The sequence below is a fragment of the Anopheles moucheti genome, chromosome 3 (genome assembly GCF_943734755.1).
Source record: "Anopheles moucheti chromosome 3, idAnoMoucSN_F20_07, whole genome shotgun sequence".
NCBI lineage: Eukaryota > Metazoa > Arthropoda > Insecta > Diptera > Culicidae > Anopheles > Anopheles moucheti.
In genome coordinates, this window is record NC_069141.1 from 53,014,330 (window position 1) to 53,075,277 (window position 60,948).

Genomic DNA, 60,948 nt, shown 5'->3' on the forward strand with positions numbered 1-60,948 from the left:
AAGCGTCGGTTCGCCCAAGACGATGACAGGTCGGGGACAACAAAGAAAATCGCCACGATTGCAAAGAAAGAGGAAGAAAAGGATGAAATGGGCGTCGTAAGTGATTATTCGACCTGATCTGGCCCATTACGATTTCTTTTTTTCTGTATCCTGAAATAAATAAGATAATTTGATAATGATTTAAAGGTTGTTGATAGAAGTAGTCTCTGTAGATTATTAAGAATACAAAAAAAAAAAAAATCGTGATTGGTAACTAATATCCTTGATGATTATTTTTTAGGTTGTCGAACAGAGTGCTTTAGCCGTTAATAGATTACACGATTTCGAAGTCAAGAAAGGATGTATCCTCGGCCGCATTGCAGACAGTATATCCGTGGTATTCTTAATAGATTCCGGTGCAGAAGTGAATACCGTCAATGAAGATATCCTCGATAAACTACAAAACGACGAAACTTCAAAGAAGCAGCTCTACTGCATCTCAAGTGGTTCAGATAAACCGCTTCGTGCGTATGCCAGTCCGGGTGAAATCGAAGTGACAGGGACCTTCGTGGCCGAATTATTTATTTCAGAGGACAGACCACGTTTCTACGAAAAATTCTACGTTATTAAAGGCGCTAAACCACTGCTTGGAAGGGATACAGCTCTTAGGTACAGCGTTTTACGGTTAGGACTTGACGTGAACGTCAATCGCACGGTTGCTAATGAAAGTGTTCCTATTAGATTTCCCGGTGAAATCCTCGCTGTGACGGCGACAAATGAATTCCCGAAGTTTAACGTGTCTCCAGTAATATTGTCATATGACAGCACTAAACCTCCATCTCGCAAGATTTTTACAAATATTCCCCTGCCGTTTCGGGAGGAAACCCAACGGCGACTCCAAGACCTTCTGGCTACAGGAATTATAGAAATTGTCACAGATTCTATGGAAAGATCGTTTTGCTCTTCCTTGTTGGTCGTCCCAAAAGGCAAAGACGATATTCGGTTAGTAGTAGATCTAAGAGGCCCTAACAAATGTATCATTCGTACTCCATTCAGGATGCCAATTTTGGAGGAAATTCTCGCTGATCTTCATGGTGCTAAATGGTTTTCCACAATCGACCTTACCAGCGCATTTTTCCACGTGGAAATTGCGGAACAATCGCGGCACCTGACTAATTTTTTCGCCGGTAATGGAACCTATCGTTTTAAGCGGCTACCATTTGGTCTGTGCAATGCACCAGACATATTTCAAGAAATAATGCAAACAAAGATATTGTCTGGATGCCAAGGCCAGATATGTTATTTAGATGATATTCTGGTGCACGGGACTACAAAAGAACTACATGATAGAAATCTGAAAACTGTTCTTAAGCAGCTTAAAACGCATAACGTGCGTATTAATTCGAACAAATGCGTTTTTGGCAAGACGAAAGTTAAGTTTGTAGGTTTTCTTATGTCAGACAAGGGTCTTTGTATTGAAGAGGATAAATTAAAAGCAATTCATAACTTTCGTCGACCGGAGTCCGTGCAAGAAGTGAAAAGTTTTTTAGGCTTCATTAATTTCTCAGAAAGGTTCATTTACATGCGGGCTGACAAAACAAAACACTTGCGTGAGCTAGCAAAATCGGAATCCTTTTACTGGTCAGATTCAGAAGAAAAGGAGTTTAACTTTCTTAAATACGAAGCTTTACAACCAATTGCTAGGTTAGGCTACTTCAACTACAAAGACGAGACTGAGCTTTATGTAGACGCATCTCCTGTGGGCCTAGGGGCCGTTTTGGTTCAGTTTGGGACGGACGGAAAGCCGCGTATAATTGCTTGCGCTTCAAAAGCGCTAAATAGAACGGAACAAAAATACCCTCAAACTCAAAGGGAAGCACTTGCGATCGTATGGGGAGTAGAACGATTTGCTTTTTATTTAACTAGTAAATCGTTCGTCATCCGTACAGATTCCGAAGGAAACGAATTTATTTATGGTGAGGGCTACCGACAAAGTAAACGGTCCATTACAAGGGCTGAAGCTTGGGCATTAAGATTGCAAAATTATGACTTCTCGGTGAAGCGCATCCCGGGTCATTTGAACGTAGCAGACGCTTTATCGCGTTTGATAGGCCAGACTCAGGATGATGATCCTTTCGATGAGGATAACGATAAGCATCTTCTTTATGCTCTGGATGAGGGGCTATTGAGCGTATCATGGAAGGATATCGAGCTAGCGTCAGAAAATGATAAGGAACTTACCACCGTAAGAATGGCCATTAGATCTAGATCTTGGCCGGCAGAGCTTAGAAGATACGAGGCGGAATCTAAATCGATTCGTTTGTTAGGGTCAATGGTTTTCAAGGAAGATAAAATCATTCCACCTAAGGAATTACGAATTAAACTGTTGGAAAAGGCTCATGAAGGTCATATTGGGATCTCTGCTATGAAACGCATTATGAGAGAATATTTTTGGTGGCCTAACATGAGCAAGGAAGTGGAGAGCTTTGTAAAAAGATGCACGACCTGTTTAGTAATTTCTAAAAAAAACCCACCAGTGCCGCTGATCAACCGTCAACTTCCTGAAGGGCCATGGCAGGTACTCCAAATAGATTTTTTATCGTTACCAGGATGTGGAGCAGGAGAGTTCTTGATAGTGGTAGATACATACTCACGTTATTTAGTAGTAACCGAGATGAATTGCTTAGACGCAAAGAGTACTATTCTGGCGTTAAATAGGATATTTTATACATGGGGTTTACCATTAACAATACAGAGTGACAATGGTCCACCCTTCCAAAGCGCTGAATTTATAACGTACTGGGAGGAGAAAGGCATAAAAATTAACAAATCGATCCCACTAAATCCGCAGTCCAACGGAGCAGTCGAAAGGCAAAACCAGGGCATCATCAAAGCGATATCCGGGGCCAAACAAGAAAAAAGAAATTGGAGGGAATCCCTAAAAGCTTACGTACATATCCATAATACGATAAAACCACATGCTAGACTTAATGTAACTCCTTTTGAGCTCTTAGTAGGATGGCGTTATCGAGGATTTTTTCCTAGTCTATGGGAAACTAAGTTAACATCCGATATAGACAGGTCTGACGTGCGCGAGCGGGATACATTTACTAAATTAGTTAGCAAAACGTACGCCGACTCGCGTCGAGGAGCAAAAGAGTCAGATATAGCCGTGGGAGATAAAGTTTTCCTCTCATTTCCGAAGAAACATAAAACAGATGGAACCTTTTCAAGCGACCGGTATACTATAATAAGTAGACAAGGCGCGAAAGTAGTTGTTCAAAATGAACTTGGAGTACAATATACCCGCAATGTGGTTGATTGTAAGAAAGCGTTAGAACAGGAGCAACTTCCATCGAATACAAGTACAAAACCGACAGTGACACCTGAGTCAGCGCCAAAGGATTACGAACATGAATCAGTAGATCATTCCGAAGATAGGCTAGACGGTATTACGGAAAACAGACCGAAAAGAGTGCTTAAGAAACCGGAAAAACTTAAGGATATGTTTCTATATCAAATTTTTCAGTAGAGTAGGGGCGGGGGTGAATGTAGAGAATAGGATAGATAAGAAACTTGGAGAGTAACGAAAAATGAGAATGTATCATGAAAGGATTAGCTATCAACACAAGAGAGGCACAAGAGAGAATCCTAAGATCCTGAGTTACAAAAAAGAGGGTTCGTTTGGTGAGAGGATTGAGCGACGATCAGCAAGAGAAAGCGGAAGGACAGTCAGTTTTTGGACGGACGTGTAAGACAGCGGTCTGAACATTTGGATTTGTAATCAAATATATAAAGAAAAAAAAAGAAAAGAAATCTGCTTCTAATCGGAATGGCGGGTGTACGCAGGAAACCGGGCAAAAGTCACGACAGTGACATCTGCAGCTTGGGACAAATTTGCCCATCACTATTGCTATTGCATACTATCAAACATATGAGATCGCCAATGCAAGTGAGATGGATGAAATGGGAAGTATCTCTCATTCTTCTCGCTCAAACGTTCCATCGACTGGTACGAAATTCCATACAAAACCAGCTGTTTTCAGATTTCCGATACCAGGTGAGCATGTTTTTCAAGAGGTGACATCTTCTTTCTCCCTCTCGTCCCTTCTCCCTTTATCGCTCGCTTCCCGGCGCTTCCCGATAGTTGCAAATCCCAAGTGCCAGTGAGATGGAAGAAATGGGAAGTATCCCTCATCTTTCTCACTGAAACTTTCCATCGACTGGTACAAAATTCCATACAATCGCAGCTGTTTTCAGATTTCCGATACCAGGAGAGCATGTTTTTCAAGAGGTGACATCTTCTTTCCCCCTCTCCCCCCTTCCCCCTTCATCACTCACTTCACGGCGCCCATCACTATTGCTATTACATGCTATAAAACACGTGAGAACGATCGCCAAAGCAATTGAGATGGCCGCCATCTTGTCCGCCATCTTGACCGCCATCTTAACTGCCATCTTGGCCGCTATCTTGTCCGCCATCTTGTCCGCCATCTTGTCCGTCATCTTGTCCGCCATCTTGTCCGCCATCTTGTCCGCCATCTTGGCCGCCATCTTGTCCACCATCTTGGCCACCATCTTGGCCGCCATCTTGTCCGCCATCTTGGCCGCCATCTTGTCCACCATCTTGGCCGCCATCTTGGCCGCCATCTTGTGTCCGCCATCTTGTCCGCCATCTTGTCCGTCATCTTGTCCACCATCTTGGCCGCCATCTTGGCCGCCATCTTGTGTCCGCCATCTTGTCCGCCATCTTGTCCGCCATCTTGTCCGCCATCTTGTCCGCCATCTTGTCCGCCATCTTGTCCGCCATCTTGTCCGCCATCTTGTCCGCTATCTTGTCCGCCATCTTGTCCGCCATCTTGTCCGCCATCTTTTCCACCATCTTGTCCGTCATCTTGTCCGCCATTTTGGCCACCATCTTGGCCGCCATCTTGTCCGCCATTTTGTTCGCCATCTTGTCCGCCATCTTGTCCGCCATCTTGGCCGCCATCTTGTACGCCATCTTGTCCGCCATCTTGTCCGCCATCTTGGCCGCCATCTTGTCCGCCATCTTGTCCACCATCTTGTCCACCATCTTGTCCGCCATTTTGGCCGCCATCTTGGCCGCCATCTTTTCCGTCATCCTCTCCGCAATCTTGTCCGCCATCTTGTCCGCCATCTTGTCCGCCATCTTGTCCGCCATCTTGGCCGCCATGTTTTCCGCCATCTTGTCCGCCATCTTGTCCGCCATCTTGTCCGCCATCTTGTGTCCGCCATCTTGTGTCCGCCATCTTGTCCGCCATCTTGGCCGCCATCTTGTGTTCGCCATCTTGTCTGCCATCTTGTCCGCCATCTTGTCCGCCATCTTGGCCGCCATCTTGGCCGCCATCTTGTCCGCCATCTTGTATCCGCCATCTTGTCCGCCATCTTGTCCGCCATCTTGTCCGCCATCTTGTGTACGCCATCTTGTCCGCCATCTTGTCCGCCATGTTGTCCGCCATCTTGTCCGCCATCTTGTCCGCCATCTTGCCCGCCATCTTGTACGCCATCTTGTCCGCCATCTTGTCCGCAATCTTGGCCGTCATCTTGTCCGCCATCTTGGCCGCCATCTTGTCCGCCATCTTGTCCGCCATCTTGTGTCCGCCATCTTGTCCGCCATCTTGTGTCCGCCATCTTGTCCGCCATCTTGTCAGCCATCTTGTCCACCATCTTGGCCGCCATCTTGGCCGCCATCTTGTCCTCCATCTTGTCCACCATCTTGTGTCCGCCATCTTGTCCGCCATCTTGTCCGCCATCTTGTCCGCCATCTTGTCCGCCATCTTGTCCGTCAGCTTGTCCGCCATCTTGTGTCCGCCATCTTGTCCGCCATCTTGTCCGCCATCTTGTCCGCCATCTTGTCCGCCATCTTGGCCGCCATCTTGGCCGCCATCTTGTCCGCCATCTTGTCCGCCATCTTGGCTGCCATCTTGTGTCCGCCATCTTGTCCGCCATCTTGTCCGCCATCTTGTCCACCATCTTGTCCGCCATCTTGTCCGCAATCTTGTCCGCCATCTTGTCCGCCATTTTGTCCGCCATCTTGTCCGCCATCTTGTGTCCGCCATCTTGTCCGCCATCTTGTCCGCCATGTTGTCCGCCATGTTGTCCGTCAACTTGTCCGCCATCTTGTCCGCCATCTTGGCCGCCATCTTGTCCGCCATCTTGTCCGCCATCTTGTCCTCCATCTTGTCCGCCATCTTGGCCGCCATCTTGTGTCCGCCATCTTGTCCGCCATCTTGTCCACCATCTTGTCCGCCATCTTGGCCGCCATCTTGTCCGCCATCTTGTCCGCCATCATGGCCGCCATCTTGGCCGCCATCGTGTCCGCCATCTTGTCCGCCATCTTGTCCGCCATCTTGGCCGCCATCTTGTCCGCCATCTTGGCCGCCATCTTGTGTTCGCCATCTTGTCTGCCATCTTGTCCGCCATCTTGTCCGCCATCTGGTGTCCGCCATCTTGTCCGCCATCTTGTCCGCCATCTTGTCCGCCATCTTGGCCGCCATCTTGGCCGCCATCTTGTCCGCCATCTTGTCCGCCATCTTGTCCGCCATCTTGTCCGCCATCTTGTCCGCCATCTTGTGTACGCCATCTTGTCCGCCATCTTGTGTCCGCCATCTTGTCCGCCATCTTGTCCGCCATCTTGTCCGCCATCTTGTCCGCCATCTTGTCCGCCATCTTGGCCGCCATCTTGTCCGCCATCTTGTCCGCCATCTTGGCTGCCATCTTGTGTCCGCCATCTTGTCCGCCATCTTGTCCGCCATCTTGTCCACCATCTTGTCCGCCATCTTGTCCGCAATCTTGTCCGCCATCTTGGCCGCAATCTTGTCCGCCATCTTGGAAGCCATCATGGCCACCATCTTGGCCGCCATCTTGTCCGCCATCTTGGCCGCCATCTTGGCCGCCATCTTGTCCGCCGTCTTGTCCGCCATCTTGTCCACCATCTTATCCGCCATCTTGTCCGCCATCTTGTTCGCCATCTTGGCTGCCATTTTGTCCGCCATCTTGGCCGCCATCTTGGCCGCCATCTTGTGTCCGCCATCTTGTCCGCCATCTTGGAAGCCATCATGGCCACCATCTTGGCCGCCATCTTGTCCGCCATCTTGGCCGCCATCTTGGCCGCCATCTTGTCCGCCATCTTGTTCGCCATCTTGTCCACCATCTTATCCGCCATCTTGTCCGCCATTTTGGCCGCCATCTTGGCCGCCATCTTGTGTCCGCCATCTTGTCCACCATGTTGTCCGTCAACTTGGCCGCCATCTTGTCTGCCATCTTGTCCGCCATCTTGGCCGCCATCTTGTCCTCCATCTTGTCCGCCATCTTGTGTCCGCCATCTTGTCCGCCATCCTGGAAGCCATCATGGCCACCATCTTGGCCGCCATCTTGTCCGCCATCTTGGCCGCCATCTTGTCCGCCATCTTGTCCGCCATCTTGTCCGCCATCTTGTCCACCATCTTATCCGCCATCTTGTCCGCCATTTTGGCCGCCATCTTGTCCGCCATCTTGTCCGCCATCTTGTGTCCGCCATCTTGTCCGCCATCTTGGCCGCCAACTTGTCCGCCATCTTGGCCGCCATCTTGGAAGCCATCATGGCCGCCATCTTGTCCGCCGTCTTGTCCGCCATCTTGTCCGCCATCTTGGCCGCCATCTTGTCCGCCATCTTGTCCGCCATCTTGTCCGCCATCTTGTCCGCCATCTTGTGTCCGCCATCTTGGCCGCCATCTTGTCCACCATCTTGGCCGTCATCTTGTCCGCCATCTTGGCCGTCATCTTGGCCGCCATCTTGTCCGCCATCTTGGCCGCCATCTTGCCCGCCATCTTGTCCGCCATCTTGTGTCCGCCATCTTGTGTCCGCCATCTTGGCCGCCATCTTGTGTCCGCCATCTTGTCCGCCATCTTGGAAGCCATCATGGCCGCCATCTTGTGTCCGCCATCTTGTCCGCCATCTTGTCCGCCATCTTTTCCACCATCTTGTCCGTCATCTTGTCCGCCATTTTGGCCACCATCTTGGCCGCCATCTTGTCCGCCATTTTGTTCGCCATCTTGTCCGCCATCTTGTCCGCCATCTTGGCCGCCATCTTGTACGCCATCTTGTCCGCCATCTTGTCCGCCATCTTGGCCGCCATCTTGTCCGCCATCTTGTCCGCCATCTTGTCCGCCATTTTGGCCGCCATCTTGGCCGCCATCTTTTCCGTAATCCTCTCCGCAATCTTGTCCGCCATCTTGTCCGCCATCTTGTCCGCCATCTTGTCCGCCATCTTGGCCGCCATCTTGTCCGCCATCTTGTCCGCCATCTTGACCGCCATCTTGTCCGCCATCTTGTCCGCCATCTTGTCCGCCATCTTGTCCGCAATCTTGTCCGCCATCTTGTCCGCCATCCTGGAAGCCATCATGGCCACCATCTTGGCCGCCATCTTGTCCGCCATCTTGGCCGCCATCTTGTCCGCCATCTTGGCCGCCATCTTGTCCGCCATCTTGTCCACCATCTTATCCGCCATCTTGTCCGCCATCTTGTCCGCCATTTTGGCCGCCATCTTGGCCGCCATCTTGTCCGCCATCTTGGCCGCCATCTTGTCCGCCTTTTTGTTCGCCATCTTGGCCGCCATCTTGTGCGCCATCTTGTCCACCATCTTGGCCGCCATCTTGTCCGCCATCTTGTCCGCCATCTTGGCCGTCATCTTGGCCGCCATCTTGTCCGCCATCTTGGTCGCCATTTTGGCCGCCATCTTGGCCGCCATCTTGGCCGCCATCTTGTCCGCCATCTTGTCCACCATCTTATCCGCCATCTTGTCCGCCATTTTGTTCGCCATCTTGTCCGCCATCTTGTCCGCCATCTTGGCCGCCATCTTGTCCGCCATCTTGTCCGCCATCTTGTCCGCCATCTTGGCCGCCATCTTGTGTCCGCCATCTTGTCCGCCATCTTGTCCGTCATCTTGGCCGCCATATTGTCCGCCATCCTCTCCGCCATCTTGTCCGCCATTTTGGCCGCCATCTTGTCCGCCATCTTGTCCGCCATCTTGACCGCCATCTTGTGTCCGCCATCTTGTCCGCCATCTTGTCCGCCATCTTGTCCGCAATCTTGTCCGCCATCTTGGCCGCCATCTTGTGTCCGCCATCTTGTCCGCCATCTTGGAAGCCATCATGGCCACCATCTTGGCCGCCATCTTGTCCGCCATCTTGTCCGCCATCTTGTCCGCCATCTTGTCCACCATCTTATCCGCTATCTTGTCCGCCATTTTGTCTGCCATCTTGTCCGCCATCTTGTCCGCCATCTTGTGTCCGCCATCTTGTCCGCCATCTTGTCCTCCAGCTTGTCCGCCATCTTGTGTCCGCCATCTTGTCCGCCATCTTGTCCGCCATCTTGTCCGCCATCTTGTCCGCCATCTTGGCCGCCATCTTGTCCGCCATCTTGTCCGCCATCTTGTGTCCGCCATCTTGGCCGCCATCTTGTGTCCGCCATCTTGTCCACCATGTTGTCCGTCAACTTGGCCGCCATCTTGGCCGCCATCTTGGCCGCCATCTTGTTCGCCATCTTGGCCGCCATCTTGTCCGCCATCTTGTCCGCCATCTTGTGTCCACCATCTTGTCCGCCATCTTGGCCGCCATTTTGGCCGCCATCTTGGCCGCCATCTTGTCCGCCATCTTGTGTCCGCCATCTTGTCCGCCATCTTGTCCTCCAGCTTGTCCGCCATCTTGTGTCCGCCATCTTGTCCGCCATCTTGTCCACCATCTTGGCCGCCATCTTGTCCGCCATCTTGGCCGCCATCTTGGCCGCCATCTTGTCCGCCATCTTGTGTCCGGTATCTTGGCCGCCATCTTGTGTCCGCCATCTTGTCCGCCATATTGTCCGCCATCTTGTCCGCCATCTTGTCCACCATTTTGGCCGCCATCTTGTCCGCCATCTTGTCCGCCATCTTGTCCGCCATCTTGGCCGCCATCTTGTCCGCCATATTGGCCGCCATCTTGTCCGCCATCTAGGCCGCCATCTTGCGCGCCATCTTGTTGGGGGAAGGGGGGGAGGGGGATGGAAGATGATACCTCTTGAACAACCTGCGCTCCTGGTATCGGAAATCTGAAAACAGCTGGTTTGTATGAAAAGTGTTTAAACATTGCATACCTTTCGGCGGAAAATTGGTTGCAAAGGTAGTGTATAAACATTGCATACCTTTCGGCGCATTGCTTTGCAGGTTAGTGTATAAACATTGCATACCTTATGGCGGAAAGATGGTTGCAAAGTTAGTGTATTAACATTGCATACCTTACGGCGCAGTACCAGGAGTTACCTCTTCAGTGCATGCTCTCCTGGTACTATACATTCGGAAACTGGTAGTTTTCCAAGAAATTTTTAACGAACAACGGGAAAGTTAGTGTTTAAATATTGCATAACTTTCGGCTGTTTTTAAGCAAAATTGCTGCAAAATTTTACTCGACCAACGAGAAAGTTAGTGTTTAAATATTGCATATCTTTCGGCGGTTTTCGAGCAAAATTGCTGTACAAGGTGCTACCTCTTCCGTGGATGCTCTCCTGGTATCGGAAATCGGAAAACAGCTGGAATTTCGTACCAGCCGACGGAAAGTTTGAGCGAGATGAAGGATGCTTTCCGTTTTATTGATATTACTTATTAGCGATCGTTCTCACGTGTTTGATAGTATGCAATAGCAATTGTGATGGGCAAATTTGTCTCAAGCTGCAGGTGTCACCTCTGGAAAAACATGCTCTCCTGGTATCGGAAATCTGAAAACAATTGTGTGCGCGGCAACGGTATAGTGGTTTTTACAGTTGACCAGTTGATTTGGTCATTGGACAAATTTGTCAGCATTTTATCAACTCTCGTGGCCCTGCACATATTAATGTGAATTTCGATCGTTCGCTTGATTTTCGCGTATTAAGTTTGATGCTACAATTTTAGGTCGGTTGTCCGTGCGTCAAGAAATCCAAGAATTTCTGGGCCGATCTCTTCGCTCATTGTGAAAACACTTGCGATCATTTCGTCACATTTACACTTGCACATTTACATCAGTATGAAACACACTATGTGCTCCTCAGGCACAATTTGATAGTCAGTAGCAAATTATAGGGATACAACACCACAAAGCACTCACTAATTTTTCTCAAACAAACTGAGTTTTCAATGCAAAAAAACGAGACCGCTTTCAGCACGCACGACAATGTTTTAGCAAGACTACTATGATAGGTTCTTCACTGAACACATCGTTTTTATATCAATGCATACTTGATTTCTTCAAGTATCTTTTTTCGTGTTCTTTTTTTAATATAGATCAGCGATTTCGCGGGGATGATCTAAAAGCGTATGGATATAGAATTCCAATTCCAGAACAATTTCAGTCTAACAACGATGCAAATGTTACCAAGATTACAACATTGTAATTTGAACAGTATTCTACACGGGGATATGATGAAGTGTTTGAACAGTTTGGGATGGGTGGACATAAGCTGAACCTACAATCCAGCTTCGAATAAGTAATAATCAAGAAAGACAGAAATGGTATTCCAAGAAACATGAGGTATGAAATATCAAACGGAAAAGAGAGTTCTAATGATTGCAATATGATCTTATTCATATTCTATGACAATGCTAGCTATTTCGTAGTACACTGACAGATTGTGTCGGTTATAACATCATTACCGGCTTGCAAACTTGCAGAAATTGTGACAATCGAAATACTAAACACAATACTCCACCACAATACTGTTCCGAAACACGTAGGCTGGACATTTTCACGGTTCAATCGGGGAGAGAAAACAATACCACACCACGAGTATCGCAATGGCAATAGCTTGCAAATATTGCGGAAGTGAAAATAAGCATGGTTTCTATTCTAGCTTCTAACGGTAGGATCATTTACGAACAGATGAAAAAATCCCGTTCAAGAAATAGAATACGTGAATAGCTTGAACTAAAAGGGCATATAAGGGTTCACGGGGCGGCCAGATGGTGTATTGGTAGCGCAGTCGGTCTGTACAAGACAGGACCACGGAAAAATTTCATTTGGACCACCAAACCTCCGTACGCAGCACTGACTATCCTACGGGTAAATAAAGTAAAAATAAAAATAAAAATGCTAGGCTTCAACATCCTAAAGATGTTAGATAGATGTCTTGCCGATAAAGAAGAAGGAGTTTGAATACATTGCATATTTCTCTTGCGTAGCGGTGTAACCGGGCCGATATAGCTAATCAAATAGAAACAAATGTTTTATATAACCAAGGATATCCAAGGAAATACAAGGATGTTTTCGATCAATTTAGTACCTTTTTAATTAAATTTTGTGCTATAAATTAACTCTGCTGCTAAATTTCCAAAAATCGCACAATCGGCACAAGTTGTTTGGGGCCCCCAACACGGCGAGGCCCTAGGCGACCGCCTACTCCGCCTACCGTTTGATCCGCCGCTGTTGAGTAGAGAAGTTCAATCAGACCTCAGACCCTAAAATGGCCGGTTGGCAAACAGCACCCTGGCTCATATCTAAACCTGGCCTTCGTCTGAAGGTAGGGTGAAACCCTTAGGGCTGCAAAAGTAATGTCATTTATCAGTACGCCATTCCTGCGTAAGTTAATACCTCTGGTGGAGCCTCCGTCAATTTGGTATCTGCCGCGTTAAAACCCGAGGTTTTCCACGATCTAATCGTCCTTCGTATATCTGCCCTGTTTATGCTATGTCAGAATTTGAATGGACTTATGTCAGATGGTCCCCGCACTTTTCACCTCCGAGTCGCTAGGGCCGGGCGTATTAGCACTCTTGTAGACTAATTAATCTTTTTCTTTCGTACATTATTTTATTAAATATAGGCAAATAGTTACTCTTAGAGGGCAATTCAATTAATTCAGTTCTAAATTCTTAACCCCATTTTTAAACCCCATTACCCTATTCATGAACACGAAACCTTTCTGTACTTGCTTGGTCAGCAAATTTACACTGTTTTATTCGTCAGCAACATAGGCCATAAATAAATAAAATTATATTTGTATCACACACAAAGAGAAAAATAAAGTAGCGATGCTTGCGATTCTTCTTCTATAGATATTCCACGAGTGAAAATAAAACCTAAGAGAGTAAGGCGCTGGTGTTCCGGTTGTATTGTTTCCTGGTTGCAGGTCGTGGGTTCCACTTTACACTGAGAACAAATCATAAACCCTTCCCTCGGCACCAGTTTCGACGCTGTTGCCTTCGAGACGCTGTGCGAGCTTTCCGCCATTCGTGCGAATGGTGTTGGCTAGCGACGGCACCTCCTAGGTTGTACTGCATAATGGACGTAGTAGCCTAGTAACATCAATATTTTTAACAGTATAATAGAAAGCTTTCTATGAAACTACATATAATTTGCGATGTTCTTAGTTATGCTCTGCGCTCTAATTCCGCATCTAACCGTTTGCCTTAAATCTGCGTCATTAAATCTCGATGTCTACTAATGTTCAATTGTCCCTCTTTTATCATCATCATTCAACTGTGTTTTTCTTTTGCTCTCACGCTCACTCACACTCCCAGTTCCTTCTTCTAATCTATCTAAACGCCTGCACATAACAAGCTACAACGACTTTTCTTGCCCCTCAAAATGGAAAGAAAGCTTAGCTTGAAATGTTTCACCGCTGCAATGTTTCGCCGGTGAAATGTTTCATTCACCATCTGCTTGTACGCAAACGCTCCCAAGCGAACTGCGAACTGCGAGTCCGTTGTCCGCACTGCACTGCGCTTTTCCGTTGGTGTGATTTTCCCCCTCCGTTTGCACCGCTCCTTGTTTTCGATTTCGATTTGATAACATTGCTTTTGTTTTTGGTTTCGTTCGTGTTTGTTTGTTTGAAATGACGCTTTTTAAAATGGGAGTGAAAGTGATACCTAAACGCGTTTATCTGCCTGGTGAGATGGTGGTGCCCTGGGGCCAGCCGATTAGCGAGCGTGGTTTTTGCAGAACGGACGGCCACCCTTCGCGAAGAAGCTCTGTCCTTCGAGGTTCTTTTTGCAGCTCTGTCGAAATGGGAGAAGATGCTCATTGAGAAGTTGCTCATCAGTGGGCAGATGTGATCATTACTTACGGTGCAGTTGAAGCACTGGCTGTGGTAGTTGTTGTTCAGCGCCTCCACCCACTTGTCGCCGGCCTCGACGGGGAATCCGCAAGCGAAGCACTTGGTCGTGAACAGATCGTTCCAGTCCTTCTCGCAGTAGGGGTCGCCCTCCTCCAGGAAGAACGGGCTGTTGCCGAACTGCTTGCCACAGTACGTGCACTTGAAGCACTCCGGATGGAACTGCTTGCCGATCGCATTCAGGCAGTCACCCTGGAATCCGACCAAGAGCGGCATCAATTAGTGAGATATCGTACCGATGGAGCACTTTCGCAACGTACCTTGACTCTGCCGTTGCATTTCGAGCACAGTGGCGCCAAGAACTCCTCGAAGCAGTACTCACAGTACAGATCACCCTTCTCCTCGACGAATCCGATATCGGCCAATGGGCGCTTGCAGTTCGCGTTGTGGCAGATGAAATGATCCGGACACCAGATGCGTCCCAGCGCAGTGATGAACGGTCCTCTGTTGGGTGATACAATAACTCAGAGTTAGGCGAGGCATGCCCAGGCAAGTTGAAAGCTAACCACCTCATGTACAACACACGATTGCAACAGTTTAGCAAACTATTATTAGTTAAACTAATCATTCCGGAATATTATCCCGGCTCAGTACTTACGTGACAATCTTGTGATCGCAAACATTACAGATCGGTATCTTATCCTTCAGCAGTGCGAGTGCACTACCGTTGGCTACCGGATCCTGTTCCTGTGGCGCTGCGGTCTCCTGTTGTGTCTGCTTCTTGTCGTACGGGGCCAGATTGTTATTGCGCTCGACGTATGAACGGCGATCGCGTGCATGCGAGGTTAGCTCGGAACTTACTTTGCGTCCGTTGATCGGAGCCTGCGACCCGTTCACGTCTGTGCCGTTGTTGTTCTTCGGTCGCAGTATAACCTTACCGAGATCGGCCGCCAGTGCGGGAACCGTGGTCTGCACAGGGTAGACCGTAAGCTCCTGCTGACCATTGCTACTTCCATTGAAAGCGACCGCCTTCGACGATACCACATTGGAACCGTTCATGTACGGTGGTACTGCTTTAGTGTCGTCGGCTTTGCCGTTCGTGGTACCGAGCGGGAATGCTGGTGTACGTGCGATCGAAGGAGCATGGGCACCGTTGCTGTGCAGATTCTCCTTATTCTTCGCCCGTACACTAGCGTCCGTTTTGCGCAGTCTTGCTTCCAGCATGTCTTTCACAACGTTAGAGGCTTGCTTGCGGTAGTCGGCGTTGTTGCTCATGCAGGCCAGCTTGCTTACGGAACTATCGAGCAGCATTGTGGCATAGTCGACCTCTTCGATGCGTTGTCCAGGGACTGGTGTACCGACAGAATTAGTTGATAAAGAAAAGCAAACACACACAAACATTCACATCAAACAACAATTTTAAATGTTAAATATAAGGAAATAGCACAAACATAGAAAATGTAAGAATAAATTAGTGAAAACAACTTAATTTTAAAACATTAAATATATACAAGAAGATTAATTGCTATTTTAATATCCTAAGAGTAAGTCCAGCTTAATGGAGGGTCAGAATAGAATTAAAAAGCCCAATACTAATTCTAAGCTTCAAAAACATCATGAATAATGGCAATATGTTCAAAAATAAATAAAACAATCCATGCAAGGAAACGGCAAACACACACACTCGAACATCAACACGCCAATGTATCACACCTGATCTGCTGCTGGCAGCATCCGCACAGTGGAACGCGACCACCCGGTCCGACGGCCTTGTTCATCACGCCCCGTCCACGGTTGGGGGCCGACGTGGAGCACGCCGCCCGTCCTTTATTGAACGCGTTCGAACCTGCACCGACAGTGGAACGATCAGTATTCGGATTGAACGTGGGGCGGTTAAGGAAGTCAAGGAAAGCCGTGCTGTTACTGCGGCTGGACGGCTTGCTGCCGGGTGTTGGCGGCGCCGCACCGTTGGTGGGGGGCGCGCCGTTGTTAGAAGCCACCGCCGGGGCGATCTGGGGCGGTAGCTGCGGAGGCCACGATTGGATTAGCTTTTGCGTGTCGCTCCGGGTGTCGGCCGGTATGCCTTCGTCCTCTTCGCGCATCGGTGGCATCGCCGGCATCGGCCCGGCACCGATCATGAACTCGTTGAACTGGGCCTTGAACGAGCTCGGGCTCGGACATTCCGAGCGTCCGGCCGACGGTTTCTGCGGCAGCAGCAAGCTTGCCTTGCGTGCGCTCACGTTCGGGAAGTGATCGACAAACTCCTCCGCGAACGGATCGGTCGAGGGGAAGTGGGTCGGTGGTGGTGCCGGCTTCGGGGTGGGTGGTTCTACGTGCCGGATTGGTGCTGGTGGTGGTTTTACCGGCACTTCAGCGGCCATCTGCCGTTTTAGCTGCTCTTCCTGCAGCTGCTGGATGAGGGCTGCCTGCTCCTGTTCCTGTTGCTGCTGCTGCTGCTGCTGCAGCTTCTGGTCCTGTTCGCTTTGGGGCGGTAGATTGAGGGCCTCGTCCTGGCCCGAGAAGCGGCGCGTCTGCTGCGCCACGAACCCCTTCTGGGGCGCTTCGTCTTCCTTAATTTTGGAAGAATATCGTGAGCTTTCGCTGTTTCCGGTACGCGACACGGACTGGCTGCGACTACTAGACTCATGCTCCTCTACGAAGCGCGTTCGCTTTTGGATCAACGCATTGCCTACCTGCTGGGCGCTCTGAATCGCCCGTTCTGCCGATGCCTGTTCCCTAGATAGACGTTGCTGCTGCTCTGCAGCGGTCACACTGCTGCTGCTCATCGTTACCTGTTGCTGTGTGACCTCCTGATGGTGTTGTTGCTGCACGCTACGTCCGTACCGCTGCGTTGCTTCCAGATGTAGCTGCTCCTGCATCTTCTTCTGGATGTCGGCCGGCACGTGGTCCTTGTTGGCGTACCACGGCACACCGTGCAGCTTACCCATGGACAGATACAGCCCGGACTCGACCGGTATGCCCTCACGCGACGGCGGCACGTGCGGCTTGAGCGGGTTCGGCGGTGGACCGAACGCCGGCGACTTGGTACGACTGGGCTGCGGCGTCGTGTGGCCATCGAACTGCTTCACCTCGGCAAAGTACTCCTCGAACCCGAGCTGATGCTGATAGTACGGGATAGTGGTCGCGTGCTTGGTCAGGATGAGTGACGGCGTGAACGACTGGCCCCGATCGATGACACCTTTGTGTTGGAGACGCGCGTGAGCACTGTGGTACTGTGCCAGCTCGGCGTCCAGCTCCGGTGGCTGCGGCTGAACGACCGGGATGGTACGGTTTTGGATGGTGGTGTACGGTGCTGGCGGCTTATTTACAGGTGCCGGCGGTTTCGCGATCGGCTTCGAAAGGTTAGCAGTGTGCGAGTGTGTATTTACAAAGGCCAGCGGAACGTTCGAACGCAACTCCTCGGGCTCGGGAGTGCGCGGTGGGTTCTGCGTCGGCAGATTGAACCACTTGCGCTGATACGGTGGGATCTCGGCCGGCTTGTTCAACGGTGAACTCGTTTCACGTCGCAGCGCCAGAGAGTAGTGTTCGGGCGGATGACTATCCCGACCCGGGTAGAGCGGAATCGATTCTACGGTGACGACTGGCTTTTGTGGTGCAGCTTCCGAACCGGTGCCGCCCGATCCACGACGGCTATCCTGTCCACCAGACTCATGGCGACTTTGCACCGTCGCGGTCGAGCTGCGCCGGCTCTCCACTGCAGCCACATTCGAGCAACGACGGCTCTCTTCCACGGTCACCTTCGAACACCGACGGCTATCTTCCGCCACCGTAGAACTGCGCCGCGAAGACTCCGCGGTCTTGTCCGGGGATCTTTCCTCTTTGGTTGATTCTTCCACCGGCGGTACCTCACGAATCTCGGGCACAATCGGCGCGAACGGTTTCGGCGTCCGATTGCCACCGACGTTCGCGAACGCTGAACACTGCCGGTCCGGGTCCACCGGCACCGAGGGCTGTTCCCGGAGCATCTCCTGGTACACCTCGGAGGTGCGATCGAATCGCACCTCACTGAACGGTGTGTAGGGACGCTCGGAAGCCGTCGCCAGTGCGTCCATCATCGAGAGCCGCCCGCTCGGCACGGGCAGGTCCTCCATCTGCGACGGTATCTCGCGCCCGAACTGCTGAAACGGAGTGTACGGAGCGGTCTTGAGAGCCTCGACGAACGGTGACTCGTTGCGCATGGATGAAATTTTCTCGCTCCGGATCGGTTCCATCGAGTGGGGAGGCGGAAAGTAGGGTTGGGTTTCGGCCGGCAGCGGCACCACCGGCACGTAGTGCGCCGGGAAGCGCTGCGAGCGGGCGGTCGACGTTGCGAGCAGCTTCGCCATCACCTCGCCCTTGCGCGGCACCGAGAGCGGCGGCCCGACCGGTATCGGTTCCGGCTTTGGTTCCGGCTGCTTGTCGAGCCGCCGCTCGAGTGCGTCGACCTGCCGCCGCAGCGCCTCCAGCTGGCGCATCTTCGTTTCCTCCTGCTCGCGTCGGTACGCTTCGTTGCGCGAGCGCATAAAGTTCGCCTCCTCGATCTGTTCCGCGGTCAGATGGATTGGGTCGGGTGGCGCCACGCACAGCGCCTGCACCAACGCCGACTGCCACTGTTTCGGGGTCGGGTTGGGTATGGCCGACGGTGGAAGATGGGGCGGTTCGGTTGGCGGTATCGTAGGCAGTGAGTAGTGTGGTGGCTCCTCCACCCGCTTTGCCGCTTCCGCCATCTCGGCCTCCAGTGCGCGGCGCCGTGCCTCCTTTTCCTGTTCCGCGCGCACGTAGCGTTCCAGCTCGCGGCCATAGTCGACGAACTCGACGCGCTTCGGGGGACGTTCTGCGTCGGCGGGTGCTGCTACCGGCTGCTCCTCCGGTGGTTCCTCCACTATCACCTCACCCTCCTCCTCCTCCTCCTCTGGTGGGGGATCGCGGAAGACGAAGTGCGTGTAGGATGCGTCGGACATTGCGCCCGTACTTGCCTGTGCGCTTCGCTGTCCGGATGAGAATGGATGCTCGAGCTCGTACTGGGGCGTATCGTAGTACGTCACGATCGGTTGTGACGTTTGCGTCTGGTACATGCGGTATTCCTCGGATGATGCGGAGTTCGCCGTCGTCGTGGTGGTGGTAGTTGTCATGCCGAACGAGTCCGACAGATCTTCCTCATCTTGCTGCTGCTGCTGCTGCTCATCCTGTCCAGCACGGTGACTCAGCTCCGGCGCGGACTTACTCTGCTTGCTCTGCTGCTCTTGCGGCCCATCCGGTGGAGTTTTCGATTTTTCTTTCACCTTCATCGGAGGCACGACGGTGATCGGTTTGATGACCACTCGCTGTGTTTCCGGCGGTGCTATATAGATCGGCGTGGCCGTCGGTATCGTGTCCACGACGGCGGGCTTCGGAGGCCAGGCAAACACTGGAGCAGGCGATTCACTCCTATCGTGTTCACCATCCTCCTCTCCTTCAGCCCTTTCTTGTGCCGATGTTTCATCTTCAGTACCATCTGCTTCATCACCGCCAAGTGTGTGGCCAGCACGAACGAAATAGTTTGTTGTTTTTCCCCCGATATCGCGCGGTATTCAGAGTTATGTTGGATGCCCGAGAATGCGACGTGCGTTTTTTTTTTCAGCGTGGCCATTTTGTTTTTCCGCAGTGTTAGTCGTCAAGCAGTGGCAATAAGCAGATGGGTTTGGGGTTTTGTTGTTCGAAGTGCAATATGGCAAAACAGCAAAAGCAATGAAATGTTTAAACGGTACGCACAGCGAGGCATAGCAAGACGCCACAGTGGAAGAAATAAACGGACAGAAAGAGAAAGAAAGAAAAAGGCAATAGAAGCGTGATGCACAAGCGTTCTACTCTAAACACACCAATCACGGACATCAGAACAGAAGGATTCGTGTTAGCGGCGATTACAGACAAAAGTAGGCACAAATTCGCGAGGCCAGCTCCCGGCAAGTGCTTTAATGAGCGGGTCACAGAGAGCAGGACCACCGTACCTCGGAAGTTAAAGGTTGGCTTCCTGCCCAAGAAATGGCTCTTCGCTGCTCGGTTGTGGCGTGTTTGTCGATGGGGGCGTGAAGGTTTGTCGATGAATTTGGTTTTGTGTGTTTATAAAATTGATGGTTACAGTTTCGCGAGCGCGAGATGGGATGAAAACATTTCGTTTACATAGATGGAGGGCGAAAGGAAAATGAGGGCTTAAGTAACACACGAGCTTATACAGGAGTTCGTCACAAAACGATACTGTCTACTAATTACTCCTCCGTATCCTCACATAACAACTAAACCTCTCGGGGGGTGAAGGGTGAAAAATATCGGTTAAAACATATGGCGTAAAGTTTAGGATCGAAAGTAAATATCAAAACAACGTGTAGTAAAGAAAAGAAAAGGGTGATTATCAGCGTAAGCATAGCAATTTAGTAACAACCTTGTGGAGTTGGCACGGACGCCGGTGTCATGGCTGGGGCCGGGGCTGCCATCGGGGCGGGGGCCACCATTGGGGCTGGTGCCGGTGCCGGAGCAGCGACCGGGGCGGGTGCCGGTGCCTGAGCACCAACCAGAGCGGCCGAGAATGGTGTCGGGACACTTCCGGCCACTGGCGGGAACGATGCCGGTGGCTGAACCTGAGCCAGTGGGCTCACCGGGAGTGGGGCACCGAACGGCTTCGGCGTAATGTTGTTCTGGTTTACCTGCAGACAAAAAAAACCCGGGAAAATTAGGGTCTTTAATTTGAAAATACTAGCCCTAAATGAGATCTTTAAGCTTATTATCAGAAATTTCCTTAAATTGCTTGCTTGTACAGTTTTTTTTACCAAGGCGTTAGACGGACAGGTTATGTGTTCCTAACACATGTTTAATCAAAACATTGAATCCTTGATCGTTTATCAACCAGATAGCACTTGACTTTAGGCTAATTATTTGTTTAGGATCAAAATGAGAATATCGTAGGAAAGAAAGGTCGCGATCGAACCACCAATACGTTTGAAAGTTACATTACTACATTCATCAATAGATTGTTATATAACTAGTATATAAGAAATGAAATTTTAGAATAAATCATCCTTTTTACACCAGACACAGAACGATCGACTTCGTCTTGGATTTGGTAGAGATCTTGATAGGATTCGAGAACGAATGTGAGCCCGATGCAAGTTGCACTTGGTCTTCTCCGAAGTAATCCGTTGAAAGAAACCTCCGCCCGTTTAAAGCGTTGAGTCTTGGTTGAAAATTGGTTGTAACCAACAAGGGTTCAAGAACGGATGTTTGCCCGAGACGTACTGCGTTTTGGTCTTCTTAGAGATAACCCTCGAAGGTTGCAATCTTTTGCGTCTCGAGAAAGGGATCCGTTGAAGCGATAAACATACGCGACCGAAGTACCTTCGCACTGAAAGGAAATTGAGATAAAATATCTCGCCATTTGTAATGGTAATGTAATAAATAAATATATACTTTTCATATAAAATTCTATCCTTTTCCTAGCCTTAGTTTGGTTTAAGACCCAAAATGTACGAAGCATTTGATATTCCTTCGTCGTTATCCTGGGCTACAACTCTTCTATACTCTTATACCCTTTCCATACTTCTCTTCACAGGAGTCCTCGAAAATCCTATTGCCCTATTGAACCTATTGCCCCGCAACAACGCAACAATCCAACTTAAATTGTCCATGAGGATGGTCTAAGAATGCTTTATGGACCAGATGATCTGATGCCATTTTAATCATAATACTAGTATTCTGGAGTTTAGCAAGTTGTTGTACATTGTAACTCGTTGTTAATCATACAGTTCATAAATACAACCTGTAGACCTCATCATTGTAGCTACTCCTCCATTATCCTTATACGTAGACACGGCCAAAAACCCATTAAAGTATCCGTGCATCTATATTCTTCAAGGATTTCGTCTCTTGATGTCTCCGGAAAGGTGTTTTGAATGAAAATACTATGATTACTTCAGCATATCATCACTTCATCTTCAAAATAGCTGTGAAATTGTCTTTACTTTCCCTTCTACAATCTAAACCCTTGCACTGTTTCATGACCATGAATACGTCTACATCAAACTTTACAGTCAAAGCCTGCAGAGCAAGTCATCGACGGCTAAAATAAACAACATAAATGTTTGGTCTCGTGAGTTTAAACTATTTTCATCGTTTACCTGTAACAAAATACAAACAAAACCCATTTATTCGTTCGCTATAGATCAGGTGACAAACCGGCTCGTAACGGGTTGCCACGTGCCATACGTCGGGCCACCTACAAGTTCGATCGCTCTAGAGCTAACTCAGTCCTGCTTAACCAAAAGTCTTGGCGACGACACAAATAAATCGATTATATTTTTATAGTTGTCTCCCATTAGGGTGGAATGCACAGATCGTCCTCTGGCGGACGAGGGGGGCCAATCGGATCGAACACAACATCCTAAATATTTCAATGCATTTCCGCCACCCCAAAAACGCATCCGAGCTTGGGTCACTGATCCGGCCTGGTCGATCACACACTGTCGATGAGCGATAAACATCGACACACCCAGAGGGATGTTGATGATCCGCGATCATATCCGTGTCACGCAGACGGGGTGGAAGCGGGACGTGAGCAAATCGGGGCTCGTATTCGCCATTATACAATGTAGAGGCGCGCGTGAAACGCGTGACGTGCTTCACACTTGGATCGGTGCCGATCAAACTATCGCGATCGATGCGATCGTGTGTGAGGGCTTTCTTCTTTTTCGCATTGGTTGCGTGCGTAAATACTACGCTTATGTAAAAGTAGAACACTTTTCACTCACTGCCCGATACGTTTCACCTTACCACTCACTCTTGCTCTCTTGGTCCTTGTTTAACTTGAATAAAACATCCTTATTTTTCATAAAACTCTAAACAGTTTAGAGCGTTCGCAGCACTTTGATGATTTAGCATTAGCAGTTAGTGGTTAATGGTAGCCATCTTTGGGGTTTCGTAAGCTCTTCAAACACTGCACAACGATGACGCACTTCCAGCAAACGAACACCGCAAACAACCACACGCGCTACTTACCTTGTAGGTGGAGTTCTTTCCCGGTGGAAGTACGCTTCGAATGACGCGTCCTCCCATCGTCTGGTAATAAAATCCGTAGTCGTTTTGCGTAACCGTCCCATTTTCGGTTGCGCCCGCATCCGGCTGGTCGCCCTCCGATGCGGGAGCGGCCAACCCGTTGGCACCGAACACCGGTTGCGATTCGGTTCCGACCGGTGGCTGGAGTGTCCGGGATGTGTTTTCCTCCTCCATCGTTAGTGGTGGCGGCGGCGGTGGCGGTGGCAACGGGGACGATGGACTGGCTGGGAAGGTGGTGCCAGAAAGCTCACAATTGCTGCTGTTGCTGTTGCTGCTGTGGCTGCGATCGATCAGCTCGTTTTCGCTGCTGGTGCGCGAATGCAACGGGGACACCTTGTTCGACTGCACCGGCGATAACGAGCTCGAGTTGCAGTATCCGCTCGACGACGTCGTGCTGCTCGATCGTGAATGAGACGGCGATTGGCCGAGGGTAGTCTATTGTTTTTTTTTTTTGTTTCAAGTCGGTCCCCCAAAGCCCAACACGGCCACGGGTGGGAGCGCGAAAACCGCGAAAACCACGACAAGTGTCGCGCACGCGTCATTCGGTACGTTCATTCCGTTCGGCGCCACACGTCAGCAGCGACCGGCAGCGGCGTCGACAGCATCAGCAACGTCAGCACGATTCGGAAGCCCGGTTCGGTTCGGGGATGGGTTGCATAAGTCAGAAAAACCAACGTACACACAAACACACCACATGCACAAAGCAAACAACAGCGAGCGAGAGGTTGTCAAGAAAAGAAAACACACACGGAAAGGTTTGTGAAAGAAAAGCACACTCAGCTTAAGTAAAGGAAACATGCGATCAAGATGGGTGGTAAATGGTGGGGAGGAAGAGGAGTAGGATGGAAAAACTAGCTCATGACAGGACCTCGTTTAACACACTTGCCCTCGGCCGACCGGATTGTGTTTTGGGTGAAATGCGGGACAATTTTAAAACATATTTTTACGAAGGCGCCACCAGAACCAACCGACTTTAACGTCAGCAGCTTGCAAAACGCGTACGAAAATCTGCGCACGAAAAGTGACGCCAGGGGCAGGCTGGGCGAAGTTGCCCGCGGGGCGATGTTTGTCTGGTTTAATGCGAATACGGGCACAGTTCTGTTACAGGCTAAGGTTTGTTGCTTCACTTCTCTTCCGCAAGAACTTGTCGTGCGTCCGAGCGTGGGATTATATTTAAAACACAATCCGTACCGCATTACCGAACCGTATCGATCGATTGATCGCGCAAAGAAAGAAAAACGAACGCGTGTGTATTGTGTGCAGTGTTTGAACTAGAGATGGGAAATCTAACTCCTCTGAAGGATTTAAATGTGAGTCAAAGAGTTTCAATAAAGAGTTACAGCGAATTTCCCAAAGAAACTCACCCATGAATTGAATAATTCATGGATGAATTGAATCATGGGTTGATGGTCGCCTTGAAGAATTAAATCTTCAGTTCACCCTTTCGTGAAATAAATCATGTTTTTAAATTACGAGCTGATGATCACCGAGAAGAGTTAAATCAAAATTGTTTAGCTGTAATTGGAGATGTTTGGTAATTCCTTTTTTGTGAGTCTCAAATTCGAACCACTCTAGTTCGAAGACTTCTTCAGTATAACGAATGAAACGATTGCTAGTGGCCAACGAGTTCCGTCAAAGGCTTGCGGTTAGAGCGAGAATTAGTTGCAAATATTGCTAGGGTATTCAAAAATCGATGTATACTACTAAATCACTCCGATAACTTACATTATTGCCGTACGGTGACTGCGAGCGGCCGTTCAAGTTGGCATGAGCGTTGAGAGCAGCAGAGATGGCTTGTACGCCAGTCTTGTGTCCCCTGGAGATGATCGTGAACAAGCGACGTTCAGAGGGGGATAAAGTAAAACAAACAAAACATTAGAACTTTATACTCCATTTCTTGCATTTAGAGCGACTTACGAGTAGACTATTGTTTGTACAAGGCAAGAGAGAAAAGACAAATGCGAGGTATTGGGAAATAGGCAACAGATGGTAAGAAAGGATTTTTCACGAAGAATAGGCGAAGAGGAGTTCAATGCTAAATGACAACGATTCGTCCAACTGAGATGAGTATGCTCTATCATAGAATTTGTATGTTACATGAGACAACTTCAAAAAAAGTTGGAAATCTTATATTCTTAAAAATTGATGCCGTTTTAGACACAATATTCCAGTGATCCATGATGTGATTTACTTGGTGGAGCTTTATAAAAACTAACCTGAGACTTAATAGCATTTGCCGGATGAACTTTTTTGAAAACTACTTGTCCAACAGGTCTTCTTGTATCGAACTATTGTTTGCATCATTCGAATCGTTCTCATTTAGTTACTAAAAGCCTTACTACTACATATATACACCTAACCTAAACAAACATTGGATACCTCTTCTATAAGGTGTTCTAGTTCTGTTCTAGAACGGTTTTGCTAGGAATGCTAGTATAAGGAGCTTGAGAGAGAAACCCGAGGGAGTATCAGGAAAGCAAGGAAAAGAAGGAAAAAAGCGTGGCAAAAATAGTAAGCATTGCGAAATGAAGTACAATATTTGACAAGTAGTTGAAAGATAAAATTTTGAGGTAGAAATATAACAAAAAATACATTTGGAGTCATAAAGAAAGCATAGACAAGGAGCAGAAAGAATAAAACAGACAGAGAGAAAGAGAGAGGAAATAAAAGAAAGAGAAAAAAGAAAGAAAAGCGTCTGGTTTAAGTACGATCTGCTGCCGGGTGCCGAATACGTACGGTTTCGTGACAGTAACCGGCACCATACCGTTGGTGCCGGGCGGCGGACTGTTGAGTGCCGCCAGGCGCGCATGGATGTCGCAGTACAGCTTGTCGTTCAGATTGAAATAGCCCTGGTTCTTCAGGGACGTGCCGCAGGTGGCACACTTGAAGCAGTCGGCGTGCAGGTTCTTGTCCTTGATGCGCACAAACACGCCACTGCACGCCGAGTCCGCGCCCGGGTTCGGTTGGTGCGTTCAAGTTGTGTTGTAGGGATGGCGTGCGTGTTGTTGTTGATGAAACGTGCCCACCGATGGGGAGGGGCAAGGTTTTCCAAACGGTAGTGGTTTTGTGGATGGATGGTGTTGGGTGTTGTTTTTTTGTTTGTTTGTTTTACAAATTATGTCGCAACAAATGGTGACATGTTGGGAGCGTGTTGACGTTTCGTTTTATGCGTTTTGTCGGTGATACGACGGTCCAGGATGAACCGACCGCCAACACGGAAACATAACAAACAAACAAGAAAAGAAAACCAAGAAAAAAAAACGGCAAACCGTAACACACGAAAGCAATTCAGTTGGAAAACAAACAGAAAAAAAAGAAAAGAAATACAATTAATAATGAAACAACGGGCTTACGTCAATGTTGTAAGAGCAAAACAGATGAGATATGATCATCTGCCAAGGAACTTCATTCGTCGCTACAGAGATCGAATCCCGACAGCGTTTAGGTACAGTTTTCAAATGGAAAATATGGCATGCGTACACCCTTTGAACTACCACTCGAAAAGGAACTCAATACACACACATTGGCACACGCACACACACACAGTCAAATGGCTAGTGGAACTCCTCGCCTGGGGCTGGAAAATGGACGAATGGGGGGGGTGTGAGGAATTCGCTGGAGTTCGGTAAACGTTCAGAGAAAGGAAAAACGACGTGGGTTGGGAAAGCGCAGCAGATAAAAAAAAAGCATATTTTGGAGAAATTACACGACACGATCGGGTGAGACCCATCCAGATCCTTCCATCCGGTCGTGTAAACACTGTGTGCATCCTTACTCGTTGTGAACCTTCGGCGGTATACCGGACCTCGGGGCGGTATTCGGTGCGGGGCGGAAGGCCGATGTTGGTGCCGGAGCCGGTGCGGGAGCCGGAGCTTGCTGCTGTTGGGGCGGGAACGCAACCTTGAGCGGCGCCTGGATCGGTGCGGCCGGCTGTGGCGCTGGACGTTGCGGCTGGGGCTGCATCATCGGTGGTTGCGGCATGGGCGGACGGGGAACCTGGCCCTGCATGTGCGGCGGCAGGGGCGATGGGCCCCGGGGACGGCCACCGGTCAGCGAACCGACCGGCAACCGTCCGGCCGTAGCATAACCACCGATGGCGTGGCTTTGCGTGGCGTAGAAATGCGATGAAGCTGATTCGAGTTTATTGACCGAGTAATGGAAATTGTTAGAGTAAACACTGTCTGCTTGATGGCAAAGGGTTCGCAGAAGAGGTGTTGGACGAGAAGGCGCACATTCGTCACGATTACCACAATTCCCCACCCCCAGTAAGTCGGAGTTAAGTCAACGTCCAGAACATGGAGATCAGGTCCAAGGGAATCGGGAGCACGTCAGTCGGTGGTAGTTTAGTTCGCGCCGTGCAGCAGTATTTACAGCATTCATGGATTGCAATAAAGGGACAAAACAACCACAAGACGGGCGTGTGGGCAATATGGGTGGGATCAAGAGAAAGAAGATAAGAAATTCGATGCTGATTAGAGGTGGAACGTGGCGAACAAACGGCTATTAGTTACAAAAGGAAGATAGGTGAAAAGTTCTATTTTCCCGACTAGACACGGTGCTCTCTTTTTTTGGGGTGGTGCGTGCATGTGTGCGTGTACGTCTGAATCTGGTGTTGTTAGACGCTGCCATCTTCCTTCAACCCACCCACCCACATCCTTGGCGGGTGGAAGAAAAACAGCGAGGAAATTGGGAAATCTCCTTTCCCATATCGCATGCTCCGCTCATTCGGTTTCGATCTCGTTCGCACACAGCCATGGCCGAAAGGAGGAGGAGGAGTTGAGGTTGACTTACACAATCAAGCGCTCGCAGGAAGCGCAAATGTTTTGACCCGGCGGAAGTCCATTGCTAGCCGGAGCCACCGGACGATCGACGGGAGCGCTAACGTGGCGTGTAACAGTGTTTGTGCCGCTGCCACTGTTGCTGAGGTGGTGTGGCGATAGTGGTAGTTGCGGTTGTTGCTGCTGCTGCTGTTGCTGCTGTTGTTGTGCTGGAGTTGTTGAAAATAGTTTTGTTGCGGTATTGTCAGTGAGTTTGTTGTGAGTGAGGGTCGTTTTCGTTAGAAAGGATGAAACAGGAACTCAATTCAAGCGAAAGTTAATTGTTAGCAGCGGCAGGTTGTGAACGAAATAAAAATGTGTTGCAATTGCATACTTTTAGGCGTTTAACTGCAGAGCTCTCACAGGTTGAGTGCCTTGTTAGGTATGAAAAGAACTTTGTTCATAATTGAAGAAATGTTGGAATTTCCACCACCAATTCATAAAGAGAAGCAAATCTGATAACAAATTTGATTATTTGGCAGATTAGTACACTAAGCAATCTGTAATAAATCTAATAATTAATATTGGGACAAGTTGAAGATAAATGTTAGACATGCCAAAAAGGAACATCACTGTTACAAGTCGAGGTCCATCGTCCATGAAAATGGTCTTGAGTTTAAATGCGATGTAATGCGATCGATGTTAATTACAAGCGTCTGCGAATCAAACTGATTCTGTTTCATCGTAAACATCAACAAAAAGATTAAATAAGCTGTGTGACTATTTTTGTGTTGAGCGGTACTGAAATGTCCCAAGGTACTGCTGCATCATTTCGACTCCCTAACTGTGTCCAGCATCGTGTCCGTCACCGTACGGGTATCAGTAGAATAGAATGGAACCATGCAAGATTCACAATCTGCGCATGGATTCGAACCGTCACCCTTGTGGCGAAATGTTACCTGGTTCGGGGTCATCTCCTTGCTCGTGCAGCATCTTGTACACCTCGGAGTTGGCCGGCGAGTATACACGCTCGTTCTTCTTGAAGTTTACACTAAAAGTAATCATATTTCGAAGAATTAGGTTGGAATTAGAAGAATTGCGATAATTCCTTGAGAAACACCCTGTAACCTACCCGAGGACTCCTCCGGCGAGGACCTCCGCCTGCGAGGACAGCGTTTCGGCGATGGTTTCATCGCTGTACATACCAACCGGGGTGTTATATTGGTTGTTTACAATGCTCTTGATCTGTCCATCGTTTCCGTTCACCTGCAACAAATGGCCAGTGGTTAGTTGATAAGCAAAAACACCCCTTATGACCGTTGGGACTTACCGCTCCAAACGGTTTGGCGGCAGTATTGTGACCGCTGCCGATGGGCTTCATCTCCTGAGGCGTCGCAGCGAGTGAGGTTCTAGTGACCGGTGTGATGTTGCCGGGCAGAGACGGCGATGGAGACGGGAGCGAACCAGTCGGTGTAACAGATGGCCTCCAGGTTGCGCCTCCTCTGTAAATGGAAATCATCAACATCGATCAGCACCCAGCGAGTTGGAGAGCTGAAAATGCTCGATCACGCCATACCTTGATACTGCCAGCTCGAACGAGTTTCCAGCGGCCACGATAACGTCCTGGGCCTCCTTGTGGCGCATGTTGAAGACTTCCGTTCCGTTGACCTTGATCAGCGCATCGCCAGCCATCAGACCGGCCTGGTCGGCAACGCTGCCACCGTTAACCTGTGAACGACGGACGCGATCGGGATCGCAAAAATAAACCAATGTCAGCGTACGTGTAGCGTACCAGCTGTTGGCGACCGTTGTCGCTTGTTGTCCTTAAAATAGTTCATCCGTAGTACGGACCGTGCATGCATTTCAATGTCATCGACGGTGGTGATGTTGTTGTTCCTGCACCACCTGCCCTCGCCCAGTGGCCCAGATGGCAGTGAGTCATGAGCCATGAGAAGGCGTGTACAAACATTGCGTTCCTTGTGGGCTCTTCTTTGTTGTCTGTTGCAAGGTGATCACCAACCAACACCACCACCGAATCGGGCGCCATAATTAAACGCAGCACTCGCATGAGCATACGGTGGCGGTGATAGTGACTGTTTGCGCATTCCTGGCTAATGAAGCAATTAGTGTCGCTCGTGCAATATGATTTCCTGCACGGCCGTCATTACCTTCATATGGAGCGATTGGGGCAGATTGGGTTCGCGGTGTGGTGATTAAACACCACATCACATCAATCTATCCGTTTTGCTTGCTTTTGTCATACTGTTTGTTCATCTAGAACTGATAACGATCAGGTGGCTCAAGAATTCGACCACATTCACTTCGGTAAAGTGAGATCCATTTGGGTAAGAATGCGTGTTGCTCACAGTCTTACAGGCTTGTCTTACACCGAAGCCATGTGACATGTGGAATGTTTGGCTCGTTGCTTACAGCAACACCTCTTTGCAGTACGCGACAGCTGTCCTTTCCCTTGTTCCCATGCAGATACAGCTCATTTCACTTACACATCAAGCGACACACCCTTACGCTGTACGCGCTCCAGCATCCCCGTGAGTGCTCAAACAATTATAAATCAATCAAAAGGGCAATTGACAACAGGCCCTTTACGGTACAAAACCCCGACGTAAAACCTCCCACCGTCACGTCACGAGACTCGATACAGAAAGGGAATCGTATTGCAAAACCACTCTCCGTTTCGTTGGGCAGTCTGCGGGTTATCGTGAGTGACGTCGAAATTGCCTTCGTCGTGGTGCAAATGTTTCCCTTTTACAAAAAAAGAAACGGACCCACCGAACATGCAACAAAGTGACCGGCCAGGCCAATCAGCGTACATGTCGGTTTATGATCCATTAGTCAAACGAAATCTCTTTGGCCCAATCGATAGGCCATCCGAAGTCATCGTGAGTCACCCTTACGTTGGGTAACGCTGACGCAGTTGCAGTCTTGTGGGTTTGTCTTTATCGGTGCTGCTACTGCTGCAATGGCGTGACTTGTCACCAAGCACTCCCAAAACATGCAGGTAGCGTGCATGCGGCAATTTGGGTTGCGTTGAAGAGTGATTTGCCATCCTGTGTGGTGCGTTTAACCGGTATGCATGATTAATAGAAATACGCTCATCAGCGGAAAGGATTGTCGATCGGGGTTCGTAAGTTCTACGGCGCACACAATCAGCGTGAAAAGGGTTTTTTGCCATTCCGTTCCATCGATACAAACCTGTCAGTAACTCTTGTGCGGCTAGAGAATTCGCAAAACCGCGAGCAAGAAAAAATAAACTTATTTAGACGCTTGATTTATGATTCATTTTCTTCTGCTGATTTCAACCTATTGATTCTTGCCCGGGTTGAATTGTTGTATCCTGCTGTCGTCCACCCTTCCAGGATAGGAAAGCCCGACTTGACGCTCACGACCAAATTGAATCGGCCGCCGGTGGCCTTACCGCGATTCCGGGCTGGTTTTTATGAGAACTTTGAACTAGCATATCTTCAGTAAAAACGGGTTCGCTTATGTGCGTTTATCTGCGCCCGTTGTTGTTGTTTTTTTGTACGCTATTCTAGTTCGTTTTGTCCATCGCGTTCAAGTCACCCATTCAAACACGGATACTCCCCGTATGGGTGCCCATATTTATACAGCACTGTTTTATTCTAGGTCATAAATTATTGCCTTTTCTCTGCCCGATAGTGAGGGAGCAACTTTTTTGCTGCTGCTGCTGTTGCTGCTATTCCAACGCCGTATCGCAAAACTCCCAAGCGATTGCTGGCGTTTGCTGAGGAGTAGCGCTAGATAGAACTAGTTCCAGCCCGCTCATAATAAACACGCCAAATAAAACACACGCGTGGCATCATAATGGAAAAAATGCATCGTGCACATCGGTTCTGCACGATGCATTGACAACCGTAACCGGAAATTCTCACCGCAACCGCAACACCGCATTTCATTGTGCTGGGTCTGATTAGGGCTTTCTTTTGTTGTGTGTGGTGGAGTGGTTCGAAAGCGATAGCTTAGTACGGTGTTTGAGCTGAGAGTTTATTGGCGATTTAGTTAAGCTCGTACGGAAGTTTTTTTTTGTGGGTGGATAAACCGGGCGATTCAAAGTACAGCTTGACCTAGTAAGAATGGCGCCATTTGTAAGTTCGTTCGAGAAATTAAAACAATGGTGGAAATGTTTAGTAGAATTTTCTATCACAGCCTACTCCAATAGCGTATGTGTTGTATTTTTGAAATATTGCAACGAATTATCTGGTCAAATTATTAATTTGAAGTATCAGTTGTAGACACCTCATTTTGTTTAAGAGATATAGTGGTTTGTAGTGTACGCCCATAAAAAATGTATTTAAGTACATTATAAAAATAAGAGTTCCAACCAAGATTTCTATTTCTACCACGTATCTCCACCAAAGAATTGTATTGATTTTCTAGTTGTAGTAATAGTTTCACTCTGTATCAGTTGTGATTTTGTGATACAGTTTGTTGATTAAAGGGCAATAGCATTGATTCATTCCTCAAATTAAATTAAGAATTATAAATTACCGAAGAACGCTTACGTTATTTAGCAATATTTGTTGAAGTCTTCAAGGCATGAAGTTGATCAAAATTACTCCAAATATTTAGCTTCAATTCCGCTTATTTACATTTTATGGGTTTTTGGGGCAGAACAGCAGAATTAGTTTTGTGCCCGAAAAACTACACAAATAAATAGAAAAACATAAATATAATAAAACATTGCACAAATTCGTGATGGAATGAAGGTCTGAAGTACATATTGGTCATAGGAATATTTTAATATGAAACACAGTTTAATATTAATTTGTTGCTTTTAAAGCATGACTGCTTTTGAATTCATTTTTTAAAACAAAACAATTGATCAAAGATATCGATGCAATAATCAATAATCATCATTGTGCGAAACGGAGTGTCCTTACCCTTCTTTTCCGCACTGTATTTTTATGCTTTCAGGTATAGTACGCTTATTAATTAACATTGAACGGGAATGATTTTTTCGTCGTCCCGATCATACTTCTCATGGAGCTAGCTCTATTCCCCATGCATGTGAACTTTACGCCATTTTCGATCACAACAACCACCCATGTCATCGTTTTGTACCATTTCCGTCCCATTGCAATAGATTCCCACGAGCTTTATCGGTGCAGGAAAAGGAAAGAAGCAAAACGAAGCCATCGCTGCGGACCAAGTTTCGCGCACCGCGCCTTGGGTGGGTAAGCGTAGATGGGCATAAAAGTTTTAATTTATGTGCAAATAAAGCTGCCCGATACCCGTTTACCTTGGTGAGAGTGTTTGCGGTGCGAGCCACACACAGGGGACATGTTTTGCCAAACCGACCAAAAACCGCGCTGAAGCATTTGCCTTTCGCAAAAACACACGCGGCTGCGATTGGGTCGCAATGATGCGATTATGAGCGAACGATAAGTATTTTTCGAGTGCGACCGAGCGGGTGGCCACTAATTTATGTAATTTTGTTTACAATTACGCTTCACGTAATTCACGTAAGCAGCCGGAGGACGGTTGTGTTGCGCCGTGAATGCGTGCCGAATACCTTCGCGTCCCTGATGGCGCGATCTCGCGATCATTTGTTTGCTTTCGCGCGAAAGAATTGATCAACCAAATGGATAGCAATCCGAACGAGGCGCGCTTTAAATGCTTGCCTAATTTCAGTTATTTTTGAAAAGCCACCACAAGCGAATCTCTTACATCGGAAAGACGGAGTGTGTGCATTGTCCTGGAAGGGAAGCGACAGAACTGTCGGCTGTCCCTATTCTCCCTGTTCGTAACGCTGGAATTTATTGTCCCTTCGAATGGCTTACGAACGCGCACGGAAGAAAACGTAACGCAAGGGAGAACCATCGTCACACACCAGCGCGAGCTCCGGAAAAGGAATTCGATCAATGAATCATGCTGCATTCCTGCGGCGGTTGAGGAGGATTTTATGTATTGGTGGATGTTTTTTCTTCTCTTCTTCAACCTCGATCACTTTATCATTGAGAGCGTTTGTTGTTTTTTTTTTAATTCTCCCTATCCCTCTTTTTTATTCAAGTGGTTTGTTGTTCACACTTTCCTTGGGGCCTTCTTTTTTTTTCACCGGTCGGCGAGACCTGACGCCCTACGGGAAGGTATTCGGTGGAAGATAAAATGCAACGGAAAAAGCATAAACGGTGAAATGACAAGGGGATTATGAGTTACAGATAATAATGACGTATGCTTGCGGTTGGTCAGCGGCAGCAAAAGCTTCCACGAAAAGCATGGAGTTTTAGGATGAGTCATCCGATCGTGCCACCGGGAAATGCCCATAAGGGGAAATGCGTTTTATGCGATCGTTCAAGAAAAGTGCAGACATTATATAGTTGTAACTCTTTTAAAAAACATTTAAATCATTTAAAATCCAATTGCACTTGAAGTCAATTAAAACAACTTACTTCAAACTGGAAATAATTTCAACATCTGCTCATCAGCAGTAAAAGATCGCATGCAATACGCCTTAACCATCCCACCCGAATGCAGCCAAAATGATGTACCTGTAATCAACTGCAGACATGCCTTTTATTGTCCCTTTAGCAATCAGCACGCACACACGCACAAAAACGTGCCCGGTTTTTATTTTGTTTCAGTGCACTTCACCATTTTACAACCATTCGCATTCGGTTGAATGAAACATTTTTATGATCGGTCGGCAAAACGATCACCCGTCTGCGGCCCGGTCCACACCGTTTCCGGTTCGAGATTTCGGGCCACTGGGTGCAGGACATGCACGGGAAAAGGGAACATATTTCAGGACCACCGCCGTCGATAGTAAAACAAGTGGGCAATTCCACGAGTTTCGGCCCACGTTTCGAATGCACCTCATTCCCAACTGCCGGCGACCCAATGCGCCCTCGGATGTCGGTGATGTAGGTAAAACTGGTGTTGCGATTATTACTGACAGCCGATGGCAGATAGCAAGGGGTTTCGGTGGGCACGGCCGATTGTTTGCTCAGTTTTTGCCCATCACTGCTTACCGCAGACTTTACCCAGACAGCCGTTTCTGACTTTGAGGTTTCTTATCTGATAACGATGACAAGGGGACCATATAGGTGATCGGTGATCGGTCTTCGATAACGGTAGGCCGAACAGATCATCTTTGTCCGAGGAATTCTCTATTGATACATTGTCCAAATACTTCACACAATACAGAAGTGGAGTATTAGATGAACTTTCGCTTTTATCTTGAAAAATAAAACATTGCAAAAGTTTAAAAACATTAAAAATGTTTTAAGCATCATACAGCTCTAAACCATTTATCAAGCGGAACCCTTTTAAAGTGTATCGACAGCCGATCCGGCTAGACGGATTAAATTTTTGCAACATAAATCCCTTACGGTGACAGGTTCGTCTACCTGTTCCGTCCCGTCTGCCTGACAGGCTTTGTTTCACCGTCCGTTCCGTTGACAAATATAAATCGATCCCCGTGTTTCGCTTACGCCAATACCCATTTCCGCTTCCGTCCGCAAAATGATGACGACGGTTTCCCCCCCGACGGCCAAATGGGTAGGAAAAGCAAAAAAAAAATGACATCACTTAAGACCTGTCCGGGATGGATATTATTTATGACCGGGCCCGCCCGGGATGGTTTTATGTTGCCTGTTGCCGTTTGTCCTTTCGGTATGGGGAGTTTATTAATCGTACTATTCATACACCTTCCATGGAAGGCCAAGCGATGCCATCGGAACATTGAGTTACAAGCGCGAAGGAGAAGGTTTTTGCAATGATTAACACAAAATTAATAGAACTAGTGCATCGTGGACACCGCACAGCTCCGGATGGGAAAATTCTTTTTCCACCCAATCGAGAACCTGCCCGACACTGCCCGTAGATGCGTCTACCCGTTAAGGTATCGCGATCTTTTTTTCCACAAGGAGAAATGAAGAATGTTTTCTTGATGCGCTGCAAACAATCTAAACAGCGTTGCGCCGCGCCTTTCAAGATGCCGCCGTGTGCCGAGATTATGATTGAAATTGAATCTTCCGTTCGCTCGCACGACGTTGGTTTGGCGAATGACGGGGCCTTTATCTTGCTTCCCAAGGGAATCGGCATGGGAATCGGTCGAGCGTAAACTCACCACGCAGACGTCGCGCTGTGCTAGGAACAACCGGCCCCCGAAGAATGTGCCGTGTTTTTGTTTTCTTTTCCAACCCTGCAGAATGTGCATTGCAGCCATCCGGGGATCGACGACATCCGGGGGCAGCGTATGGGAGTGCGAGAGTGCGAGTTTGTTTGCCGGTGCAAGGTTGGCCTGAGGGTTCAAGGGCACGGGCCCGGTCTATCTGCACCAGCCGGAGGGCGTCGGAACCGGTGCCTTACCTGGCACGAGACGGGCATGATCGTTGATTGTTTTATTGATAACCTCACTTTGTGGGCATTTTATGGGTTTATTGTTACAAATGCGTAGCAATAGTGCGACATGGCTTGCACGATGGTTACGATCAATTATTATCGGTCGATCAGGTAGGTTGACAGAGGAATGCCCAGAGGATCATGATCTTACAGTACAGCGTAATATCCATGCCTTTATTGAACTACAGTGATTCGTACTTCAATAAGGGTTATAAAAGAGCATTTGAAGACAAAATGTATATCGACCCCATAGATGAATTATCCTTACTGACTTTGTGGAAAAAAAGATTTAATTTCTTTTTTTTAAACAAATGGAACAATTTTATTGTTACATGTACAATTAATAACACTCTTTCATGTCGTTCTCACTGGTGTCTTCAAACACATTTTCATTGTCATTATCCCCGTCATCACTATCTTAATAAATTGCATGATCCTCAGTCCCATCAAGATTGCCACTGATTTCGCATTTTTGTGACGATTTGACCACAATCGCTACGCTGACTCTTGACTATGCAGTAATGACTCATTGTCAGATCGCTGGAATAGTGGGTTTTTTCTTATTCTTCCTGAAGGAGTCCGATTCGAATCAACCCCTTTTATTCACATCCCCTTAAACAGTTGTGGTTGCAGCTGACTGGTTAGACCTCAAGGAATGACTTCCAAAAACGTTTTGCTTGAGCAATAATTTGTTTGACTTCTGCTGGTGGAGGACCTCTAAATGTATTCAGTACTACCATTGCTGATTTTTCATAAGAGTTCCAGGTCTCTTGTTCCAAACAGTTTTTAAACCACAGATTCATCCTATCATTTTATTTAAACAAAACCACCCTTTAATCCATAAAGCTAGCACGGAAAAGTTACTACCCTTGTATAACGACCCCCTTAATTGGACTTTGGTCATTTTTTGGCTTAAAAGGGGGTCGTTATACACGCTAAAATACGGTAGTTAGTTTCTGGAAAGCATAGTTGATTAATACTTTCCATCATTTTCAGTCAACAACTTTGTCTTTGTCGTTGAAGGCAATTGGCAAGTGAAATTAAACAACTTATTCAACATTATTTTTTATATTAAGTTTATTGATATTAAAAGTGTTGAAAATCGCAGAAAGAAATACTGTTGCTCTTTGCAAAGTTCTCCCCTCCAAAGCATCTCATGAAGTCTCTTGGGTGGCTTTTAATTCAACCATAGCCTTCACCACAGTAATCACTTAAGCGTATTGCTACAACCTCCCCTAACAGCTGCCGGAAATAACAAACACGACAATCGAATCATGCTTTCGTCAAGAGCTCAAGAGCTCACTGTTTCTTAACACATTCCGCCGATCGTCATTATTCATCAGCTTTTACCTGTTACCAGCGATGCTGATCATTCGATCCGAACAACCGGCAAGGCTTACTCACCACCCAACGACACTGATTGCCCAACTGTCGAACGTTATGCCTTTTTCGCAACAGCACGTGCATCCCGGAACGGTTTGACGAACCAATTGGTCATCATGGGATGAAGTAAAGAGTGGAAAAAAAGCTCAACATCCCAAAACCCTTCCCGAACATCTGATCACGAATCGCGCGTGATGACGCATAAGCCCCCCGTGCTCGTGTGAGAAAGATTTGCATACATTATATATGGCCATTAGTGCAACAGTCGCGCAGACAGTCGGGCCCGTTGAAAGATCAAGGTGCAGTCGAAAGGATCGCTTTCCGATGCCTTTGCCAAACGGAAAATCGGCCAATCGCACGGTTCATTTGAATCCATCATAATTAAGCGTTAAATAAATCGACTGTCGACAGAATCGTGCCCGCCGTGGCGTGGCGTGAATCTTTTCTGCATCTCCCCGGAGCTATGGTTTTGCACCGTTCGCGTACGATCGTGCTAGATCGGGCAGTTGTAGAACATAATTTTGCGCATTAGAAGCGAGATCTAATTTCCGATGGCCGCCTGTGGCACACATTACAAAAAAAAACCCCTAAATTTATGTCCCATTTCGAATCACCATTGCAACGATCTCGTAAATACTGTAATGATCATATATCTCGATCTCGACTCCACTCGCTCCACATTCCCGGCGAAACGTATGAATTGGATCGGATTAAACCTAGACGGGGCCACATTTGGTGTGACACGGGGAGTGGTCGGCACCCGGCAGTGGAAGGGTTAATTTTTACACGCTTTCTGCCACATAAACCCACCTTTTGGTGGCATTTATCACTGTCGATAATTAATTTCCCCGTCCAGATCAATCCTGTAAGTGAGCCAAGCTCTTCAAGCCCACTGTCGCCAGACTTGCCCCCGATCCGGCACAGGACTAAATGCAGTTGGTACGTTTTATGCAACTCGTGCTGAGGATATTTGCTCATTTTCCAGTTCCACTCAGATCCCATGGACGATGAAATTTGATCAGGAAAACGTGGCAAACTAGGTTAACACTTAACCAGGTGCCGGTGCAGTGGCGCCTTTTACCCACGCCTGCCGTGTAACAAACCATCAAAACGTAACCTTCCTTCACGAATACACTCCCCACCGGGTGTTTGGGTGTGCCAAACGAGAGAGTGTTTTAAGGGTAATTTATTGAAAAATTGCCACATTGTTGAGACCGTGATAAAATAGTATAATTGGAGATCGGTTTAGGGTCTCGGGGCTGATCGGTCTTGCTGTGGCACACCAAGGGGCTTGCTAGGGCACAAGAACAAAGCGGAGGGACTGGGTGTACTCAGGGTGCGCGTGCAGCCAATGCAACTCTTTGCACTTAGCGTAATCGAACGATCGCGAGTAGGCGATGTCAGATTAGATGATGAACAATTAGGCACTATGCAAACAAGCACGCGAAAGGAAGCGAACGAAAGCCGGTGGAACGAGTTTGCGGTACGTTGATGTAATCATCATACAAATATCAACGTGCTTAGATCATATGCTCAAACCCTCTGGAATGTTTAAATATTGAATTTATTCTTGAGATATTAAAACTTTTATTAAGAGGAGAAAATCACCCAAAAGTGTAGGAAAAGAGTCATATAAGTTTGAGTCTATTGAATGTTTACTCATATAAATTAAATGAAACAAACATAAAAACCAAAAAAATAGATATACTAACTGGAATTTTGTCAAGAATATATGACAAAAATTTTAAATCAACCGATTTAAAGATCGCTGCAACATTCTATCATCAGATTTGTTAAAACTTTAACCCACTGAAATGTTTGAAAATTGAATTTATTCTTCAAACTTCAAAGAGATATTCAAACTTTCCTTAAGAGGAGAAAATCACCCAAAAGGGTAGGAAAAGAGTCATATAAATTTTGATTCTATTTTATATTTACTCATATAAATTAAATGAAACAAACATAAAATCCAAAAAATTTGACATATTATCTGAAAACTTTGTCAAGAATATATGGAATATTTTAAATCAACCGATTTAAAGTTCTCTGCAACATTCAATATCATCAGATTTGTCAAAACTTTATTCGCGAAAGGGAAAATCGCATCATTGTTATCATTAAGTATTAGGTTTTCAATTGCATGCAAGAAGCGAGAGTTAGATTTTTGGGATAATGTCAATTTGACACTTTAGACTGGTGTGTCAGTCAGTCGTTCTGTAGTCGTCGTAATAAATGGACGTAGGCACACGCCGCCCAAACTAAAAAGCAGATTTACATCGTTAATTAAAAATATATCACAACGTAGGATCCCCGTACCCCGTCAGACAATCGCGGTACAAAACATTGAGTTTGAAAGTTTTTGCATGGCTTTGAGATGACTTCTTGGGAACTCCTATATAAGTTCGATATAACTTCGATGTATAGGATCCAGCTATTCTAAATACCTGTTGCTTCAACAAAAAACAGTTTTTTTTAAAGTCACCACTCTCTACATCTCCCTAACTTACCCATAATCTTAAAAGGGTTTGACGTTTCTGTGTACTCCAGTTTCAGAAATACAATATTGCATGTTCACAATGTCCAAAACGGATAACCTTATGTTGCATTTTAAAATCCATACTTACTCGCTGTAGTACCAAGGGGGCGGAAAAGTCCTTGCCACCCTGCAGACGGAAGCCCCAGGCCTGACCATCGCCACGCTGCAGACGAACTGTCATGAGATTGGCCATATCTGGAACGAAAACGAAATACAAAAAAAAATCGTAAAAGATACATTATTCATCGATACAATTGCAATTGAGTTGTACGAGAACACAAACAGGGTAGAATAACACACAAACATTGATTCTCGCTTTGCTGGAGATGTATCAATTCCATAGTGCGTCCGTTTGCCTTGAGGGTTGGTGTACTCTTTCCGGAACTTCTGATGCCCCCGGAAGCGTGATCGTACGCCCTCTTGACAACGGGAGAAGAGATTCAGTGTATGGGAAGGGAGTCCGCTTTTCCTCGTGAGCCTTGTCGTGATTGTTTGGAGTTTACGATCAGCCAGACCGATCGCAAACCCTCTTAGCGGTTATTATTTGTATTTATTTGCTTTTCAATTTGAGCTCAATCATGTTTGCGGTCGTGTGGTTGCTGATGATGACGCTTTACGACATTCACCCTTTCTGGGCAAAGTGTAACAAAGCGTTCCCGTTCGTTCTTTCACTCTCGCCATCGATCTCGCATCCTCCATAACGTTTAGATCGTTTCATTTTTTTGTAGTTGGTGTGCTGTGCACATTGACACGAACCTGATTGGCTTGATTTTTTGTTGTCGTGTTTGCTTCACCCCAATCATCCTAGGTGCATCGGCGCTTCGCTGCCTCGTGCGCTTCGCCATTACAGCTCAAAGGCTTCGATGGCTTTTGATCAATGCCGACTGCACTGCCGCTGTGCATCAGGGCGAACGATCGGCTTTTCCGATGCGTTCGTGACAAAACGGCACTCTCACACCCACGTAGCAGCATCCCACCCAACCCCCTGTGGGGAAGGTTGCCAGGGTCAGGACACGTTGATGAGGCCATTGTCGTGAGAGGCTGCGAATGAGCGAGTGGCAACTGGCAGACCCGAATGAAAGTAAACGTGTTTGAGGTTTACCTCGGTTAGTGCAACTGCTGGGAGCGATATAATTAACCGCTTTCCTATCGTACACCACATACGACGATGGGTTTTAAACTGTGCAGGTAAACATGTTTAATAAATTAAACATGAAACTCAAAGATATCGCCTTCGTGATTAGATGAGGGAAGGAATTTCTTTTTTCGTTAACGAACAAAGTGTCCTGTTTTCATCTTTTATGAAGCATCCACTTATAACTCATCTGTTTGTCCTCGAGCCACAATCAAGATATGCCTTCTAGTATCTGTGCATTCCAACACCTACAGGCTTCAGGGGTGAGTGTCAACCGAATGATACCAGCTAAACGGTTTTCACCATGCCTCGGAAAGTGTCTGAACGATTTTCCCCATGACATGCTATCACGTCGGTTCCGCGACGGCAATGAAGTGAAGTTCTTCACCGAAGGGCGTTACCTGACAGAGAGTAATGGGCAAATTGTGGCTCGTAGTAAATCGACGTCGAGCTATGCAAATTCCATCCTCACTCACTTCACACGATTTACATCGATTCATCGCATCCTGACTGCGTGAAACGGGGCTGTAACAGATTTCTTTTTTTCCTTATCTGGGGCTCCTTCCCGCAGTTAAAAACCTCTTACACGCCACTTCAAGGGCGCGCGCGCGCATCATCTAGCGATGGCATGATTAATGGCGATTTTCAATAGTGTCTCCCCAGCGGGTGGTTCTAGGAAGAAAGTTTGTCAAGATTGTCCGCGTTAGACTCGTCGATGACGCGATGGAGATCTAATGACGATGGAAGACAGGCGTTTGCGGAATAAAAGATGCACGCTTTTGTGTTTCTCCTGTCTACTATAAGTGGTTCCTTATTGCACGCAAATTAAAGGTTCTTTACACCAACCTTGGTTTCTCTAAAAGCATGCAAATATCCACTGGGAAGTGATTGGAAAAAAACTTCCACATACTAGCGTGACAAGTCTGTGACAAAGGACCTCCTTTTTCTACACGATCATAAAGAAATAGTAATCATTGTTTGCTGCTAAACGTAAGTTCATGAAGTTTAATATTTTAATTTTTGTTGTTAAATTTTCGCTTTTAAAAAAATGTTTCTGTAGGATTTATGTAAATTTAGGAAAAATTAGGTAAAATTGTAGGAAATTTAAAATTTAGTCATTACTCTTAATGAGACTTATTTGTCAAACGCATCATAAACAGTGAAACATAAATTGTCATCTTCTATAGCACCTAATGAAGTTTGTTTTAGTTAAACACTTTCTCCTTTGAGTTTCCATTAGCAATAAAGTTAATCAACTTTTTATTTCATTGTGAAACCCAACGGTACCCGGGGCGTGCAATGAGGCCATTTTCATACCTCAAACTTTTCATGCACATTGTTCGAGTGATTGATTTATCATCCAGTTCAAGACATTGCCTCACTACTCGTATTTATCACCTCGCCCTGCTATCATTCCACGTCCCATTTCAGCACGTACAAACACTTTCCTTTTTCTACTGATAAATTAACAACCCGGCCCGCACTACCGTACACTCCCAATGGTAAACGATCATAATCATATTTCATTTGCAATAAGCCGCTTGCTTTTGTCCCAGGGACCCCCGATGGTTCCAGGCGACGAACCATTTTGCGGCTGCGTGACATCATAGACGCAAAACCGGTGCACGGTGTCATTTAGTGCGCTCTCAGGGTGTTTTGTTTTGCGTTGTTTTTTTCTTTCTGTGCTTTATTGAAAATATTTTGCTTGCTCGACATTCCTTGCGCCGGTTTTCCGACCACATCCGAGCACGGTGAGAGCCGCCCGTTTGAGTGCATTTTAAAAATGTGTCTGCTCTTGTGTTTTTACATGTGAGACGCAGAGTGTTGGTGCGGTGGTTGGACGGAATTACAACAACAAAAAAACCCACTGCGGTGACTCAACCGGGTAAACTGTTTGTTGGGTAGTTTTTGCCAAAGTAATGCAAATAAGCTGACGAGTAAACTCAATTTTTTTCACTAAACACATACGATAAGCGAACGGCTTTTTAATGCATATTTGCTTGGTTTTTAAATTTCTGCTTCAGCACGGTGGAAGGTGCAATTTCTACCCCTATATATAGAGACATTCCAAAGCGATCGTAACGGGCTTCCAACTATTAGCAACGAACCGAATGTGGCTGGTTTGGAAATGTTGGGAATGAAAATGAAAATGCCCGACAGTGAAACGCGCAACAGTGAATAACTCATCGCGTGACAAACACTTTGGCCAGCGAGTGTCGTCGGAAAGTAAATTGGAAACACAATTTCACTGGCTCGGGCACAACCTTTTTCTAAACGACTCAATGCCCAGCGTTTGAAATGAAGATGGAACGATCTGGTTTTCCCTTGGCACCGCATGCAGGCACCGGGGCTCTCGGCAAATCGTTGTCGGCCGATTTGACGGGGCGAAGAAACCTTAACTTAACGCAAGGCTCCGCTTGCGTGCTGCAAATCGCGACCTGCAAACCGACCGTGCAGCACTGGGAACGCATGGGACGGTTCACGGGGTTCCTAGAAGGAATGCATTTATTCTGTCACAGCATGGAAAGCGTATTTCACACGCCGATTTTCCAACCCGGACACGATTGATGGGGATGATGAGTAAATAGCGAAATAATTACGGGCCGAGGGTAATTTCGTTTACCAGTATGTACCTTTTGTAATGGGAAAGAGAAAATGGCGCTGCTTTCTTTTGCAATCTGGATTATTCTGAACAAAATGACAGTTTAAATTTCTGACAAAAATATATAATTCTTTAACATAAAAATTGCAAAATCTTTCATTTAATTTTTCTTACTTCGATCATTGCTTTTTGATCATGTTGCTGTTACTGAATAAAAGGTGAACTTAAAAATAGTATTAAATAATAGGAATTATGCTTGCATAACAACGGAATCTTCGCACAATCTATTTTTTCACATCTTCCAGATTCAAGAACGTCGCATTGCATAGGGCAGAGAATTTTATTTACTCTTCGTTTCACTCGCCATGGAAAGTGATCGTATTACCAACGAACCATCACATGGCGAGCAGCAAAACAGAAACCAACAGAACCTTCCACCCGTTAGCCAACCTTCTCCTACTGGTCACCCGCAACGTACCAAACCAAATGATCGAACGAAGCGATTAAACCGGTCGAACGACGACGAACAAACGCAGGATGTGAAACAATTATTTCCCAGTATTTAAGAATTGTTTCTGCAGCGCTCGGCGCCCTACGCTCTGGGCGCGATCCGCAACCGATTCCGCTGCGCTAACAAACAGTGCCAACTGTCAAGAACCCACTCGCTTGGTTTTGCCACCGTACACAAGCCAGTTCTGTGCAGATGAAACCCATGTTCTGGGGAAGAAATTAACATCATTTATCGAGCCGTACTCGCGCCTTCACTCGTTAGGCGTAGACGCGACGCGAACTCCGGAACTGGGAAGAAGCGGTACACCGGAAGGAGGTACCGCGCATCGCACATTTTTAAATGCTTCTCGAATGCCAGGGATCGTGAGATTTCTCATAGATTACGGCCGTGAAGTAACCCCGTAGTGGGTGCACTGAACTCGCGCAACTTGAGACGCGCAAGATATACGGAAAGTGTCTCGAACGGTGGGTGGTACCGTTCCGATGGAGGTTCAAGGTGTCTACGGTGACGATTCCGTTGACACTTTGGATTGCAGCGAGTGTTCGTTTCGGAACGGGTACGACCGGTGACCGTTAACAAGCGTCCATTTAGCTGCCACTCTGCCTGTAAAGGTGATGATTTAGTGAGCCGTTGTTAGCGCCTGGGGATGCGACCAGTACTAAACCATTGATGGAAGTACTTCTGGACGTTCTGTTTTACTATGGCTTTGAAGATTGCTGAGCAGAACATCTTTCCTCTGCTCTTTTTTCTATACAACTTTAGACTCCAAGTAGAATTATTTCCTTTGAATTTCTCACTAATTAACGAAATCTTCCAACATTATTCTGTATTTAACTGTCTTTTAATAGGCTTTCTGGAAGAGTTATCAAAATTTAAAGAGCTGTTATAATTTCAAATTCGATGTAATCTACTCTACAAATTAAGACATGCACAATTTGTGAGCAAGACTAATTCAATGCACTGCAACCCTTGATTCATGAACAATGGGCCAGATCATACTTCAAGCTAGTTTTTTTATATGGATTTTGACGTCTAGATTCTTATGCGTTGTCAGTTTCCTATATATATTAATAAACCAAGCTATTGTAGGAAAAGAGGGTTAGATTGTATTTCAAATAGAAGTTTCGATCAGCTGCTCAAATGGCAAATCAAAGCAATTTGCGAGCAGGCCTGTACCAGGTTAGCCGGTATGTTCCGTATGCTAAATATAACAAGTTTGAATACTTCAAGAAATATTAAAAAGAAATTTATTTATGAACTAATTATGAATGAATTTATGAATTAATTTATAATTTATGAAATTGATTTATAAAAATCCTTCATTTTACATGCACACTTAAATTTGCTAAGGTTTAATTTATGATCATTTTGACAGTTAAAGACCTTTTATGTTATTTTTCTGAACGTGATGCCCTTTACTAATCCCTTTAGAATGATAACTATATTGTATTATGTCTTAGACGTTATTATTAAGTATTATTTATTAGTCTGTATTTTTAGATATATGCCGCCTCAAATCTTAAGCTTTTTCGCTTGAAGTATTATCTGTCCCAATAAGAATTTTCATTTCTAGTTCATTTTATTTTAACAATCGACCACTTCGGCTTATTTTGAAGCTACACAAAAATATCCCCATTATTGTTTTTTAACGATCGCCCCAATAAATGCACAATTCCAGACCCAATCCATGCACCAGTTAACTCTCATAAACAATCAACAGCGCGTTTCCATCCCGTAACGTGTGCCGGTCCCTATGTATGAAAGCTGTACAATAATGCAGCCTCATTAGTGCATCGAATTTATTAATCCATATTCTGGAGCCACACTTCCCGAATACGTACCGCTCGATTTAACGCACCCATTCGCTGTCAGATCCGTGTTTCATCGCCGTAAGATACGGCCAACGGCAGCGGCGCTTGCAAACGAAACGGTTGATGATTCATTAAGCAACACAATCCGGGAGTGAGCTGCCCGGCAACGGTTGGGCATGGTGAAACCGTTCTAGTAGAGTGATTTATTTTGAACTGGTGCATCCTTCACCGCAACACGCTAGCTGCATCAATTTGCTGTCTCCCATCCACTTTGTCTGTGTCCCACATTTGCTAGCAATCATTTTCTGTCGCTTGGTTTTTTATCGGTTTTTTTCACAGATTTCATTCGTCAGTTTGGTTTTACTTGGCACAATATATTTAATAATGTGAAGATATTTGAGGTATTCAATTTTAAAGATTCTAAAATAACACATCTCAATCTTAATTGGGGCACATTCTTAAACTTAAAAACAAATCTCAAATGGATTCTAAGGACTTCTCACAAAGACTTTGCATAGTTTTCTTCAAAGTAAATTTTTGAATTTATCAACCAATTCACATCTAAGATGGAAAAATTGAGTAAAATGTCTTGCATCTTCAGACAATCATGTGTGTCCTCAGCCGTTTTTGCATCGACCCAGTTCGCGTCGTGCACATCGCCGCCCAAAAAGAGTACAGCTCCACCCAACTGGCAACTACCGTCTCGAACGTCCAACGTCAAACATAATTATTTAATGGCCCATGGTAAATCATCACCAGTGTGGCTTGAAACCAGCCGAAACGCATCGTGCATCGTGTTGATGCATACTACACCGTGAGCCTTTCATTCTCGACCCTGTCTAACATTGACATTGAATCTCACATTCGCCTGTCACTCGAATCCATCGCTGAGCGGAGACTCTTTTTTTATTCGTTTGCTTGTGCCGTATTGAGCCCGTCTGCGTACAAGGGCCACCTGCGATTCGGGCAAGTCTACCGGGACACCTTTCTATGCCAGCGGTTACTATGTAATCGCTGCCGGATGGGACCGCACCATCCCAGACCACAGCGCGACCGGCACCTCCTGAGAGCGCATCACTTTCCCATCGCTTTTCTAGCGATTTCTTTACGACGACCTATTTTTAAAACAAGCTCTGCTCCGTGCGCGAGCAGAGGCAACCACTTAGCGACACATGCTCGCTGAACGCTTCCCCACCGTGGCATCCCTTTTCGGCGGGGTTAGCGTTTGCGAAGATGGAGAATCAGACCCATCGGACCCCCTTCAGTAGCGAAAAGGAAACACAGTGATGGCCACCGTCGTGTGCACATTTATTGCTCACTTTGCGAAATCAACGGCTCTTCTCCTGCCATTGACGCAAAGGTTATGGTAGGGCATCGTTGGAAAGGTTTTGCTGTTTTGGAGCAGTGAGCGATGGCGGTAAACTATTAAATGGAAGAAAAATAAAGGGCAGTCAATCATTTCACGGAGTCCCATGAATCAGCTGTTTGTGGGATTGGTGTTGTTTTTTTTTTAATGTTTTAACGAAAGTTGAAAATTGGATCCTTCGAGCATCGTGTCACGTTCGGCGGAAGGTGCAGTGATGCGCAAGGCATAGTTGAACACTGCACCGGAAGAGGCCAAGCACAAGGTGTCCAATTGCCTTTAGAACAATCAACTTAAAAGATGACTGATTGTGATGGGATGTTTAAGGTTGTTGAGTCCAAAAAATACAGACCTATCAGGTTTGCTGATTTAAATCAAAATTCTCATCAAGTTTAAGGCATTATTGAGTCAAATTTTAATGAATTTTTATATGGTTCACACAAACCAAACAGTAATTCTGTAAGCCAATAACAATAGAGGAACAAAATCTTGGGTGCAAAATATTCAGTTAGATCGTGTTATTCTATGGAGGATCGTGTCATAAACACTTAAACATCGTGTTCAATCTATTTTTTTAAATCTTAAAAACAGAAAAATAATTTCATTTTTAGAAACTTTTTATTTAGACTTGCTTGTTTCAAATCAAAAATGCTAAACATTTGCATCCAACGTGCGACTGGCTTACGAAAGTAAATAAATAATTATTCTCCTTTACAGCGCAATCACCACCTCCAAATCGATCGCCCTTTTATTTTCCGATGAAAAAGAGAAATTTTTGTGCATCTCCTTGCGACACGATTGCGTGCAATTTCGTATTTTTCAACCTTTCCTTCGGGTTTAATGCGAAACCCAAGGCGTAAGATGCTCCTCTGCCTCATCCGGGTTGTAAATCATTCATCCTTCGGTTTAATTGCATCCCTTGATTTTTATTCCCTCTGTTCCGTTCCTTTCGAGCACTGGCCCTTTCGGGACACGCAAATCCTCACGCCCTTTCGGAGCGTGATCGGAGCTTTCGTCGCTTACATTTGCATAAACGGCAGCACCGGTCTGCACCCGTCCCGGTCCAAACGCACAATCAACCGATCAACTGTATTGATCCAGTCACGTCCTTCGCACCGGTGCTCGGGTCACAGTGCCGGGGCCAGGTTCCCGGGGCACGTATAAAGCGCTTTGTTTAACATAATTACCCGGCCCAGCCGGTGACAGCGTCTTTGCTGTTGGTGATTTCTGTGCGCTTGGATTTAATGCAATTGGTGCCTGCCTGCGGTAACCGAAACCAATCGATCTAGCCCGCTGCGATGGTCCTGTATTTTTTGGGAAGGGATCAAACAGGAAGGAAGGGCACGGTACCACCGGATGTGCTTTTCATTTCGCCCGCTTGCAGACATTCACTTGCGCGGTCTGCATTTGAGGTCAGCAAAACCGAACAACATTGCTTCATGCTTTTACATTTATTTTTCGTTTTTTTTTCTCGAGAAGGCATCAGAACATCGTCGTCGCCATCGTTCCACCCGGTTCGTGATCTTCGGCTCATGGAAGTTTGCGTGTCAAAAGCAGCCTCAAACCGACTGTGGGCATCGTGGGCTGGTAATTGTGCTTTTATTTTGTGCCTCCGAAAGGGAAACGAATTTCACCGCATTACCGAAATGCGATCATCGATTTCGGGTTTCGTAGTGTATCCTGGGTGGGTTGTGACAATACGCAGGAATGTGACCTTTTTTGCATTGCTCTGCTTTACGCCGAGTTCACCCATCCCGTGGCTAAAGGAGGTAACATGAAATAAATGTTGTTTTGTTGTTGCTGAATGATCGGATCCGGCCCATGGCAGGAATAAACTGGATCGTTACAACAGCGAAAGGAGAATAAAAGAGAGTAATGATCTTTTGCGTACAGGCAACAAAAGTATTACGGTCCTGTTCGACCCACGTACGGGTGGAGTTGTAAAAATGTCGTATCTTAAATAATATTGTTTCACTTTTATTGAGAGCATCCATTTGGTACGATTATTCGGTTAATTATTCACAGGTGAAATTTGTTCACATTTTATGAATAAAACAAAAAAACGAAATACGAGAAAGTTTAAAAAAAGAGACTTTCTGAAACTTTTTATTAATACTGACTTAATACCCAAACTTAACAATTTATTTATTCCAGTCGTATTTTAATATCGCGCGCCTTCGTGTTCGTTAGTGACTTCGTGCACCTAGGGAACGATTCACTGTACTAATAAATATTTCTAAAACCAATACTGGACGTTCACATCTGTTTCAGTTTTACCAACCAACCGTTCCGGAGATATTGCCCTGTTTTTCACCACCCGTGCTAGAAAAGACCCACTCGTAAAATTCACCTCATTGAAAAATTCCTTCCCACTGCCAAATAAAAAGCAAACCGAACCGGACGCAAACATCACTCGCAGTAATAGCCAGAAAACCCGTGTTCTAATTATACCCTTCAAGACCATCCGCGAGCAGTGCTTTTGCTTTTGCTAATCCTATTTCCCTTCCTGCGCATTTCCCACACGCCCATCTTCAATATTTCCTTCCACCCATGCTTTGCGGGCGCGAAGCGCGAGAAACATGTTTTCCATGTAAACACACACGCACTCGAATGCGATTGCAACAGCCCGTCCGGGAGCGGGCTGTAGGACGGATCATTTTTCCGATCCGGTTCGAGTAAACATTCATGGCGATGCGGTGATGATCGATCGACCAGGACAACTCGATTGTCTTGGCGCGAAATGTGCACCGCTGCGCGTGTCATCTGCGCGCAACTGTATCGCACTGTGTACTGCAGTACACAACCACAGCAAAACCGCACCGAGGAGACCTCGCCACGGTCAATTGACGGTCCCCTCAGGTCCCCTCAGGTCCCCTCCCCAAGTGTGCTTCCCTTGGATTTTGTTTTTCCAACCCGTTCCCAACGGAGGTGTAGGTTATGTAAGAAACTCTAAGCCATCGAGAGTCATCGATTCGCGTATAAATATATCGAACAACACAACAACTGAAGGGAGACTTTCTCGTGGGTTCTATTTTCGGGACACTCATGAGGCGACATCTTTGTATTTGGGGCGAGTCATACGGTTACAAAACACAGAATTGATCTTCACAATACCTCCATAATTAGTTCACATCGACTTTCATCAGTTCCCAAACTTAGCCGACAACCTCTTGGCAGCAAGATTCGTGTTGAGAGACAAAGCACACAGGACCCCAAACAACTTCCGTCGATTACATCCGGCAGTGACCAATCGCTTTGGGGGAATACGAGGTTCAAGGGCAAAACCCCTTCCTCGATCACTGCTCACCATCTCCCAAAGACAGTGACTTCGTGCCGTATTGCTGCACTGCGATCACAGCGCGATCGCACCAGTCGAAAAAAGTGAAAGCCACACACCAACGTCTCAGAACTTGTTGCAGAAAGGAAAAGGAAAGTGACACTCGCCAATTTGGTGCAGAACGGGTTACGACGACGATCCAGCCATGCATCAATCTTCTCGAGTCATCACAACCCCCCATTCACTCGTCATACGTAATCCATCTTAAGACCTTCACCGGTGGCGACGTTCTTAATGGGTTAAAGGCACAAACAAAAGCAAAGCAACAGAAAACCTTCTTCGGCGAAGAAAGCGGGAGATCCAGACACCTTTTTTTATGACTCCTCCGGTCACTTACGGTCAGCAATGCTTAACCATGACGGGCGGGATGAGTTTACATATTATTTCCGTTTTTCTTTATGTATTTGCTAAGCTTGCGTCAGCGTGACGCAAATGACAAAAAAACGGCGAAGTGGTTTCCATTGCTTGCGTAAACTTTCTACACGCGGGAATGTTGGACATATTGGCCGGTGGCCGGTATCTCAATGGTTCAACGATTTTTTTTATTCTGTTTGCCTTAAAATGTAATGCAGGTTATCGGGGGGTTTCCCTTTTTTCTTTTGGCAATTCGAGACGCATGGAGAAAAATTTCCAAACAAATTCATCCATCGATCCCACTGTCGATCGCTTACTCAACAGGTTTGTGGCACTGCTGAATCACTTGTGCGTGTGACCCAGTTTCGATTCACGCGCATTCAAGGCGCTCGCCACGATGCGGCGGATCATAATGTTGAGGGTGTTGTAAATGTCCGTTCTGTTTAGACTGCGGCCGAGTAAAAACAGATTATTTACTTCAGTCTGCCCTCGGCGCGAAAAAGGGTACAAGTGAGCGAGAGTCAAAAAAAAACAGGGAAACATGACTAGAAGTTAATGCAAGACAACTCGATACACTGCACAGTTGCTGTGTCTGTTGAAATGCAAAGACACCCATGCGTATGTGGAAATGTTTTCCGATCCGATCAGTGTCATTTCCAACCGATTCGTGCCATCCATCCGATGGTCAAAGTTAATTTAATTTGGCAAACCGTACAGGATCAACAGTACGAGATGAGCTGCACGCCATACTGCACACAGATCCATACAACTCGTTGATGTTTCGTTTCCGTTCTCAATCGACCTCGCGTTCGAATGTTGGCATGGGTCCCATTCATACTGCTGCCATTCCACATGCGCGAGATAAATAGACTGTTGAGTGCGGTTAGTGCGCCAACCGCAAGCCCGCCCTAAAGATGTCAAATCTAATTAGCATACTGATTGAGAACGGTAAATGATTGGCTTCGAGTCGTATTAATCGATGCGCACATGTCGTCCCATTCATAAACATCACGTGGATCGTAATGTGAACGGCACCAACGGCACTTACCTTATGAGTTATGTAGATGCAAAGAAATGCTGAAAGTAAAAACATAAACAGCCATTAGAGTTTGCAAGTGCGACGTAAAATTTACAGCATAATTTTCCTATGCAATTGGGTGAGTAACAATTTTTGCGGCCAATCGATTTCCTGCGCCCGACGGACTATTGATTGGTTGCGATAACTGAGATTAAGATAGCTGGCTGATAAAGTGTGCCCATTTCCTCTGTTTGGAAGTGTTTGTTACAGGTGTTCCCTATATCTTGCAGTTTCATATTGTTGTCCATATATTATTTGGTAAATATTGCCCGAAATAAACAAAATATTTTGTACATCGACAATTTTGCAGCTAATCCCAAGGATAAGGTTTGAGCATGCACTTAAAATGGTCTAAAACACTAAACACTAAAATAGAAAATGCCATGACATGATTATCAAGAAATTGGCTAAAGCAAAAATCAACCCTTCGACAACAACAATCGCAATGGAAGTAAAAGGATATACAAAATACAATTTTAATTATTTTTTTTGGAAAGTAAAAAGCCACTAAATTAGAGTTGCTGTTTTGACATCGTGCGACAAAAGGGAGGATTTTTTATTGCAACATGCAATATTTATCTACAAGATGTTAAAATTACTGTGTTGTTGTTCCTTTCTAATTCACTTGTAAGAAATTGTTTGATTGATTCCATACAAAGAAATACAAACGAATATGTTATCGTAAGTGTACAATTTGCGTCACCCATTATTTGGGTGACGAGGTGCGAAACGTGTTGCTTTAGAGTTTTGTGAATTAAGTAATTGAATATTCGTTCAAGTTTAGATTTTTGAAGGTTAATTATAAAGTAAAGAATATAAAACGTGCCAATAGAATTGATTTATAACATTATTGCAATGCTTACGCAAGTAAAAGATGGGAAACATATTAAAAATCAAGCTATACGATCAAAATGCGCGTTAAAGCTATATGTCTTCTTTACCTCTTTGATGGATGTTGGAATGAGTGTGTTGAAAACAGAATTATTTAATACAAAACGAATCAGACCTTCCATGTACAAGAGAACAGTAAATCCTCTGCAGGTCACCCTTCAAACCCTGGCTAGCTGTCTATCAACCTGTAAAATGGCGCAATTTTCTAAGCAGTACAGCAAGGCAAATGCGCAAATATGTTTAAAGAGCAGCAGTATTTATGATCGCCCTACAGGTTCCCCCCCCCCATTCCATAATTATCGAAAAGCAAAGACAAGCCTGCTCAGAATGCGAACGTTTAGGGACTTATCTTATCTCGGCCGAACCAGGCCGTCGGACACTGGGCAGTCACGTCGCTGTGCGTTGCTTCGTAGCAAACATGCAACATGTACGTGGAGCTAGAGTGAGTTTACTGCAATAGATTGCCTACGACCTGTGCGCTGTACGAGTGATACATCGTACGGGTGTGTGATGTTTTGCTGTTGTTTTGTAATTGTCACTCAGCGGTGCGTAAGAAAGTTTGCAATGGATGGTTTGCCATTTCCTGGACACGCACTGCCGTATCGGCTCGATAAGAGGGGATTGAATTTCCCTAACTGAATAACTCGGTACATTGTTTTATGTAAAGAAATTATGGTACGACTAAAGAGATACTACCATGAACCATACAAAGAACACATTAATTACTCATTAGAGGTAGCTTCAAATAAAAATGATCAATCATTAGCGAATAGCAAACAGAATTAAAGACCCCCACGAGATCACGCCCAGCCACAATGTCCTCAGGATGAGCGGAAGAAAAAAGCAAACTTCCACCCAACGAGGAAAAACGGAAAAGCCGACAGAATAAATGAATCTGCTCGTTCGCTGGTGTGCTGCGTGTGGTTGCAATTTATTTTGTTACGGCATGTCGTGTGTGCTAAAATTAGCTTAAACACCGTGTTCTGACGCACCCGTGAAAAACTCGATCGCGGAGCTCGCAAGTATTTGGGTGGCAAAAATAACAAAAATCCTCCCATTGGGCAGAGCGAAAGAGCGAACAAATAGTCCGATCCGTAACGGGGATGACAGACACACTCGTTTGTGAAGGAGAGAGTTTTGTTGTATTAAGCTGTAACGAAGGGTCGGTATGGTTCAGCAAGGTGTCCTCCATTCCGTCCTTTTGCATCGCGTAACGTAGTGTGCGTGACCTCAAAGGGCTCAAACGGGGAAGGTACACCTAGAGGGATGATTTGGCACAGCGCACCTTCCTATTTCACGATTTCTTCTGCTAGACTCTTTGTGAAGAGCCGAAGCGTTCCAAGTCGGCCAAAAATATGCTGCGGACATATTTTTAACCACCATAACGCGTGGGCCTGAAGCACCGCTCGGAAGGGCATAGAATTATAAATAATGCCTTACCTTCAGTGGACGAGCAGATTACAACATCCGATCCACCCGATCCGCCCAGAAATAGGTTAGGGTTATGTTTTGAGCTGGCGGACCATTCCGTTTGGGCGCCGGTCGGATGCCATTGAGAAAATTTTCGATGGCGCAATCGCTGAACGGATCGCCGGACGGTTCTCGCTCGGAAGGCAAGAAAAAAAAACGCTGCCACCCGACAGTGAAGGTGAGCGCACATGATGGATGCGACTGTGAGGTGTCGCTTGGATTTTCGGGAGAGTTTTTCACAGTTTTGTAGGTCAGGACGCAGGAGAAGCAAAAAAACGTGAAATGTGCCGTGCACATGTCAAGGTGCGAATGCCTAAGAATGTTTGCGTTGCGAACGGTTCGCTGGGTGGTATGTGATGACAAACGTCCGATCGTCCGCACAGTCGCCGATCGGATGAATATGAATTGTTGACTTAAGGACCGTGTTGTTTTCATTCGTTGCTTTGAGTTTAACGAAAATACCCTTAATAAAATCGACTTTTGTCTTTCGCTGTCAGTAACATTAAATTTAACATTGTGCTGAATTGTGCTGTATTTACTGCAGTACATCTCATTGAAGAAAAGTTTGTCAGGTTGGAATTTGTAATTTACTTAACAAGAAAGGTCAATTTTCAATCGCTGTTTACTCGGCAGACCTTCCGAAATGAGATCATGATAAGAAGAAGGTATTTTTAGCGGTACCTTTTGTCAACCACCATTTCGGAAAGTCCTTCAGGCAAGTCTTTCCAATAAAAGCACTACACTCTTCACACCATCCGTTGGTAATTGCTCTCATATTAATAAATTATTTTGAGATCTGAGAGATATTACTAGTGCGAAGCTCGCGTTGAGTAAAAAACGGAGCAATCATAACGTAATGATGCTGCGAATGGAAACACGAGCTAATTTGTATCGCAATAATGCCTCCCATACCAATCGCGCATGGATTCGGTGCTAAATTCGTTCACATTCGCCAAAGAACATCCAGTGCCGGTTTTTCGCGCTCGGGCTAACACACACACACACATTAGCATCCACCAGCAGGAACCGTACGACGCAAAAAGCGGGGAGGCTAAGGTGTGAACGATTCGGTTTAAACTTGAAATTCCACCGCATCGGTCGGACAAGAGCCGGAATGCTCGCCCGCGACCTTCACGGGATGAAAACCGGCTCCGGTGGGCGAGGAAAGGGGCAGCTCGATGGCGCTAGGGGAGGGGGCGAAGGAATCGTTTTGCCGGGTTTGCAAGCGTTTGAAAAAATATGTATTTTTGCCCTGTCTGCGATCGTTGATTGATCTTTTGGGCGAGATCGGGCTAAAACCCCGCGCTTACGAAACGTTGCGCGTATGTAACATATGTGAGTGGCCGGATTACCTAGCGCTGAATTGGGAGAATTGAAGCCGTCACGTTGAAGTCGTATGAGTCATAGGGCCCCCATAAGCGGTGTGTGTGTTTGTGGATGTTGTTGGAAGTCGAAATTGTTTTGATGATATTCATCTTTTAACCAACGCTGCAGCTGCGATGTTTAGTATAGTAACCTATAATTATGGTATTATCCCAACCAAGGATTTCTTCAGCAAGACGTATTCAATTTATTGTGATTGTTGTGGCAGTGAGAAGATTTTGTACTGCAGTCCATAAGGTATTTGGAAAAAAGACTAAAATTTAAGAGAAAATTCAACCCACAAACTTTTACATTTTATTCTATTTAAAACAAGCTTTCTGTTGTATTTATTAATTTTGATTATGATATGTCAAAAACTTTAACATTTCAAACAGATACAACAGTTGGTATTGTTTAATAAAAAAAATTGAATTAAGATGATAAATTTATTCAAAATGTTTCTTGGGGACTCTATTGGGTTTTTCAAATTTACTTGTTTGTAACCGCTTTTCCTGCCGATCACACCCGGGATAAGGTATCTTATCAATGTTCGGAAACGAAAATGTCTCCAAATTATACCTTAGATTAAAATTTCAATAGCTTCTTAGAAATATGACTTGATCGTTCTTCATGACAAAGAAAAAAATAACACTTCATCGGAATTCTTTATCGTAATCAATTCGTGGATTGTCCGAGCCAATCATTTTGATGCTGGCATGCTTTATTTATCTCACAATAATTTTTTTTTGATATAAACTTTTCTACCATTGTAAATGCATGACTATTACATATTTACTCCATAGTGCGAATTTCAATAAATATTAACACATAATGTGGGTCCCCGAAATTGCCTTTTTTTACAACAATTAAATAAAAAAACGCTTAAAAACTTGGTCAATCAAATGATAAACAGCTGAATACAACCGAAACCACACCAAAATACATTCAAATTAAAACGAATAATGCTGCAATTGTGGAGTGCTCTGTGGGGTTCTTTCTTTTCCATTCAATTCGTACCCTCTTTTTCACCTTTTCCAGCATCATTAGAGCATTCGCTCGGTGAAACCTTCGGTACCGGATAATGAACGATCGATTGAGCCTGGCTGCGTGGGTGTTTGAACAGCTGCGTCTCCCTTGCCCTTCCCCCTCACCCCCTTTCCATCCGGCAAAACACATGCGCAATGCATTTCGGTGGGGCAGTACCAACTGACAACGGTACACAACAGGGAAAAAGGTGGCACTGGCAAGAAAACACCGAAAGGAACCAGCCCCGAACGAAAGGGGGTTCCGTTGGTGTGAGTGTGCATTCTAAAGACGGTAGTGCCGGTGCGTGTTGGTAGTGGTGTGTGCGAATTATGCTCGCACGGCAACCACTAACCACCGAATCCGCTAAATATACGCTTCACTTTCGAACGCTGAACCGGCGGCACGACGGTTCTATTTTCTCCACGTCTTCACAAACCCTCATCCCCCTCCCTCCCCCCATTCATCCCTCCTTCCACTTGACACTTCCCCCGGCAGGGGTAGAAACAACCCCTCCTAAGCGTGCCGGGCCAGGTTGTTTTCGCTTTTCAATCCAAAACCCACGAGCCTGAGCATCGGGCATCTTCTAGGAAGCCTTCTACTAGACAAGCGACACCTTCGATAAGGTGTCCCCCTAGACCCCCGTCCTGCACCACCTGAAGAAGGAACCTCCGCCACCTGTGCGCCACTCGTGGCGTCGCGCCGGTTGTCGCGACATTTAATTTTAACGCACCCCGTTCTGGACCGATCGCTCCTCTGTTTGGTGGAGGCTAAACTCATTAAACTGGTTCCCTCGCTCAGCCTGTGTTGGTGCGGTGTGCACTTTTTCTAGCCACGCTTGTCCCGCGGTATCGCGTCACGGCACGCAAGCCCAAGTCCTTCGCGAACTGTGTGCGTATGCCGGCCGAGCAGCGCGTGCGCAAATGCGTTTCGAGGGATTAAGGTTGCGGGTTTTTTTTTCGTGTGTTGCTTCCTCATCTCTCTTCGGGATCGGTGGGGTTTTTTTTTCGTATTTGAGTATGTTTTTCTTTGCCTCATCTTTCGCTCTGTCGTTCCGGATGGCGTAAGGGTCAACGAAATGCAGACACCCGCAGCTTGATTTCATTTTGGAGGCAATTTAAATCAAGTCCCTTCTACTCTACAGCATACCGTACCAGCTTTGCATATGTCACACACCGTTTGGCCCGCATGCTATCGCACCATAAATTTGGATGGTTTCGGTGCATTCGGTGCAATCTTGCGAGGCTCGCTTGCTCTAAGCGGATCATGTGAAGGATGCAGCTTGCAAATTAAAAAAACAAGCTTAAACCAGCACAAGTTTATTCAACCCCGCTTGCGCATGGTACGCAATGGAATGGTGGAAAAATAAAGCCAAAAAACGCATTCGCTCATTCTTCCGATGCGCAATGCTCCATGGTTGGAATTGTAATGTGATAAAAGAAAATGAATTTAAAAACACGCGATCCTCACATTCTAAGGCGCGAAGGCGATCCGATTTTACCAGTGTGTATGTGTGCGCGTATGTGTGTTGAGACGCACGGTGAAGATGCAGCGGAAAAACTGGTGCCGATACGTCCCATCTTCATGGCATGAAGCAGCATCCTTCGGTGCTGTTTCGCATCTGGCCGTTTTTTTTGTCTTCCTCCGTGTGTATCTTTTCTCTCACTCGCCTGTCTCACTGCCAGATAAAGCCGATTTCGCATGCAAAAACCCACCGGTTACGGTGAAGAGCGTGCTGGCCGATAGTCGTATTTTTAGTACTTCATCGTAGGATGTGTTGTTTGGTCGCCCTCGAACCATCTTTTTAGTGTCGTTTTCTTGCTATTCGCCACTTCTTACTGTTCATCTCAAAGTTTTCTTCCTCTTGTTCTTCCTCACCCCCTAACTCGACTCCATTTGTTGTCCTGCAATATTTAACACCGTTCCGTTGAGGTGTGAACGGGTTTCGACACGCACTCACCTTGCAAATTGAAGACACGAAAATAAAGAACACACGCTGACGGGTGTCTTTGGCTCGTACAACTTCACAGGATCGGGTAGTGCGTCCTGGGTTCGCCCTGGAGTGGAAAAGGATTGCGCGTCGGCACGCAGAAAGATTTTTCACAACACACAAAGCCTTCCTGGCTCGAGAAGCTGTTCCGCTCACTATACTTCGCTTACGCAAACACACTAGACACTTGATATACTTCTTGACCCTCTCCTTGCCGAACTGAATGGAGAAATGCGTGCCCGGTCAAACACGTTGGACCTTGTTTCACCTTTTAATCCTGTCGAAGTAGAAGGATATGTTAAAGATTAAATTATTTACACTACGCCACTTCACTTGGGACACTGCGAAACATTTACACTATGCAGAAAATATTGTGTTCACTGTTTTAGCTAAAAACTGTTTGTTCCTCCTTTTCTAGGAACAGCGTAATGTAAAAGTAAAAACCACCCCTTCGAGAAGGCTCCCGAGCAAAGGATGCTTTTGAGAGCAGGTCAGCGGAGAGAGTGTGAAAAAAAACTCCTCACATTTGCCCCACAACACACGGCCGCTTGTGAAGTTCTGGTTGGTGGTAGGACCGGAAGGACAGCGGATTTCGAGCGGTGTGGATGCGATAGTGCGAGGTCAGGAAAAACACGGTTTTCCTCTCGATCTTTCGCGTGTGGGACGCGCGACGAGTACCAGCAACGGGAACGGGCAGTAATGATCACCTACACACACACACACACTCACTCACACAACACATGCAGCCCTGCCACACAAACAAACCGATACAAATGGATCTCGAGCGAAATAACCGCTCTAACCAAATCCAACACATCGCGTTAAGCGCGACGGAATGAACAAAAATGTTTGCTGATTTTTATTTTTAGATTTTACCGAAAATTCTACCACAGGCTGGGTACACGGTGGAAACGGTAGCTGGTGGAACGAGCACGTGACGTAACGTGGAAAAAAGCGCGAGGATCGGCGAAGAAAAATTGGCCAACACCTCGTGGTGGTTAATCGGGCGACCGAGGAAAGGAAAAGTGTCCTGGGAATAGAGAAAAAACGTGGCCCTATTCGTGGGTGCCTAACTATTCTCCTATAAAATTGTCAAACGAACTGATCGTAATTTACATTTGCACTAAACAGAACAGGTTCTAAATTCCCGCAAATATGTTGAAATCACACTATTAATCGCAAAAGTATCATCCTTTTAAGGCAAACGCATTAATGCATGCATCACACTCCCGATCACGGCACCGGAACCGGAAGTAAACTTCGCACCCCCTTCACCGGTGTATCTTAAATTCACTAAAACGCTACACAGGTTCAACGGTGTCCGACACCAACAGGTACGATTCTGTTTCTTATCAAATGGTCGCACGTTTGCGCACACCTAGCGTAAGCGAAACACTTTGCCACACAACTTGCCTATTGCCCCGAGAATAACACCGACTTGCTCGAAGGAACTTAACCAACAGAAAACATAACCGAACCACCTAGCGAAATCGAAACTGAATTCAATCCATGAGTGACGTGAGTGTCGCTGAGTGACTGGATGGTGATCGCAATGGAGATGGCCGTGGGGTGGAAATGTTGTCCAAAGTGAAATGTGTTTTTTCCCATTGGTAAATGCAACCACCATTTTGCTCTTTCATACGTGCTGCACACTTGACTATGGTGTGATTTTTTTTCTTTCTGCTATTTTTACTTCGACGGTGCGCATGAGTTGAAGACTTATTTGCAATATGAACGGCTACGCGAAGTTTACCATTGGGAACATAATAATCATAACAAAAAGTCGGTAAATGTAAATTAATTTAATGGAAATTTTTGAAAAATCGTATGAAACAGCACCGAAACGGATT

At 46.4% G+C, this 60,948-nt stretch overlaps 1 protein-coding gene across 3 annotated transcripts; it reads right to left on the minus strand.

The window, feature by feature from the left end:
- Positions 1–12,904: 12,904 nt before the first annotated feature.
- LOC128305239 (PDZ and LIM domain protein Zasp) lies at positions 12,905–60,522 on the minus strand. Of its 3 annotated transcripts, none has more exons than XM_053042601.1 (16): positions 60,477–60,522; positions 59,069–59,375; positions 52,333–52,361; positions 40,260–40,366; positions 29,447–29,598; positions 29,201–29,372; positions 29,003–29,136; positions 28,830–28,921; positions 26,889–27,294; positions 24,839–24,929; positions 23,057–23,548; positions 20,451–20,712; positions 15,746–19,526; positions 14,353–14,536; positions 14,045–14,284; positions 12,905–13,976 (listed from the first exon to the last, which is right to left on the minus strand). In XM_053042601.1, exons 4-16 carry the CDS (start codon positions 40,362–40,364, stop codon positions 13,899–13,901), a joined length of 6,189 nt encoding a protein of 2,062 aa, XP_052898561.1. In that variant the 5' UTR covers positions 40,365–40,366; positions 52,333–52,361; positions 59,069–59,375; positions 60,477–60,522; the 3' UTR covers positions 12,905–13,898. The 3 variants fall into 3 exon arrangements, with proteins under 3 accessions (XP_052898561.1, XP_052898562.1, XP_052898563.1); XM_053042602.1 differs by lacking the exons at positions 15,746–19,526; positions 23,057–23,548; positions 26,889–27,294 and adding exons at positions 14,691–15,381; positions 25,850–26,047; positions 27,905–28,100; XM_053042603.1 differs by lacking the exons at positions 15,746–19,526; positions 23,057–23,548 and adding an exon at positions 14,691–15,381 and having other exon boundaries at positions 26,889–27,243.
- Between the last annotated feature and the right edge of the window lie 426 nt (positions 60,523–60,948).

Bases quoted from the DNA above. Each gene is read 5' to 3' on its own strand.
- LOC128305239 (XM_053042601.1), bottom strand. From the start codon at position 40,364: ATGGCCAATCTCATGACAGTTCGTCTGCAGCGTGGCGATGGTCAGGCC. The intron at 23,549-24,838 runs GTAAGTTATCGG...AAAAAACAATAG, and splicing joins AGTCACCGTACGGCAATAAT to ACTACCCTCGGCCAATCGCC. The intron at 19,527-20,450 runs GTTGTTACTAAA...GTGATGAAGCAG, and splicing joins GTCCGTGCCAACTCCACAAG to ATGGTACTGAAGATGAAACA.